Source organism: Durio zibethinus, chromosome 9 (genome assembly GCF_047325235.1).
Source record: "Durio zibethinus cultivar Kanyao isolate XHJ-2024 chromosome 9, ASM4732523v1, whole genome shotgun sequence".
NCBI lineage: Eukaryota > Viridiplantae > Streptophyta > Magnoliopsida > Malvales > Malvaceae > Durio > Durio zibethinus.
The window spans coordinates 3,784,530-3,847,855 of NC_143170.1; the positions used below are offsets into that span (position 1 = coordinate 3,784,530).

The 63,326-nt window shown below is 33.9% G+C and overlaps 5 protein-coding genes, 1 non-coding gene and 2 pseudogenes across 11 annotated transcripts; 6 read left to right on the forward strand and 2 right to left on the reverse strand.

The window, feature by feature from the left end:
- Positions 1–215: 215 nt before the first annotated feature.
- LOC111307232 (protein SPA1-RELATED 2-like) lies at positions 216–7,125 on the reverse strand. Of its 4 annotated transcripts, XR_016345041.1 has the most exons (9): positions 6,880–7,125; positions 4,692–6,224; positions 4,415–4,572; positions 3,038–3,857; positions 1,955–2,101; positions 1,715–1,859; positions 1,265–1,582; positions 1,098–1,157; positions 216–960 (listed from the first exon to the last, which is right to left on the reverse strand). XR_016345041.1 is itself a non-coding variant. In XM_089765536.1 (8 exons), the coding sequence occupies exons 2-8, from the start codon at positions 6,165–6,167 to the stop codon at positions 769–771; spliced, it is 3,171 nt and encodes a 1,056-aa protein (XP_089621662.1). In that variant the 5' UTR covers position 6,168; positions 6,880–7,125; the 3' UTR covers positions 216–768. The 4 variants fall into 4 exon arrangements, 3 of the variants coding, with proteins under 3 accessions (XP_089621662.1, XP_022760986.2, XP_089621663.1); XM_089765536.1 differs by lacking the exon at positions 1,715–1,859 and having other exon boundaries at positions 4,692–6,168; XM_022905251.2 differs by lacking the exon at positions 1,715–1,859.
- Positions 7,126–12,175: 5,050 nt separating this feature from the next.
- Positions 12,176–16,585, forward strand: LOC111307265 (uncharacterized). Its single transcript, XM_022905287.2, has 7 exons — positions 12,176–13,449; positions 13,537–13,602; positions 14,369–14,513; positions 14,602–14,820; positions 15,269–15,488; positions 15,585–15,783; positions 16,269–16,585. The coding sequence occupies exons 1-7, from the start codon at positions 12,296–12,298 to the stop codon at positions 16,381–16,383; spliced, it is 2,118 nt and encodes a 705-aa protein (XP_022761022.2). The 5' UTR covers positions 12,176–12,295; the 3' UTR covers positions 16,384–16,585.
- A 454-nt stretch (positions 16,586–17,039) lies between these two features.
- On the forward strand, positions 17,040–17,122 carry TRNAL-UAA (transfer RNA leucine (anticodon UAA)). Its single transcript has one exon. It is a non-coding gene; the product is annotated as a tRNA-Leu (tRNA).
- A 3,423-nt stretch (positions 17,123–20,545) lies between these two features.
- LOC111302542 (uncharacterized) lies at positions 20,546–37,957 on the forward strand. Its single transcript, XM_089765201.1, has 10 exons — positions 20,546–20,588; positions 21,451–23,612; positions 24,536–24,594; positions 25,306–25,348; positions 25,877–25,933; positions 26,045–26,143; positions 27,088–27,159; positions 27,235–27,342; positions 27,444–27,537; positions 27,705–37,957. The coding sequence occupies exons 1-10, from the start codon at positions 20,561–20,563 to the stop codon at positions 37,844–37,846; spliced, it is 12,864 nt and encodes a 4,287-aa protein (XP_089621327.1). The 5' UTR covers positions 20,546–20,560; the 3' UTR covers positions 37,847–37,957.
- LOC111302553 (mitochondrial adenine nucleotide transporter ADNT1-like) lies at positions 37,916–40,566 on the reverse strand (annotated as a pseudogene). The gene is made up of 6 exons (XR_016345042.1): positions 39,994–40,566; positions 39,780–39,817; positions 39,195–39,307; positions 38,975–39,062; positions 38,359–38,653; positions 37,916–38,184 (listed from the first exon to the last, which is right to left on the reverse strand). The product of XR_016345042.1 is annotated as a mitochondrial adenine nucleotide transporter ADNT1-like (transcript).
- A 4,064-nt stretch (positions 40,567–44,630) lies between these two features.
- On the forward strand, positions 44,631–48,609 carry LOC111307291 (protein trichome birefringence-like 23). The gene is made up of 3 exons (XM_022905310.2): positions 44,631–45,097; positions 45,630–45,919; positions 47,503–48,609. The coding sequence occupies exons 1-3, from the start codon at positions 44,869–44,871 to the stop codon at positions 48,274–48,276; spliced, it is 1,293 nt and encodes a 430-aa protein (XP_022761045.1). The 5' UTR covers positions 44,631–44,868; the 3' UTR covers positions 48,277–48,609.
- Positions 48,610–53,155: 4,546 nt separating this feature from the next.
- Positions 53,156–54,190, forward strand: LOC111315719 (uncharacterized). Its single transcript, XM_022917671.2, has one exon. The coding sequence runs from the start codon at positions 53,373–53,375 to the stop codon at positions 53,958–53,960; it is 588 nt and encodes a 195-aa protein (XP_022773406.2). The 5' UTR covers positions 53,156–53,372; the 3' UTR covers positions 53,961–54,190.
- A 2,926-nt stretch (positions 54,191–57,116) lies between these two features.
- LOC111315726 (hydroquinone glucosyltransferase pseudogene) lies at positions 57,117–59,081 on the forward strand (annotated as a pseudogene). Its single transcript, XR_016345043.1, has one exon. The product of XR_016345043.1 is annotated as a hydroquinone glucosyltransferase pseudogene (transcript).
- Positions 59,082–63,326: the final 4,245 nt, after the last annotated feature.

Sequence of the window (63,326 nt, forward strand, 5' to 3'; positions counted from 1 at the left end):
CTTATACACCAAAATTTGTAGATTTACAAAGATAACCTTAATTTAATTTAAATTATTTATTATTCAATTACTCAAAAAATTTAATCAATCCTATCAAATTTAATTTAATTTATTAATTTTTAAAATTTATAAATTTGATTCAATTAACGAATATAAAATAATATAATTCGATTAATTTAATTTTAAATAATTCATTTCGAAATTAACCGAATCAATCGAATAAACACCTTTAATCTTATACACCAAAATTTGTAGATTTACAAAGATAACCTTGGTTACATTTATATAGATTGCTTAGCTACAACCCAATAAAGAATTCCCTAGAATCGATTAAAGTATCAATTATGCCTCAAAGCAGCAAATTATGAACAAACAACCCTTGCTCCAAGAAACCGAGATGGATAGCCTCTTATACAAAAGTTCTACATTTCAAATTTGCTTTACCATATTTACAGTTTCATTCTCTATCTCAGGACCCTGGAGGCATCGTGATATTCCCAACTCTTGAGCCTGTAAAAATTTCATTGGGATCTAATTCTGGCTAACTTGGATCCACTTTGTCTGACTTTTACTCTGCATAGTATGTTCTACACATCAAAGCCTTATAACGAATCACCGACCATACTCGGGTGCTCTCATGTATGACATATTTGCCTGAACCTAAGATGACTTCGTCGCTTAAGGATAAGCCTCCAGAAGAAACCTTGGCAACTCTGAGGTTTAAAAATAATGCCAGCAATTGATTGTTCTCAGCAATTAACCTTCTCTTCAAACCATCTGCAACACTTTAATGCATCCACTAGAATTTGCGGCAACTACCATGTCTGATTTCCCTCTCCAGCAAACACTTGATACAAACAGCCCATTGTCATCATCAGTCTCTTTCCCAGAAACAGGATCAATGGACCCAAATTTATGGGAAGTTATTGGCATAGGCAGAGATCTATAGAAAGCATAAACCTAGAACACAACATTTCCTTAAGTTAATGCTTTGCAGCCAAAAGAAATAGATGATGCATTTGCTCACTGAGTGACTTTAGATCCCCCATTTTCCCATGCCTCAAGAAAAAGGAAAAAAACCAAGCTTAAGTTAATACCTCATTCGTTTCTGAACCACAAGCTATATAACCATCAGCAGCCGACAATCCCACAAAATTCTGGAGAAGCAGGTGAAATTTCAAAACAAACACAAATGAAGACAAAATGGCTTGTCAGAGTCAAGATATAATAACAAAAAACTATTTTCCAGTAGACAAAATCCAACCTTCTCATTAGTATGTCCACGAAAGGTTAAGCTGCAAGCATTGGAGGACAGGCCACCACTACTGGTTTTATTGAGGTCCCAAAGTTTTAATGTGTTGTCAGTGGAAGCAGTAACTACAGTTTCAGAGTCCAGGAATTTCACATAGCTCACAGCTTTATCATGGCCACCTAAAACACACCATGGGGCTCTGGCATTCCGAAGATCATAGCAATATGTTTTGTAATCCGCAGATCCAAATGCCAGTAAATGAGTGGAGTGTGCGGAAAACTGAACGCAGCAGACATTTGCAAAGTTCCGGATGGTGCCTAAGCAGCTTTTCTACACTCAGAAAGAAGGGGAACAAAGGTTAATCCATAAGTTAGGCAAATTAGACTAGTTCCTTCAAGAGACCTTGAATGATAAAAGATCTTCATTACATTTATGCAGAAACAGTTACAATTCATTTCCCACCTTCACAACATGCATAAACACACACAAGGACAGTTTCTTGCAATCTTTATAGCTCCTCCCAGGCCTAAAGTTACACTCATCAAATTCTATGGCATTTAGCCTGGATTTGGGATCTACTGCTCCATTTGTACCGTGTTTGTTTCCTCTACCAAATTTGATTCATTTACAGAGACAAAAATGTTCATAAGGTGGTTACTATCTTGTGCCATGAGATCCATAAGAGACTGCAGAAAAACATACCTCATTAATGCCCCATAGTTTCACAGAACAATCATCACTGCCACTAGCTAATTTTGTTGGATACACCTGAGAAAAGTCAACAGACCAAGCTCTCTTTTCATGCTCAATGTAATGAGAGATAGCTTGACCAGTGCTTGCATCCCATAACTGTATCCCATCCAAGCAAATAGTCTCAATGTGCAATGCAGGAAATTTCATAACTATTAAAAGTAATTTTAACAGCATAAAGCTTAAGACATATAAGGAAATAACTGAACTGTTTTCAAAGCACATTAAAAAGAATCACAGTTATTCCAGGAACCAAGAGCTTCGCATTTGCAATTATATTATGCCATAAAGGAACCAATATACCATAAGCTATCTCCACAACATTATTTCAACAGATAAGACTTCTAGATCAAAACATTAATTCACTAGCAGTAACCCAGTATAGCATGGGGTTGAACACGGGAACTTCCAAGACCATCATGGACACAATAGCTTTTTAACATGGTTATAGACGGTATATCCATTCTCTGTAAAGTCTATAATTCAAAATTGTCTAATGAGTACTTTGGATTTGACTTAGTATTGAAAGTTAAACAAATTAAGATGATGGCAGCAGGCAAGCTATTATGATTTTCTATAAATTACTGTAGTAGAAACAGTTATAAGCCACTTCCTTGGATTCTAAATCCAGAATACCTTCATTCATCAAGTGCTAGAATTCTGGTTTTTATCCAACTATATTCTAATCAGGAAGATACCAATAACCACCTATCGGCTATGATCAACATAAAAGAAAGCAACTAGCTTCCAATTTGCTAAGAAGAAACAGAAAAAAAGGATCCAAATTTACTAGAAGTTCAACCAACTTAAAGCTTAAAGAGATTCAATGGAAGTGTCATAAGAACTAATAACAGGGATGAAATTTTGTGGTAAGAACAGGTAAGAAACAAGAAGCTCCTGTCGACTTGGACTCTAGTACATGCCCTGCAATTATACCAGAGATATGACAAAGTTGCCACACGCATTCAGCTCAACAAAATTCATAGAAAAGTGTTCTCAAACAAAAAAACTCCCTACAGTGCGAGATATACGAACCTTCACCAGACCATCATAGTCAGTTGAAGCCAGATAGTTCTTGATATAGTTGTTCCAGCAAACACAGCTAAGCTTTGATTTGTTCGACATCTCAATGACTGGAAAATGGATATCAACAGAGTCATTAAAGAATGCATGAAACTCGAATATCTTTATTTTCTTGGAGACCCCAGCAGCAGCAAAATAATCCTCATCACGGTCAAAACTCAAAGAACAGATTACATTTGTAGAGTCGTTGAACTCCCCACTTCTCAGTATCCCACGGATTTCAAACTTGTCATATCGAGCATACTTACACAAACCATCAAAGAAGGCTCCAACATTATCGGTAGGATTTGGTATTTCTTCATCATTTTGTGCCAAATGCCAGTGCTCACGATTTTTTAGTAAATCCTTATCTGGCCGTGTCATAGAATCAGTCTTGCGAAACTGGACTCTTGATCTCATGGAGAAATAAGCAGATTCAAGCTGATTGATATTTCTCATTAACCTCATTTTGTTGACACTGGAAAATGGGAAACTAGAATGCATCTTTGAAATTGGAGGTTCTTTACCAAGGTGCCTATCTTCCCTCCCATTAATGGGAAAATAAGTTAAAGGTTTTCTAGAACGGTGCCTTCTCTCAACCTCTTCAATGTCTGCTTCTAGGCATTGAATATCTTCCACTAAATTTGAGGCATGCTTCTTCTTTTGCTCTTCCAATAAACTAAGGAAATGCAATAATAGCTGTGATTCAGTATCATCTTGGTTAATGGATGATGATATTTCTTCTGCAAATACTTCCTGGAATCCATTAAATACTTCAGATTGTAAGATATCCCTGTTATACATCAAGATCATAAACTTAGAATCCTACATTGAATTATAAATGAACACCAGGGTCTGACCATTTACATATACATGCACAAAGGTAGCAAGTTTGCACTAACATAAGCATTAATACTCAAAACTTAGCCATCAGTCAAAAGAGCATGGAAAAGAACAAAGACAACTCACACTTAAAATTCAAAATTTCATCAACATAAAGCAGAAAATGGGCCTTACATGGTGCATTTTAACTGCTTCCACATTTTTGTTTCTATAGTTTGTTAATTTTCTATTTTTTTCTTTCCACCGACAATAGATGGAGTGTAATTCTCCAATTAGTTCATCATCTGACCTACTGATGCTCTTTGCTTTATATCCCATGATATCTTATAGATATTTCTTAACAAGTTATATAATTATCATAGTCTAATCACTAATGCAATTCAAATTGTAGCACACGCATTCACATTAGTTACTGTTTTTTTTTTCACATTCTCCATAACCAAATTCCAACATCAATTTTAAGATTCTAGAGCTTGACATTTAGCATTGATGAACAATTTGTACTACCTGGTTGTTGGGCGTAATGAAGGTTCTGGATGAAGTAGCTGAAGACAAAATCCAGCTTCCTTGAGATTTTCTGACAGAAAAGTTGGAGGAAAAATCCTATGACGTAGATCTAACATTGCTGCAGCACGTGCTCTCTCAGATTCAAAGTGACAAAGCAACTGAAAGAAACAATCAAACTGCTTCTCAGAATAAACACCATTTATCCAGTCTCTTCTATGCAGACCAAAAAATAGATAAGAGAACAAACATAAGATATTCAGCATATTGGTTTTTGTACCTCAAAAAGCAGCACACCCAAGCTGTAAATATTTGATAAAATTGTGCAAACACCTTCATTAAGTTCTTCTGGACTAGCATACCACTTCACTTCCAACTGCTCATTCACAGAGATTGACTGCTGCTGAGCTGAATTACACATATGAGGGCTGCCAGAATTGCTAGTTTCTGTATTTAGACAACGTTTACTAGATTCATTGTGAGAAAATTGGCAATTATTTATGTTTTCAATTTTGAGGGCAGCTCTAGAATGAACCAGAGGCCACCAAGTCAAGTTTGTGTTCTCATTGAGCTTCTGCTTTTTAGCACAAAGACGAACTGAGGAAATCATCCCCTGCTCCATTGGCCTTCTCCTAATCATAAAGTTCTCTGAAGGGGGGAAATCTTTATCCAAGACAGTATCTAGAAGTCCTTTTTGGACAACTGAACCAATATATTTAACCTGATTGGCTTGCATTAACTTGAAGAAAGATGGCCGCAAATCATGCAAGATAACTCCCTGAGAGTGGGAATAATCAACCTGATCCACAATTTGTCGGAATATATACAAGCACTCAACATTGTTTACTTTATGAAACTGAGATTTCAGCCATTTTCTCAAGTTCATCCCATCATGATCACACTCAACAGCTCTAGGCCCTAAAATCCCATAGGAAGAAGTCACACCAGTTCTGCTACCCAAGATCAGTGAATTATTAAAAGCCACCACAGGGCTTCCAGCAGCCTTCAATGGAGGATTAGGAGCCACCATAGTTCCCTCAGTAGAGTTTCCGTTATTCTGACGTCTAGGCTCAACTCTAGTGGCATCATTAGATGGACCTCTACATATAATTCCCTTACCTTTCAATGTAGTTTTAACAAAAAATTCAGAAAATCCTGATTTTGATAGAATCTTTGTCCTGATACATCCATGAGATGGGCGACTGCCTGAAACCTCATTATTGTCACCACTCATCAATTGTTCTGTTGCTTCATACTGCCCATCACTCAAAGGTTTGTGACCCGAAAACTCGGAAAAAGATGCATGCCCTACATCCTGCGACATACTTGGCATTACCTGACTGTTCTCCCTGTTGCCACATGAACCCCCACTTCCTGATCCACCTACCAACTGATAAAAATGTTGCCAATGGTTCTGCCTCACCTGAATTCTTTCTCTATTATTTGATGTACCAACCATGGGTAAGTTAGAACCATTGTAATTTCTCACTATTAACTCTTCAACCATGTCATTTGCATCATCAATAATGTGAGGGCCCGTACACCCATTTTCCAATGCATTCTTACCTTCCAACACATCTCCAAGAACATGGAATGAGTTCTCAAGAGCATTAACCCCACCCAGTATCACCATTTCTTGGGACTCCAATATGTTGCAGCAGTCAGGTTTCACCAAATACTCAACCTCTTTGCCCTGGAGGTGAGCCCCCTCAGTGGCATCTATTGGAGCTACTTCGTCAGCTAGTCCTTCATCCATACTATAGGCACAAACTTCATTCAGTGATATGATATTCTTTCACCGCATATTGAATTCCTAGTCAGAAACCATTATAATATAACCACTCTTGTAACTGTTATCATCAATCCAACAAATAGGAGGGCAGTGCCAATTGCATATCCATATGGTTTAAAAATGCCCAAGTGGGCTTATAATATGATTTAAAATGCCCAAATGGGCTTATAAAAGATAAGCAATTCCTCAGTTTTCTTGAAACGCAGGTCACCAAACAATACGAAATACACATATTTTGCAATTAACTTGTCATTTCTTAAAAACGTGAACCAAAATGTCTGAGCATTCCTAAAAACAAAGGCCAGATATAATTGAATCATCCAATTCGTGAAATTCTGAAACCTAAGGCAACAGAAACAGCCCATAACTTCCAATAAAGCAAAGCTACGACCTCCATATTTTTTCTAATTAACTTTTCAGACCAATATCCCAATTTCTAATAAACCTATAACGCTTCGTTTAGTAGCTACATAAAATGCAGAAAATGAAATTAAAATTTCAAAGTTTTTATTATTTCCTTATTCTCAAACAGCTCCAAAACCACCGACTAAATTACCTATGGATCATATCATCACTTCTTTTATTCTTTCTCCTCCATTTTCACGCCAACCAAACAAAAAACAAAACCGAAATGCAATAAAAGAAAAATCAATAATAAAAAAAGAAAAGAACATACCGCGTCAGAACTGAAAACTCGGACCAAGTGCAAGCTCACAATCCACGAAGTAGAAACGAGAAAGGGTAAAACTGGAAATAAAAAAAACAATAATCGTGAAAACCCTGGACTATAATCCTCGAAGAAATGAAGGTGAAATTAACAAAAAAATAGTGGATAAATGAAGTGCATCCCTGATATGGAAAAGAAATATCTTCAGCTGGAGAAGCAAAATTTTATTAAGTTTTTTTTTTTTTAATTTTCTCTGCGGAAAAATGGCAGTAATAGTTGTAATATTAATAAAATAATAATTCAAGATTTTTTTTTTGTCAGTTATTTCGTCTGTCAATTTAAACACCTTTCGGTATTGAGAGCCAAAAAACAGAACAGATCTAATGACGCTTTGGAAACGTGGAAAAAATGGCAGCCATAAAAATTTCCGTACATTAAATTATTTTATTAATTGATATTCGTAATAATTCTACTAAAAGAGTGCCGTGTTTTGGGGTATTTACAGCAACGCCATTGTCAGCGGTTGCTCTCAAATCGGCGTTTGATTCTGATGATTTAAGGCAGATTTTTTTTTTTTTTGAGAAATTTAAAGCAGAATTAAAGTAGAAAACAAAGTGGGGTCTTATCACACTAATTAATTAATTATTTAATTAATTAAGATTAATGTGATTATTTCTAAATAAGTACATAACTGTAAACTTAATTAATAATTTAATATTATTTTTATTATTATATAATTATTACTATTTCTTTAAAGATAATAATAATTGTATTAACGTCGATGGCATTTGTCGTTTTTTCAAGTGACATTACATTATTTTTAATATAGGTGAAAATAAAAAAAAAAGAAGCACTTTCATTGCAGCATTAATGATTTCCGAAAAAAAAAAGGGAAGCACGTTTGCTGGCGGTGCTGCCAGCAGAAGCAAAAGGCAAAGGGTGGCGATGGACAGCCCACGTCGGTCCAACATGGAGTGATGTATGGAAAAAAAAGAGCAGGTGATCATGTGGCAACACGTGGCCCGACATGGCACCGGAGCGGCGTCCATAGTACCGTTCTATCAATTTGATCAAGCCGCGTAGTGGGTTCAGTACATTGCAAGTTCTATGGTCATTTTCAATCTCTATAGTACCGTAAAAATAATAGATATGATTATTTATAAATTTGTATTATATAAAATATTAAAAATTTTATATTTATATTATTTTTATATAAAAATTATATATTATAATTTATATTGATATAAAAATATAAAATATTTTATTTTATTTAAATATAATTAATATATTATAATTTATATTAATATAAAATTTTAATTTTTAATTTTTAATTTTATTATATTTAAATATAATTATTATTAAAATTTTAAATTATGTTATTTTTATTTAATATTATATTTTAATTTATAAAATCTAAGAAATTAAATGCTTTTGAGCTTTAATGCATCAAAGGAATTGAAAAAAAAAAAAGCTGCATTTAAACCATAAATAAAATAAATTGATTAAATTTTCCTCCTGTTGCAACAGCCACTACTACTTGGCTGATTTATGCCCCTTCTCAGCAATAGGCTGGTTCAAATAGCTTTCATATTCTTCTCTGGTGGAGGTTTCAACTTCCAATGGATGAGTTACACATCAAAGGTATCTTCCATCCTCAACCCCTCATGGAAAGGGCATCTGATCTTATGTCTCATCAAATATTATTCCATCCCATGATGTCAGCAATCACTAAAAAGCTTTAACAAACTACACAAAGCATTTGTACATCACATATATACAAGCTAAAGCAAGATCCATGAAGGAATAATTTTTAATGTCTACATGTTAAGCATCTGAAAGATTTTGCAAGATTCAAAGCATCATGTCAATACTGTCATACTCCCTCCATCTTTTTCTTGTGTCTTACGATTGATGGGACTAACTACCCACCTCCTCTTGTCCTAGTTGAGAGGACAGAATCTAGGAGGGGAAATGTGAAGGGTAACTCTTATGCACAAAACTACAAAGACCTGCTTAATTTCACACTGAAGATATGTAAAAGGTAAGGCATGTAGATATACCAGCAGAATAGCAGCTACAACACAATGCTGCTTGTCTTCTAATGCATATGATTATCTACAGTAAGACCTGATGAAAAGGTTTAAGACTTGTTTATTTACAGAAGGAGCTGCCTCTGCCATCACCGTATCAGTAACAACTTCTGGTAAGAATAATATCGGTTCGTTCAGTAACAACTTAACGCGGAAGCCATTTTCTTTTCAATGCAGAAAAGCATTATACTTGATTCATGTTAGATATAAAGCAGAGTACAAAGGTTACAAATCAACATTTGGTTCTTCAAACATAATGTTAGAAAAACTCAGACAACTGTCTCTCCATTTCCCGTTTCTCTTTCTCTCTCTTCTCTAAACAACCCCACTCCACTTCTCTCTTTTCCGTTGCAATCTCGTGCCTGTGACTAGTTTTATGAGAACCCATCTTTCTTTCAAGATATCAATTGAAACCATCTCATCTTCCCTTTTACTATCAATGAACAAAAAGACGAAAAGGCAGGGATATTAAAAAAAGCTTCATGAAAGATAAATCGTCCATTTTTTTTAAATATGATAGTTGGGGAACTGTTTAATTTTTTGGGCTTATTATCTTAAATAGCCTTTTAATTATTGATTTTTTTTAACGATGATACTTAAATTAAAAACTCTTTTAAATTGACACCTAAAATTACTTAAATCCGTAAGCTTTAATACCGTTTAATACTATTAAAATTAAAGAGCATATCACCCATAAATAATTATATTACAATTATTTTTTTTATTGATTTAATGATTAAGAGATGAGTTAAAAGTTACGTAGACGTGAGTTCAATTCCATCATTTCTCTTTTTTTTTTATAAAAACATTAGCTCTCATTTACAACAAAAAAAAAATTATATTTTAAAATTATATAAGATCTATCAAAATATTGACCGTCAAAATAAAACTTAAAATACAATAATCATTTTATGAACTCAGCCTGAAACAAAAGTTCAAAAAAATTTTAGAGAAGAGTAGAATTCCGCTTAGTCTTTGAAATTCAAACATTCTCATAAAAAAATTAATTATATAATACACACACATACACTTATATGTTAGACTTCTTTTATCTTAAATTTTTTGATATTATTGATTTTTACAGAATTAAAAATTTTTATTTTAATATATTTAATACTAAATTTAATTTTTTTATAAAAATTAAAATTTCATGATTTTTAATATAAAAAAAGTAAACAAAATCTTAAAATATATAAAAAGTTTTAGATATTTAAAAAGGGAAAATATAATTTTAGGATATTTCAAAAAAGATAGATAAAGAAAATAAATAAGAAGGATTATATACTTTAAGTCAAGTAGAATAAAACATTTTTATTTGACTAAAGTATTATTATGTTATATATGATTGGTAGAGTTTATAAAATTAACAAGACAATATTATTTAGGAATGGGAAATATTTTGAGAGAATTAAAAATTGATTTAAAATTGTAGTGTTCGATTCAGTTTAAATTAATTTTTTATTTGATTCGGATTAAATTTAAATATTTAATAGATATATTAAATTCAAATCATATTTCATATCGAGAAGTAAAAAAAATTAAAATTTAAAAATCGATTAACTAAGCGAAATCGGTATATTTGGTTATAATTAAATTGAATTATATAAAAATTCGATTCAAATTCATGTAAGATTTTAAAAGTTCATAATTTTAGGTATTATTCAAAAATCAAACCGGATTCAATCTTATCCGAATTGTTATCACCTCTAATATTATTATAATTATATTTTTATCATATTAAATTTATTATTATTTTAAAATATTATAATTATTTAATTTCACATGTGAAATTAAAAAAAAATCATGATAAAGTATCAAACAGATAAAATAATTATTTATTATAATGAGTTTTAAAATGCCACGTTTAGGCACGGCCGAATATTCAACATGTGTAAACTTTTATTATTCAAAGTATTTTGAAAACAACAATATCAATATTAAAAAATATAAATCTATACAAATAATTAAATCTGTCAACTACTTATAATTTATATAGACACATCAATTTTGTCTTGAAAATTATTCAAGAGGTACTTTGGGGGCTAATACTTATTAAAAGTTGGCAACTCAAACTTTTTTCTTTGATTTTAGTTTTATTTTTTGTTATTTATTGACTTTCTTATTTATTTGTTTATTTTTATTTACATAAATATTTAAATTCTTATATTAAGATCGTATTTTAATTTTTTGAAAATATAAAAAAAACAAAAATATGATTAGCAAATAAATTTATAGTTTTTTATAATTATTTTCATTTATTTATACCGTGTAAATTTTATAAAATTAAAAAAATATAAAAATTATTCCAATGATAAAATTAAAACAAAATTATTACCAAAAGAGTTGGAAAGATTTTGGAAATACTTTGAAAAAAAAATAATAAAAATTTATAGTTATTTTTAATAAATTATCTAGTAAAAATAAAATTTGGTAAAATCTAAATAAAAATTTTCATAAAATATTAAATTAACCTGACAATGAAACATTTTAAAGGAATAAATAGATTTTTTAATACTTTTGAGATGAGATCATTTTTTAAAAAATTTATTATAATATTGGGGAAAACTTAAAATTGTTTTAGTATTTTAACTAATGAAATATAATTAAAAATAAAATACCCTTTAGCTATGATCTTTAATTATAATGAAATAAAGAATTAAAAAAATATAAAAATAAAAATAAAATTAAGCTATTTTTTATGTTTTAAATATTTCTATAAAAATTTATATTTTACAATAAATTAAAAAAATCATATATATGATCCAATGACTGATAAAAAATAATGTTCATAACGTAGCATAAAAAATTAACAAAAAAATATAATTACTATATATGAATTTTAATTTTTTTATCAAAATATAAAAAATATTATGTAATATAACAGGAAAAATTAATAAAAATTTGTTTTTCTTCTCTTTGATGTTTAATATCTAAACTTTTATATACGTTTAATATATTTTTATTATACTTCTGCTAAGAACCACTGCTTCTATCTAGTAAATAAAATAAAATAAAAAACCTTAACTGAATTAATAATTCGGGTTAAGGTTAGCTGTTAGTATCCAATTCTTAATGTCCAAACCCAAATATGAAAACTCCATAAGATACTTACAACGGCGTCGCTTTTGACATCGGTTGGAAAATAGGAAAACCTATCGGCTATTGGGGCTTTGGGCAAGAATTTATAAAAGCAACGGAAATCCCTAATCCAGCCTAGTTTTCTGGAGATTTTTGTTTGTCTTCTTTTTCTTCAACCAGAAAACCCCGTTCCCCCAAATTGTTTACGTCTCGTTAGTTTCACTCGTTCGCTTTGAATCGAAAATCATCAATTAGTCATGGCATCCAGAGATGCGGATCCTTCACTCGGATACTTGACCCGTAAAGATACAGAGGTCAAGCTACCCCGCGCTACCCGAGTCAAAAACAAGACTCCGGCTCCTATCCAGATTACAGCCGAACAAATACTCCGAGAGGCTCGAGAACGACAAGAGGCGGAAATCCGACCGCCTAAGCAGAAGATAACCGACACTACAGAACTCGCCGACTATCGCCTCCGCAAACGCAAGGAATTCGAAGACCTAATCCGCCGTGTACGGTGGAATGTTAGCGTCTGGATCAAGTATGCCCAATGGGAAGAGTCCCAAAAGGACTTCAATCGAGCGCGGAGCGTATGGGAGCGCGCTCTGGAAGTCGATTACCGGAACCACACTTTATGGCTCAAATACGCGGAAGTGGAGATGAAGAACAAGTTCATCAACCACGCAAGGAATGTTTGGGACCGTGCCGTCACGCTCCTCCCTCGCGTGGACCAGCTTTGGTACAAGTACATCCACATGGAAGAGATGTTAGGAAACGTCGCTGGAGCCCGCCAGATTTTCGAACGCTGGATGTCGTGGATGCCGGACCAACAGGGCTGGCTTTCCTACATTAAGTTCGAGCTTCGTTACAACGAAGTCGATCGTGCGCGTGCAATTTACGAACGGTTCGTTCAGTGCCATCCCAAAGTCGGTGCTTGGATTAAATTTGCCAAATTTGAGATGAAGAACGGGGAGATTGTACGAGCAAGGAATGTGTACGAACGTGCGGTAGAGAAGCTGGCGGATGAAGAAGATGCGGAGCAGTTATTCGTTGCCTTTGCTGAGTTTGAGGAACGATGTAAGGAAACAGAACGAGCTCGTTGTATTTACAAGTTTGCTCTCGATCATATTCCAAAAGGGAGGGCCGAGGATTTGTACAGAAAGTTTGTGGCTTTTGAGAAGCAATATGGAGATAAGGAAGGGATTGAGGATGCCATTGTAGGGAAGAGGAGGTTTCAATATGAGGATGAAGTGAGGAAGAATCCCTTGAATTATAATGCTTGGTTCGATTATATAAGGTTGGAAGAGAGTGTGGGCAGTAAGGAGAGGATTAGGGAGGTTTATGAGAGGGCTATTGCTAATGTTCCCCCGGCCGAGGAGAAGCGGTATTGGCAGAGATATATTTACTTGTGGTGAGTTTTTGTGTGCCAAATGGTGGTATGTTTATAATTTTTTTGTTATGAACCGTGTAACTGACTTATGAATTCCTTGTACATTAGGATTAATTATGCTTTGTATGAGGAGCTTGATGCTGGAGATATAGATCGGACTAGAGATGTGTATAGGTATGCTTATGTTTTCCTGGAATTGGTTTATGGTTCTGTTGATTGCTATTGTTGCTAAATTGCAAGTGAAATCATCGCTTTACTCATAAATCATGCCAACTAAACTCTGCAAGCAATTTGCCAACTATTAGAATGTTTGAATATATTGGTTTCTCGTCATACATGTTCGCTTAAATCATTGCCTTTCTGGTGAAATCTTAGCTATGCCTAGGAGGCATGCTGATGAAAAAGAAAGTAAAATCTCAGATTTAACCTTCTACTAACTACGGAGGAACTTACTTAAGATTGATTGCATTGTTTTGATTACTCCTTTTTTCTCATTCACTGTTCTGTTTCTTTGTTGCATCAGCATCTTCAGTCTTTCTATGGTTCTTTATTTTATTTCCTTTCCTTGCATAGATTCCTCTCTTCTGGTTTATTTATAATAGCTCTTTATATCCAAGGCATTATGAGAAAATGCATTTTTTAAAAGGGAAATAGAACATTTCAGAATGCTCATTGTTTATCTTTCTCGTGAGTTTAATCTATTTTTTTGTGATTGATGAATTTGCCGGCCTTATAATAGCCAGTGCCTAGTATGTAATGGATATTATTAATAATTTATAACACATATACAATTTTATTTTGATTGTTTTCTCCCTTCTCATCCTCATGCATAGATAGGATGCACTCTAAAGAATTACTCCTCATGCTTTGTTTTTTTCCACCATTCAGATGTGTGGTTATAATAGATTTTGAACAGTTCCCATTCATTTAAAATTTCCAGGGAGTGCCTTAAACTTATTCCCCATGAGAAGTTTTCTTTTGCAAAGATATGGCTTCTTGCTGCGCAGTTTGAGATAAGACAACTCAATCTCAAAGGTGCTCGACAAATTTTGGGAAATGCTATTGGAAAGGCACCTAAGGATAAGGTAGGTTCCAACCTGATGCTGAAAGTTTTATATAATTTGACTACATTAACATGAACTTTTCTCATTATGTTGTTTTCTTAACATTCAGATCTTTAAGAAGTACATTGAGATTGAGCTACAACTTGGTAATATTGACCGTTGCCAAAAATTGTATGAGAAATATCTAGAGTGGGCACCAGAGAACTGCTATGCATGGAGTAAATATGCTGAGTTAGAAAGATCATTGTCTGAAACAGAGAGGGCGAGAGCTATTTTTGAGCTCGCCATTACACAACCGGCTTTGGACATGCCAGAGTTGCTCTGGAAGGTATTGCCCTATGAACAACTGTTTTATGCTGTTCGACTTTATGTTTACAGTTGTGCCTTTTTTATAATCAAGGCAGAAACAATTAAAACAAGTGCTGGAAGAGAGGAGCAATTACTTAATTATCATTTCTGTATGTCATGCTTGATAATTATGTCTTATGCTTCATCCATGATGTTTAATAAGTTTTCTCATCTCATGATTAAGGTTTTCTAATGGCATGACTATTGATTTTTTTTCGTGGAACTTCACTTTAAAAACAGTTGCATGTTTGCTAGGAGATATATACATGGTACAAAATTTTGGACCAGTATGGGGTCTTTAAGAGTGATTTCTCCATATTTTTTTTCCTTTTTTTCCTTCTTGACTGATAGCTGTTGGTTTTTGAAGAACATCATATGTAATGACATTAGAGCAAATGGTGGTAATACTTCTCCTTCGTTGGTGACAGGCTTATATAGATTTTGAAATATCTGAAGGTGAATATCAACGAACCAGAGGATTGTATGAGAGACTTTTGGATCGAACAAAGCACTTGAAGGTGTGGATTAGTTATGCGAAGTTTGAAGCATCTGCGGTTGAGGAGAATGATGGGGGTTCAAACTTGCCACAAGATGGAATCCAGGAAAATCATCATGAAGAAAAGAAGAAATGCATTCAGCATGCTAGAAGTGAGTTTAGACTTGTCCAAAATTTACTGCCTTTTTTACATCTACTTTCATCATTTATTAGTAGAATAAATTCTTACCTTTTACTTTTTTTACCAGGAGTCTTTGAGCGAGCTATTAACTATTACAGAACATCAGCACCAGAGTTGAAAGAAGAACGTGCTATGCTTCTGGAAGAGTGGCTTAACATGGAAAGCAGTTTTGGTGAGTTTGGCAACATTAGTCTAGTCCAGTCTAAGTTGCCAAAGAAACTCAAAAAGAGGAAGCAAATTACAAGTGAAGATGGTGGTGTTGTCGGGTATGTAACTCAGCCTTTTAATTTACTTCTGTCAGTTGCTTGGATCCATCATGTTACTGTCTTGCACTCTTGCGGCATCTTTGGTTGTTCTTTTGAATCAAGCAATTAGGAGCTGTGGGGCTAAAGCCACTGGCCACGCAAGTCAACATAGTTTCTCTATATTCCATAGCCCCCGAAATTGCGGGGCTCTTTTTCTTAGTTGTTCCTTAGTCCCCATAAAGGTGTTTTGTCTGCTACCATAAAGGGTCTGTTTGTTTGTGTGCAGTATTGTCCAGTTTAGTTTCCACATCTTTATTGGTTATTTTCTTTTTTGATTTCACAATTTTGAAGACCATGTGTCAAACTCTTGCCAAAAAAGAAAAGAGACTGTTTGTCAAACCCCATTTAAACAAAAGTAGTCTTCAATGAACAGATGCATTTATAGCATTGGCATATTAACCTGTGTTTCCCTTGGATACTAAATGTTGAATTATTCGGTTTGGCAGGTACGAGGAATTCATTGATTATGTATTCCCAGAAGAAAACCAGGCAACGAATCTCAAGATTTTAGAAGCTGCATATAAATGGAAAAAACAGAAGATTTCTTCTGATGAGGAGTAGGAGGATATCAGCATTGTAACTTTTTTTGTACTTTCAAATGTAAATACAAGCATGCCTGCTTAGCTGCGTAATTCTATATATATGGATTTTGTTGTGCAGTGTCTGTGTTTTGGAAAACAAGCTTTTTAAGGGAAGAAATCTCTGGAGCCTGTTATAGGACAAGCATTATATTATGTGAAAAGAGTTAGCATTGTTTAAGAAATTCCTTGTATGGTTAGCAGATTCTTGTTACTTTGAAACGAGTGTTTATTTACCCGGTGGATAGTTTCCTTTGACAATCCCTAGATTGTTATTGTTTTGTAGGCAAATGAAGTCGGATCTCTTCAGTCTGGTCCAGGAGTCTCGAAATGTAACTCAAGAACTAACTTGCATGTAATAATGCTGAAAATTCAAGAAAAAACTAATTTGCATGTAATAATTCTAAAAATTTAGGAAAAAACCAAGTTTCTTTATGATGATCCTCAACTATCAATTCATTTTATCTCTCCAAGTCCAAATAATCTATTTATATTTGATGATAGTTAATTTAAACATAAAAGCTGGTTTAAGATTTCATGATGGTTAACTAAAAGTAAAAGCTGGTTCGTTTATTAGGTTATGGTAAATTTAAACATAAAGCTGGTTTAATATTTCATGATTGTTAACCCAATGTAGTAGCTGGTTTGCCCGAGAGGTTAAGGGGGAAGACTTAAGATCTTCTGTACATAAGTACGCATGGGTTCGAACCCCATAGCCAGCAAAGCCCTCTGTTTAATTTTGTCTACTTTTCTTCAAATCCAAACCCGAGCCCAATTTTAGTAAGGCTTCTGGGTTAATGTGTGGATCCAATGGGTAACTCCTTGGCCTGTTACTCTATTGTAAGTGGATTGGATTCATCTAACTTTGATCGCCAGAACTATAGAGTGAAAATTTTTTTGGCCAAGTATGTAGTGAAATTGGATTCACCATTTTTTTTAAAAAATTTTTGTGCAGTGAAATTGGGCTTGGTCAATGAAAAACTTTGGAACTGACCTGGGGCGGCTGGGAAAGCCTTTACCAAATGGCCAGTCAAATTCTAACATGGAAAACACTGCACTAAACTCTCATTTACAGCTCAATTTAGTGATTTACAACTGGAAAAGGAGATTAGTCAAATTATTTTGAGCAAACAAGGCCAAATTTGGTTCCTATTAGTATTTGCCCTTTTAAGTTTTTTCTTTTAGTTTGACTTTAGTTTTGATATAGCCTTACTTATAGGTAAATGTCATGTCAAACACTTAAGATAAGTAAGTAAAGTATTCTAATATCACATTGAATATGAAATGAGGTTATTCAAGTATAAAAATATTCATATTATACATTTTGAAAAGTCAATTTTTAAGAGAGAAAAAAATAATTATATGATAAATAATATCAAAACAGACTCTAGATTATTCAATCAATATCAAGTGTCTCAAAGAGATAAATAAAGTGATCAACTTCCGTGATAAAAATATCACAAGATTAGATAAAAAAAAAATTACATCAATGCTCCAAAGATGAATAAACAAAATATCTTAATCTTATATCAAATATGAAAAAAGAATCATTAGAATATAAAAATTACATATTTTGATAAATCAATTTTGAAAAGACAAAATAATAGTCACGTAACACATGCACATGTCTATCAGATTCATGGATGGCGTATGGAAATTGAAAAATCAAATCATGAAAAAACGTCATTGAAGAAAGTTAGGCTCCACCTTTCCATTGTGGTCTCCAGACTATTGGTTATTGATAGAATTTTACTTCAATTTTCTTCTTTGCATTATTTGAATAGGTGATCAAATTGATTTTAATGAAATTAAAAAAAAATTATTTTAATTATAAATAAAAAAAGAATTACTATAATTATAATAAAAAATTTATATTAAATAAATTTTATTAAAATCAATATTAAATTTAAATGATAATACCATAATTTCAATCACACCGTACTGTCCCTGTAGTGAAAATCAATCTAAGGCTACGTCTTGTTTTGCAGCCCTACTCGGCTAATTGCTTTGAAAGGATGCCAAAAAGGGTAACGCAGGATTTAGGGAACTTCCGAACCATAGGCATTACTCACGTGAAATTTTTGCCAAAAAAAAATTATGTTAATAGATGCATAATAATTACAGATTAAAATGATATTTAAAACTACATAATTAAATAAATTATAGTGAAGTTTTAGGTTTAACAGAAAGAAACATATTCTTTAAAATATAATAACAATATAAAAATAATACATGTGATAATCATATAATTTTATTTATCAAAATAAAAAATTTTATAATTAATGTATAAAAACTAACTTATATAATTAATATTTTTTAATTTCATAAAAAAATACAGTAAATATTAAAAATATTTTTTAAAATAGTATTTTAGTTACTCTTAAACTGCCTATTTTTTTGGCCAAACTTAAACCGTCTATAGGCATATGCTAATCGAATTAATTTTTTTAAATGAAATTATCGCATTTTTTCGCAAACCGAGAAAATGAGATTTGCCACAGTAGCTCATTCAATGATTTTTGAATGTAATAGAAACCGAAATCGAAGGGCAATTGTATCAAAAGAAGCGCCAAAATTTCCTTCGCATGGACCCGGGCAAGACGCAAAAAAAAAGGAACAGCGAATTTTGTAACCACCCTTTTTGACTATTTTTCTTATTTTTTTTTTTCCTGAAAAATTTCTCCTAATTTGCAGTTATTTTATCCCTTTGTCATTGCATTTTGATCGGCGGAGACAAGATGCGCCTTCAATTTCCAGGTAAGATTTGTTTTCAATCTAATTTTCTGTTAAAAATGGTCTTTATATTTGTTTGATTGTCAACGAAAATGAAATAGAAAATACAGAAAATCATTCAATATAAAAATATCATATTTCTATTTAAAAAAATCCTCTATTTACGTTTCTGATCTCTTGATTCATCTTTTTTAAAAAATTATCGTTCGATTAAATTCCAAATTGGATTCTATAAATTAAATTTTATGTAGTTTTCAGTGGATGTCATTCTTTATGTAATATAATCAACGTGTAAATGGATCGATGCAGTATTACCATAATTTAATTTTAAAAAATGTGATTAAAAAACGCTTTAATCACCTGATTAAGATTGCTAGGCCATGGATGCAATGGACTAGACTTCTAGACGTTTGCTCTTATTGTTATTATGATTATTTTCTTCAAAAGGGCAAGAAGGAAAAGGTGTTTGAATTTTGAGATTCAAAGGTGTCAAGAAATGGGTGGGGGACTGTTGTTGCCTTTGACGATGACATCTCCAACCTTATGCACAATTATTCATCACCCACTCTTTGGAAATCCGGATGTATTAATGGACCACCCCTTTTTTTGATAGGCCTTATCGTCAAAATCATATAAATCTAATAGAATAATTGTTATAATACAGGTTAGATTAGATCCCTTAGCTGAAAGAAGATTCCTACATGTATAAACCAATTAGAAGTACTTTATGCAGGTTATATACCTATTATTGTACTATATAATTTAGGGGCTGAAATGGGTGTCTTGCATTATTGGACTCGACAAAGTCGGATTAAGATAACCTTATAATCGGGTTCAGATAGGCTTTGGATAGTTAAATTGGATAGGCTATTAACATTTTGACTAGGTAGTACTGTCACTAATGAATTCTTAATGTAGATAGGTCAAGAATATACATTTAAGAATTTGACAAGCATGCCCCATTGCATGTTTTCAAAACCAAAGTTTGGATAAATGGGATGTACCAATTCTTGTGTACACTGTATGATGTGTGGGTTTTATAACGGTCTATGTTTTTTCTTCACTCAGCAGATGAAGTAATTTACTACTATTGCTACTTTATCTTTGATGTAAGCATTTTTTATGTTAGTCAAGAGGGACAAACAAAGGGTAAACCATCTAAAGTGCAGTGACCGCCCAAACTGTTGTCAAGGACATGCATAAGTTCAGGATTTTACTATATTTGAATGTGGCAATGTCAAAATAATTTATTAATGTTATGTCACTTTGTTTTCAGAGATTTAGTTTGATGTGTATGAGATGGAGAATGCATTTTTTTGCTTGGGGATTCAGTCATTATATTTGCTGCAAATTTCATATTGGAGAAGAAGCAATAAAGCCAGACAATGACCTCTTAGGGTTATCCTGATACCCAAAAGTTCAAAAAGATGGAGCAAGTGGAAGTGACTAAAACAGGTCTGTAAAAATTACTGGAATCCAAATGTTCGCACATTATTTTGTGTAAAATAAAATTTGCACCTTGCTGATATCTTCCCTGGAAACCTTCCTTTTATCATCCTCTGATATTAATGGAGAATCAAAGATAACATGACTGTCATTACAAAAACTTTCTCCCTAATTTACTAAGCATATCTAACGTTCTGCTATCAATTGGATGGCAACTTTTAATGTATGATCTAAGTCAGTTTTACAGTGGCCCATAGGCTTTTCATTTGAAAAGTACAGCTTCCCAAAATTTTTTATATGGTTTTGCTTCTTAATGTAAATCTTAATGGATGCATGTCTACGTAGTTATGTGCATTTTATTATGTGTCCTTTTGGCTAAGAGAAGACAATAGTCTGTGATAATATTTTTGCAAGAAAAAATTTTCCCCCTGTTATCATCCTCAAGTATGCGTATACTGTATAGATTAATGGACCGTGATATACACCAATTCTGAAATTCTTTCGATAGTGACTAGAGAGTTGCAAAGGTTGTCACCATGTTTATGTTTCTGCAAAAGCAAGGTTCCAGGGTCTGTTTATAACCTTACTTTGCCCTATAGAGAAAAACTTAAAAGTGCATTGTAATAATTTCCTATTTTATAGTTTACTACCGTCAGCTTTAAGAGTAATTCTTTGATTACCTTAGATAGCTGTCATTGTTTAGTGTTGAGTGCTTTGTCAACTCTCCTTATTTGTGTTTGTTGTATTTAATTCTGTGCTTTAAGGTCTCAAGTGCTTTCTAATAAGATAATATGAGAGTTATAACATTTATTCTATAGCCACTTCATTTAATGTTGATGTATCAAATTCAGAAGTTCCCTGTTTTTTGCAGATGTTGAAAACAAAGTGGAAAGAATCTTGAAACTCATCAAGAGGAGAAACGAAGTGAAAAAGGAGCCAGAAATTGTTGGACTTGTTGAGGACTTTCACAAACAGTACCAATCTCTCCATGCCCAGTATGATCATCTTAAACCAGAGTCAGGTAAGAAAGCTCTTGATGGAAAAGGAAATGAAAGTTGTTCTTATGACACCTCCAGCTCAGATTCGGAATATTATTCCTCCGAGGACGTAGAAATTAACACCAACATAGCATTTAATAACGATGGAAGTTCCGAAAGAAGGATGGCAGAAAACATCCAGGAAGAACTTGAAAGGGCATACATAAAAGTTGCTGACCAGAACCATCAAATGACCCTCAAGACTGAAGAGAAGGAAGTTTTAGCTTCAAACCTTCTGGCCGCTTTAAGTAAAATACAAGAAATAGAAACCATCAACAGAGATTTGAGGAAAGAAGTGGATGAGAAAGAAAAGAGACTTTCTGCTTCTGGAAAGGTGCACAAGGGACGGGTAACGGAGCTAGAGGAGCAGTTAATTGGCTTGAAAACTGAACTGGAATCTCAGCACCACCAGAAAAGAGATTTGGAAGCTCAGCTTGATGGTAAGACAGCTAAAAGTAAACAGCAAGGAGAGACAAATAAGGTACTGTATTGGCAGATTTCAGAGGAAGGAGATGAAGTAACTAAACTCATGAAGCAAATCAAGGACATTGAAAACAACTTAACATCTAAAATTGAGAATTCAATGGCACAGATCAGCAATCTGAAGAAGGAGGTGGACTATTTATGTGCCCAAAAATGTGAAGCCGGAGGAAGTATAGCTTGCAAGAGTAATGAATCATTTGATCCGGCAAATATAATGAAGCAGGAATTGGATTGCCTATGCAGCCAGAAAACTGAGTCAGAAATTCTGCTAGAGAGGAAATCTAAAGAAATCTCCCAGTATCTGATTCAAGTGGAAACCCTGAAAAAGGAATTAGCAAGAAAGAGTGCTGTTGAGCAGATAATGGTAGAAGAAAAAGAAGACTTACAGGTGCAGGTGATGGACTTGGAATCAGAGGTGGATGCTCTACGCAAGCAGAAAAATAAATCAGAAGATGAAGAAAGGAGTAATATTCGTGAAATCAATCAACTGAGAGAAGAAAGGGATCACCTAAATGCTAGAATTCTAGAATTGGAAGCACCATTTCGGAAGAGAGGCCATGAGCTTTCTGCTATTCAGGACATCGAAAGTAGAAGGATTAAAGAAACTGCTCAGATTATGACCTCAAATACGGTGGTTGAACTTCTGCAACAGAAGGTGGATCCCATGAAGATGGAGAAAAGCCAGTTGAAGTTGCAGATTGCTGATCAGCAGAGAATCATGAAAGAAAGAGAGGAAAGTACCAACAAATCTATGGAGTCTAAGTCTAAGCTGTCCAGACGCTTATCAACAGGAACCAATTTAAATTTCCATGTCCTAGAAAAAAAGATGAAGGATTTAGCACAAGAGTTCCACAAGAAAGTTGAAGATAACATCCGTCTTTTGTACCAGAGGATCACGGTTGCTGAAAAAATGCATTTTGAGTGCAAAGATACTTACAAGAAAATAAAAGAAAGGCTAGAGCAAGAAAATGGTGCACTTGGAGAAAAGCTTGCCACTTGTGAAGCTGAGTGCAGGAAGTTGAGGGATTCAATGGAGCCAGGCAAAAATGCATCGACTCCATTGAATTCAGTAGTGAATAATTTAGAAGACGATGGAAATTCCCTGACCCGCATTTCAAATGTAGAAGACGGGCTTGTTTCTACAAATGACTGCAACACAGGAAGGGAAAATGAAATAGAACAGCTGAAGAGTAATGTGGATTTAGTGGTATCAGAAATTGACAAGGAAAACGAGGAGTCGTTTTTGAGGGAGAAGGCTTTGACTTTGGAAGCGAAGTTGAGGGAGGAAGGAGAAGAAAAGCTGAAGCTGTTGAAAGCCGTGACCGACCTGGAGAATAGAGTGGAAGAATTGGAGAAGATAACGAAAGAAAAGGATGAAACATTGTTGGTTAGGGAAGAAGAGAAGAGGGAAGCCATAAGGCAGCTCTGCCTGTTGATTGACTACCATCGCAGCCGCTGTGACTATCTAAAGAAATTTATATCAAAGTTAGCTGTTAGAACCAAGAAAAAGACATGAAATTTTTCTCATCTTAGATGAAGATGACACTGTCTGAACTGATACTAGTACATTTTTTTTTTCACATAAATCTCAATTTATTCATTAAATTTTGTAAAGAAAAAAGAATTCTTATGTTCATAAACATTAGTAGAAGTGATGTAACTCTATTCAATAATTTACCTCTCTTTATGTTTAAAATGTGATTTTATATTTGAGGATTATTTTTTTATTGAATGATTAATTACTAATTTGTGTTTTATGTGAGATTTTTCAGTCACATTTTTTTTATAATAAAAGTATAATCAAGTCAATAAATTATGGAGTTAGAATCAAATTCAAAAATTAAAAATTTAATGAATTTCATTATTTAGATTCAACAATGAATAAATCAAATTAAAAAATTTTTAAATTAGATTTTAATTTTATATATTAAATTAGGGATGTCTTATTTTTTATTTGAACAGAAATAGTGATAAATATTATATTATAGATATAAAAACAAAGATGTATATAATTTTAAGTCTTTTCTAAATATGAAGATAAAGAGCGAATAATATAATATCTGTTTTGTACCTTATATAGATATAAATAATCTAGTATTCTTACCTTATATATATTTAGTAACCAAATTTTTTATTAAATAATATAAATTATTATTTTAGATTAATTAAAATTTATATTTTATTGAAAAATATATATTAATAAAAAATTATCTAAATATATAAAATAAAAATAAAAAATATTAAAAAAATATTTTTTAGTTTTTATTTTTTATAACAGTTACAAATATGAAAAATATTCATATATATTAAATTTTCACGAGAATAAAAATAAAGTTAAATTTAAAATATTTATTAAATATAAATAAAAAATAAATATAATATAAAAATTAAAAAAAAAAATACATTACGTTACTCATTGACATCACTATGTTGAAGCACAATAATTATGATTCCCGACAACAGCTGGAGTGCCCTATGTCAAATCTTAGAAGCAAGTAAGTTCGAAATAAACGTGAAAACGGCAAGAGCGCGGGAAAACAAATATGAGTGGTCATCTCGCGTTTTTTTCCAACGAGAAATTGAAAGGCCCGGCTGCCAAAGGGCATAACTTAAATAAAATAACAAAGGTAACGGTAATTAGTATAATAATGCTCCATGGATTCCATCCCCTGAAAATTGAAGGGAGGTGCTAAATGCATTCATTATTTTCTCTTCACACTTTAATTTTTTTAAAAATTTTTTTATAAATAAAATTATTTTTTTATTTTTTATAATTTTTTAAAAATAAATTTCTAAAAAATTATAAATATTTTTCAAAAATAAATTTTTAAAAATAATAAAAATTTATTTAAAATATTTTAAAATTTTTTATTATCTGATTTTTTAAAAATTTATTTTTTAAAAAAATTATAATATTTTAAAATTTTATTTTTAAAAAGTTATATAGTTTTTTAAAATTTATTTTTTAAAAAATTTATGATTTTTTGTAAATTTATTTTTAAAAATTTATATGAAAAAAAATCTCACTTAAAAAAATTAAAAAAAAAATTAAAGTGCGAAAAGAAAATCATATAGTCATTTAGCACATCTCAAACTGAAAAGCGAGGTGCTATTTATAGTCACTGGTCATTTCATTTCTCAAAAGGAATTCGAATAACACACGCTCTCTCTCTCTGACTTTTTGTTTTTTGTGCTCTGTTATTCAGATTCTTCTTCTTCTTAATCAAACTTTGGAGCTCTGACTCGGAGGTAATCTTTGATTATCAGCTGATTAATCGTCACTTAGTTCCTTCGTTTGATGACTTAAACTTCAGTTTCAATCAAAACCTTTGATCTTTAACCGAATCCACTTCAGTAACTTCAGTTTTGATAGTTGAGTTCTTTTTATTTTTTCTTGTTCTTTTTCATGATTTTGTAAAATAGTTTGAACTTTGATTTACTCGTTTTCATTAACATAAAATTCTTAGATCTTTTTTTTTCCTTGAACGTTTGATTTTATGTGGATTTGCAAAAGTCCATGTGGTTTTGAATTTTTACAAATAGAAATCCTTGCTAACTCCAGAATTGAAAATGATTTAAGATCAAATTTTTATTAAGATCATGATTTTCAGTTCAAGTTAATGATATTCTTCTTCTTCTTCTTCTTCTTTTTAATTTTCCAGATTTTCTTCGTTTTGAACTTATTACTTGTATAGGTTTTGATTCGATTATTTATCTTAAAATTCAATATTTTACTCTTTTAATTTGAACAAAAAAGAAATCTATTTGTTTTTGCAGAAACTTAGCAAAGCTTCCGATGCAAGATTGATAGAGGCAAGAGAAGGAAAGTCTCAGGTGAATAATGCCAAATTATTATTGCTACTCCTTTACTATTTATTTAATCATTTATTTATTTTAATTTTATAAGTTGCCTGAACGGAAAAAAGGAAAGAACAAAAAGAACAGCTCACCGTTTTCCAAATAATGGCCGTCTTTTATCGTTCCAAATCAGCTTTCTTTATTTCTGTGTGGGTGATTCCGTTCCCCAGTGAATGTGATGATAAGGTGGCGCCAGATTAGAATCATATCTGCCACTTTACTGGCGTTGTGCTCCTTAAAAACCAATTCTTAAGCCCATTTACCTTTTTTTTTTTTTATAATCTAATTTAATCATTCATCTTATCTTGCTTATTATGCTTGACAATAATATGGTAGTAGTAAATACTAATGCTGATGCATGCATTGATTATGTGGGCCCATGTTCTTAGAATCATGCTCATTTGTATTCTATTATTTGATAAATCCTGTAAATGCTTAGATTAGATACCAAGTTCCTAACTTAACCACTTAAATTAAATAAATATTGTTGCTTTTAGATTTTGTCATTTTGAGATGGATTGTAAAAAAGAAAGGTTTGGATTTGATTTGTTTCTTTTGTGATTAGAAAGTACATATTTATCAAAAAGTAAGATTTTCTGTTGGTGTCGTGGTAAGGGCCAATAGTTTTTGAATATAGGGTACTGGGTTTGGGGCCATTAATCTATAGGTTTAACGGTTATGGCTTTGTTGGAGAGGTTCATGAATCAGAACATTTATTGAAACTTGATTTCGAGTGGGTGAAAAAAGAGAGATGTTAGGTATTGAACAATTGAGATCATGGGAACAAAAAATTGGTGGATTCTTGATGCTGATCTTTCTCGATTGTTTGGAATTCAATTGGAACGTATATGATGGATAGTTGAGTTGACTTGATGCAATACTTGGGATTTAGTAATTTAAATCCTGTTTCAAATGGTTACAAGATATGCAACTGTTTTTTAAAGGGGACGTCCTGTTTAGAACAACATGATGAATTGACTGGCCACCACTTTCATTTTCATTTTAAAACAAATTGATATAATAGAAATTGGTGATATTTAAAACTGGTCCACCAAACTGCCGGTTAAGCAAGCCTGCAACGGATTTCCTATAGTCATTAAGAGTTTGTAGCATTTGAGTGTTTTCTCTAGCAACAAAGAGGGGCCTCCATCCGTACAACACCATTGTTACTGGTAGAAAATTTGCTTCTGAATAGGCCATCAGTTTGCCAGTTGTTATAATACCAGAATACTTTGGTTAAATTATATTAATTGAGTATCTAATTGGATGCTCAGTAGTTTAGGGTTCTTATGACATTTTATGTTTACAACTTTTGCAATCAATCCGCTTGTGTTAAGAGTTTGCTGTATAGTTTCTGTTTGACATGGTTTGAAACTAATTACAAGGTTTCCTTAATTCTGCATTTCAGCTTTTATGCTCGAGATGGGGATTGCCTTGTCTTCACGCACACTTGCTGAGCAAAATTAGTTGGTAAACTTACCAAGAGATGACCAAGCATCGCTTTAGGAAGTCTATAAAGTTCTTCTTTAGGCATCATGTTGATCCAGAAAAGGATGAACAGCTTAAAGGAAGTAAAATAGGTAATTTTCCAAATTTACTGATTTCGTTTCGGTGCAATTTTCAATCTTAACTGATAACGTTGATTCATGGGTGTACTGAAATTCCACAATCAGCTTAACATGATTTTCGTCATATGATTTACTTCTTTTTTTTTTTTAATCTCAAGCATAAATTCCCTTCACTGCAGAAATTGATGACAAAGTGACAAAAATATTGAAGCTCATCAACAATGAAGAAGTTGAAGAAAATGATGGGATCTCAATAGCTAACCCCAAGAAGGAACTGCTTGTCCAGTTAATTGAGGATTTCTACAAACACTACCAAAATCTCTATGCACAATATGATCATCTCACGGGGAAGCTGAGGAAAAAAGTTCATGGCAAACGAGAAAATGTTGCCTCCTCATCGTCGAGTTCAGATTCAGACTCCGATTATTCTTCAAAAGATGGAGGCAGTAAAGATGGACCATCGGAAAACAAATTTCAGAAAATAGCAGAAGGTATTAAGCAAGAACTTGAAACAGAAAATCTGGAAATTGCTGACCTTAAGAGTAAACTGACAGATACAAGTGAAGAAAAAGATGCTTTAAATTCTGATTATCTAGCTTCTTTAAGCAAGTTGCAAGATGCGGAGGAAATCATCACGAATCTGAAGCTTGAATCTGAGAGATCAGAGAGTGAAAAATCAAAACTTGTAGTTGAGAATGAAGAGCTGAGGTGTAAACTGGACACTGCTGCTAAGATAGAAGCTGAGGTGAAGCAAAGATTGGAAGATCTGAATAGAGAGAACAATAACTTAATTCTAGAGAAAGAGGCTGCTGCTAAAAGAATTGAAGATGGTGAGAAGTTTACAGAGGAGCTTAGAAGAGAAGTTGATCGGCTGAAAGAGGAAAATATAACTCTAAAGCAAGAGCTAAAAAGTGCAGGGGGGGAATTTTCCAATATGCAACAACAGCTGGAATCTACTGAACAGCAAGTTTCAGAATTGAGCCACAGTCTTAATGCTACAGTGGAAGAGAATAAATCCCTGAACTCGAAACTTTCTGAGGTTTCAAATGAGAGTCAGCTGGCACAGGGCACAATACAACAACTCATGGCTGAAATAAGTCAGTCAAAGAAGGAACTGGGTGAGAAAGAAACGGAACTTTTGATGCTCAAAGAGTTGCATGAGGTGTACGGGAATCAATCATCTGCTCAGATAAAAGAATTAGAGGCACAAATGACAAGCATGGAACTCAAGTTTGAATCATTGCGAGTAACAAACAGAGATATGGAGCTTCAGGTAGAGAACAAAGCAAGTGAAGCAAAACAGCTGGGAGAGCAAAATATAGGACTGCAATCCCAAATTTCTGAACTTGAGGTGATGTCAAAAAAGAGAGCAGAAGAACTCTTATCTCTCACAAAGAAATTTGAGGATAGTGAGAAAGAATCATTGTCTAAAACGGAGAATTTGACAGTGCAGATCAACAATCTGTTAGTGGACATGGAGTCACTACGCACCCAGAAAGCTCAGTTGGAAGAACATATTGTATTTAAAGGTGATGAGGCATCCACTGAAATCAAGAGCTTAATGGGTCAGATAAATACATTGCAGCAGGAGCTGGAGTCCCTGCACAGGCAGCAAGCAGAAATGGAAGTGCAGCTTGAGAGAAAAACTCAAGCTATTTCAGATTATGTGATTGACATAGAAAAGGCAAAAGAAGAGATAGTAAGCAAGATCAAGGATCAACAACGAGATCTGCAGGAGAAAGACGGTTTGCTGGCACAAGTAAAGGATCTGGAATTTGAGGTCAGTTCTCTAAAGAATCTGAAAGGTGAACTGGAAGAGAACTTAAGAGCTAAAATGGAAGACAATGGTCAGTGGAGGGAGGAAAAGGTGGGTTTACAGGTTCAGATAAAAGAATTAGAGGCACAAGTGACAAGCTTGGAACTCAAGTTGGAATCATTGCAGGCAACAAACAGAGATATGGAGCTGCAGATAGAGAACAAAGCAAGTGAAACAAAAAAGCTGGGAGAGCAAAACATAGGACTGCAATCCCAAATTTCTGAACTTGAGGTGATGTCAAAAAAGAGAGAAGAAGAATTCTTATCTCTCACAAAGAAATTTGAGGATAGTGAGAAAGAATTGTCGTCTAGAGCAGAGAATTTGACAGTGCAGATCAACAATCTGTTAGTGGACGTGGAGTCACTGCACACCCAGAAAGCTCAGTTGGAAGAACATATTGTATTTAAAGGTGATGAAGCATCGACTGAAATCAAGAGCTTAATGGGTCAGATATATACATTGCAGCAGGAGCTGGAGTCCCTGCACAGGCAGAAAGCAGAACTGGAAGTGCAGCTTGAGAGAAAAACTCAAGCTATTTCAGATTATGAGATTGACATAGAAAAGGCAAAAGAAGAGATAGTCAGCAAGATCAAGGATCAACAGAGAGATCTGCAGGAGAAAGAAGGTTTGCTGGCACAAGTGAAGGATCTGGAATTTGAGGTCAGTTCTCTAAAGAATCTGAAAGGTGAACTGGAAGAGGACTTAAGAACAACAATGGAAGACAATGGTCAGTTGAGGGAGGAAAAGGTGGGTTTACAGGTTCAGAAAAAAGAATTAGAGGCACAAGTGACAAGCTTGGAACTCGAGTTGGAGTCATTGCAGGCAACAAACAGAGATATGGAACTGCAGATAGAGAACAAAGCAAGTGAAGCAAAACAGCTGGGAGAGCAAAACATAGGACTGCAATCCCAAATTTCTGAACTTGAGTTGATGTCAAAAAAGAGAGAAGAAGAACTCTTATCTCTCACAAAGAAATTTGAGGATAGTGAGAAGGAATCGTTGTCAAGAGGGGAGAATTTGACAGTGCAGATCACCAATCTGTTAGTGGAAATGGAGTCACTACGCACCCAGAAAGCTCAGTTGGAAGAACATATTGTATTTAAAGGTGATGAAGCATCGACTGAAATCAAGAGCTTAATGGGTCAGATAAATACATTGCAGCAGGAGCTGGAGTCCCTGCACGGGCAGAGAGCAGAACTGGAAGTGCAGCTTGAGAGAAAAACTCAAGCTATTTCAGATTATGAGATTGACATAGAAAAGGCAAAAGAAGAGATAGTCAGCAAGATCAAGGATCAACAGAGAGATCTGCAGGAGAAAAAAGGTTTGCTGGCACAAGTGAAGGATCTGGAATTTGAGGTCAGTTCTCTAAAGAATCTGAAAGGTGAACTGGAAGAGGACTTAAGAACTAAAATGGAAGACAATGGTCAGTTGAGGGAGGAAAAGGTGGGTTTACAGGTTCAGATAAAAGAATTAGAGGCACAAGTGACAAGCTTGGAACTCGAGTTGGAGTCATTGCAGGCAACAAACAGAGATATGGAACTGCAGATAGAGAACAAAGCAAGTGAAGCAAAACAGCTGGGAGAGCAAAACATAGGACTGCAATCCCAAATTTCTGAACTTGAGTTGATGTCAAAAAAGAGAGAAGAAGAACTCTTATCTCTCACAAAGAAATTTGAGGATAGTGAGAAGGAATCGTTGTCAAGAGTGGAGAATTTGACAGTGCAGATCACCAATCTGTTAGTGGACATGGAGTCACTACACACCCAGAAAGCTCAGTTGGAAGAACATATTGTATTTAAAGGTGATGAAGCATCGACTGAAATCAAGAGCTTAATGGGTCAGATAAATACATTGCAGCAGGAGCTGGAGTCCCTGCACGGGCAGAAAGCAGAACTGGAAGCGCAGCTTGAGAGAAAAACTCAAGCTATTTCAGATTATGAGATTGACATAGAAAAGGCAAAAGAAGAGATAGTCAGCAAGATCAAGGATCAACAGAGAGATCTGCAGGAGAAAGAAGGTTTGCTGGCACAAGTGAAGGATCTGGAATTTGAGGTCAGTTCTCTAAAGAATCTGAAAGGTGAACTGGAAGAGGACTTAAGAACTAAAATGGAAGACAATGGTCAGTTGAGGGAGGAAAAGGTGGGTTTACAGGTTCAGATAAAAGAATTAGAGGCACAAGTGACAAGCTTGGAACTCGAGTTGGAGTCATTGCAGGCAACAAACAGAGATATGGAACTGCAGATAGAGAACAAAGCAAGTGAAGCAAAACAGCTGGGAGAGCAAAACATGGGACTGCAATCCCAAATTTCTGAACTTGTGTTGATGTCAAAAAAGAGAGAAGAAGAACTCTTATCTCTCACAAAGAAATTTGAGGATAGTGAGAAGGAATTGTTGTCAAGAGTGGAGAATTTGACAGTGCAGATCACCAATCTGTTAGTGGACATGGAGTCACTACGCACCCAGAAAGCTCAGTTGGAAGAACATATTGTATTTGGAGGTGATGAAGCATCGACTGAAATCAAGAGCTTAATGGGTCAGATAAATACATTGCAGCAGGAGCTGGAGTCCCTGCACGGGCAGAAAGCAGAACTGGAAGTGCAGCTTGAGAGAAAAACTCAAGCTATTTCAGATTATGAGATTGACATAGAAAAGGCAAAAGAAGAGATAGTCAGCAAGATCAAGGATCAACAGAGAGATCTGCAGGAGAAAGAAGGTTTGCTGGCACAAGTGAAGGATCTGGAATTTGAGGTCAGTTCTCTAAAGAATCTGAAAGGTGAACTGGAAGAGGACTTAAGAACTAAAATGGAAGACAATGGTCAGTTGAGGGAGGAAAAGGTGGGTTTACTGGTTCAGATAAAAGAATTAGAGGCACAAGTGACAAGCTTGGAACTTGAGTTGGAATCGTTGAAGGCAACAAACAGAGATATGGAGCTGCGGATAGAGAACAAAGCAAGTGAAGCAAAACAGCTGGGAGAGCAAAACGTAGGACTGCAATCCCAAATTTCTGAACTTGAGTTGATGTCAAAAAAGAGAGAAGAAGAACTCTTATCTCTCACAAAGAAATTTGAGGATAGTGAGAAGGAATCGTTGTCAAGAGTGGAGAATTTGACAGTGAAGATCACCAATCTGTTGGTGGAAATGGAGTCACTACGCACCCAGAAAGCTCAGTTGGAAGAACATATTGTATTTAAAGGTGATGAAGCATCGACTGAAATCAAGAGCTTAATGGGTCAGATAAATACATTGCAGCAGGAGCTGGAGTCCCTGCACGGGCAGAAAGCAGAACTGGAAGTGCAGCTTGAGAGAAAAACTCAAGCTATTTCAGATTATGAGATTGACATAGAAAAGGCAAAAGAAGAGATGGTAAGCAAGATCAAGGATCAACAGAGAGATCTGCAGGAGAAAGAAGGTTTGCTGGCACAAGTGAAGGATCTGGAATTTGAGGTCAGTTCTCTAAAGAATCTGAAAGGTGAACTGGAAGAGGACTTAAGAACTAAAATGGAAGACAATGGTCAGTTGAGGGAGGAAAAGGTGGGTTTACAGGTTCAGAAAAAAGAATTAGAGGCACAAGTGACAAGCTTGGAACTCGAGTTGGAGTCATTGCAGGAAACAAACAGAGATATGGAACTGCAGATAGAGAACAAAGCAAGTGAAGCAAAACAGCTGGGAGAGCAAAACATAGGACTGCAATCCCAAATTTCTGAACTTGAGTTGATGTCAAAAAAGAGAGAAGAAGAACTCTTATCTGTCACAAAGAAATTTGAGGATAGTGAGAAGGAATCGTTGTCAAGAGTGGAGAATTTGACAGTGCAGATCACCAATCTGTTAGTGGACATGGAGTCACTACGCACCCAGAAAGCTCAGTTGGAAGAACATATTGTATTTAAAGGTGATGAAGCATCGACTGAAATCAAGAGCTTAATGGGTCAGATAAATACATTGCAGCAGGAGCTGGAGTCCCTGCACAGGCAGAAAGCAGAACTGGAAGTGCAGCTTGAGAGAAAAACTCAAGCTATTTCAGATTATGAGATTGACATAGAAAAGGCAAAAGAAGAGATGGTAAGCAAGATCAAGGATCAACAGAGAGATCTGCAGGAGAAAGAAGGTTTGCTGGCACAAGTGAAGGATCTGGAATTCGAGGTTAGTTCTCTAAAGAATCTGAAAGGTGAACTGGAAGAGGACTTAAGAACTAAAATGGAAGAGAATGGCCAGTGGAGGGAGGAAAAGATGGGTTTACAGGCTCAGATAAAAGAATTAGAGGCACAAGTGACAAGCTTGGAACTCGAGTCAGAATCATTGCAGACAACAAACAGAGATATGGAGCTGCAGATAGAGAACAAAGCAAGTGAAGCAAAACAGCTGGGAGAGCAAAACATGGAACTGCAATTCCAAATTTCCAAACTTGAGGTGATGTCAAAAAAGAGAGAAGAAGAACTCTTATCTCTCACAAAGAAATTCGAGGATAATGAGAAGGAATCATTGTCTAGAGCGGAGAATTTGACAGTGCAGATCAACAATCTGTTAGTGGACATGGAGTCACTACGTACCCAGAAAGCTCAGTTGGAAGAACATATTGTATTTAAAGGTGATGAAGCATCGACTGAAATCAAGAGCTTAATGGGTCAGATAAATACATTGCAGCAGGAGCTGGAGTCCCTGCACGGGCAGAAAGCAGAACTGGAAGTGCAGCTTGAGAGAAAAACTCAAGCTATTTCAGATTATGAGATTGACATAGAAAAGGCAAAAGAAGAGATAGTAAGCAAGACCAAGGATCAACAGAGAGATCTGCAGGAGAAAGAAGGCTTGCTGGCACAAGTGAAGGATCTGGAATTTGAGGTCAGTTCTCTAAAGAATCTGAAAGGTGAACTGGAAGAGGACTTAAGAACTAAAATGGAAGACAATGGTCAGTTGAGGGAGGAAAAGGTGGGTTTACAGGTTCAGATAAAAGAATTAGAGGCACAAGTGACAAGCTTGGAACTCGAGTTGGAATCATTGCAGGCAACAAACAGAGATATGGAGCTGCAGATAGAGAACAAAGCAAGTGAAGCAAAACAGCTTGGAAAGCAAAACATGGGACTGCAATCCCAAATTTCTGAACTTGAGGTGATGTCAAAAAAGAGAGAAGAAGAACTCTTATCTGTCACAAAGAAATTTGAGGATAGTGAGAAGGAATCGTTGTCAAGAGTGGAGAATTTGACAGTGCAGATCACCAATCTGTTAGTGGACATGGAGTCACTACGCACCCAGAAAGCTCAGTTGGAAGAACATATTGTATTTAAAGGTGATGAAGCATCGACTGAAATCAAGAGCTTAATGGGTCAGATAAATACATTGCAGCAGGAGCTGGAGTCCCTGCACAGGCAGAAAGCAGAACTGGAAGTGCAGCTTGAGAGAAAAACTCAAGCTATTTCAGATTATGAGATTGACATAGAAAAGGCAAAAGAAGAGATGGTAAGCAAGATCAAGGATCAACAGAGAGATCTGCGGGAGAGAGAAGGTTTGCTGGCACAAGTGAAGGATCTGGAATTCGAGGTTAGTTCTCTAAAGAATCTGAAAGGTGAATTGGAAGAGGACTTAAGAACTAAAATGGAAGAGAATGGCCAGTGGAGGGAGGAAAAGATGGGTTTAGAGGTTCAGATAAAAGAATTAGAGGCACAAGTGACAAGCTTGGAACTCGAGTCGGAATCATTGCAGGCAACAAACAGAGATATGGAGCTGCAGATAGAGAACAAAGCAAGTGAAGCAAAACAGCTGGGAGAGCAAAACATGGGACTGCAATTCCAAATTTCCAAACTTGAGGTGATGTCAAAAAACAGAGAAGAAGAACTCTTATCTCTCACAAAGAAATTGGAGGATAATGAGAAAGAATCATTGTCTAGAGCGGAGAATTTGACAGTGCAGATCAACAATCTGTTAGTGGACATGGAGTCACTACGTACCCAGAAAGCTCAGTTGGAAGAACATATTGTATTTAAAGGTGATGAAGCATCGACTGAAATCAAGAGCTTAATGGGTCAGATAAATACATTGCAGCAGGAGCTGGAGTCCTTGCACGGGCAGAAAGCAGAACTGGAAGTGCAGCTTGAGAGAAAAACTCAAGCTATTTCAGATTATGAGATTGACATAGAAAAGGCAAAAGAAGAGATAGTAAGCAAGACCAAGGATCAGCAGAGAGATCTGCAGGAGAAAGAAGGCTTGCTGGCACAAGTGAAGGGTCTGGAATTTGAGGTCAGTTCTCTAAAGAATCTGAAAGGTGAACTGGAAGAGGACTTGAGAACTAAAATGGAAGAGAATGGTCAGCGGAGGGAGGAAAATGTGGGTTTACAGGTTCAGATAAAAGAAGTAGAGGCACAAGTGACAAGCTTGGAACTCGAGTTGGAATCATTGCAGGCAACAAACAGAGATATGGAGCTGCAGATAGAGAACAAAGCAAGTGAAGCAAAACAGCTTGGAGAGCAAAACATGGGACTGCAATCCCAAATTTCTGAACTTGAGGTGATGTCAAAAAAGAGAGAAGAAGAACTCTTATCTCTCACAAAGAAATTTGAGGATAATGAGAAAGAATCATTGTCTAGAGTGGAGAATTTGACAGTGCAGATCAACAATCTGTTAGTGAACATGGAGTCACTACGCACCCAGAAAGCTCAGTTGGAAGAACTTATTGTATTGAAAGGTGATGAAGCATCGACCGAAATCAAGAGCTTAATGGGTCAGATAAATACATTGCAGCAGGAGCTGGAGTCCCTGCATGGGCAGAAAGCAGAACTGGTAGTGCAGCTTGAGAGAAAAACTCAATCTATTTCAGATCATGTGATTGAGATAGAAAAGGCAAAAGAAGAGATAGTAAGGAAGATCAAGGATCAACAGAAAGATCTGCAGGAGAAAGAAGGTTTGCTGGCACAAGTGAAGGATCTAGAATTTGAGATCAATTCTCTAAAGAATCTGAAAGGTGAACTGGAAGAGGACTTAAGAACTAAAATTGAAGAGAATAGTCAGTTGAGGGAGGAAAAGGTAGGTTTGCAGGGTCAAATCTTTGAATTAGAGAAAACATTGGCAGAAAGAGGGCTTGAGTTCACTGCTCTCCAGGAAAAACATACAAGCGCAGAGAATGAAACATCTTCTCAGTTAACAGCCCTAGTGGTACAGGTCAACAATTTGCAGCAAGAGTTGGATTCCTTACAGATCCAGAGAAATGAACTGGAGTTGCAGCTTGAGAGAGAGAAACAAGAAGCATCGGAAAGATTGACTGACATGGAGAACCAGAAATCCGAGCTAGTAAGCCAAATTAGCAATCAGCAGAGAATGCTAGAAGAACAGGGGGAGGCATATAAGAAGTTGGCTGAGGAATACAAAGACGCTGAATGCTTGTACCAAGAGTGCAAGGCAAACCTTGAAGTTGCAGAAAGGAAGAAGGAAGAAATGTCGGAAGAATTCCACAGAAACTTTGAATCAAAAAGTCAGATGGCAGCTGATCTGGAGCAAATGGTTGAGGACCTTCAAAGGGATTTGGAAGCAAAGGGAGATGAGAAAAATGACTTCATAAACCAGATTACAGATCATCAGAGAATGCTAAAAGAACAAGAAGATGCATTTAACAAGCTAAGCAAGGAATACAAACAACTTGAAACTTCATTTCAGGACTGCAAGGCAATTATTGAAGTCACAGAAAGGAAGATGCAAGAAATGGCAGGAGAGCACAATAAGAATGTTCAGTCTAAGAATCAAATAGCTGCTGATTTGGAGCAAATTATTGAAGACTTGAAAAGAGATTTAGAAATGAAAGGAGATGAGCTCAGTATTTTGGTTGAGAATGTCCGCACAATTGAAGTTAAGCTCCGCTTGTCAAACCAAAAACTTCGAATCACGGAACAGTTACTAACTGAGAACGAAGAGAGCTTCAAAAAAGCAGAAGCAAAGTTCCTGGAAGAACAAAGTGTGCTCGAACAAAGGATCACAACATTGTCTGGAATAATTGCTGCGAATGATGAAGCCTATTGCAGGATGATCACTGATATCTCAGAGAATGTTAATAGTAACTTGACTGGATTTGAAGCTGTCATCCAGAAACTTGAAGAGGGCTATAGAAACTATGAGCTCTGCATTAAAGAAACATTGAAAGAGCTAAGAATTGCAAAACATTGGGCTGAAGAGACAAAAAGTGAAAAGAAGCGGCTAACAAATGAAGTTACCAATTTGATTGAGCAACTGAAAGATCAGAAAGAACAAGAATCTATGATGCGAGAAAGAGTGGAGAAGCTACAGATTAAGGCAAACAAGGAAGAAGGTGAGAAGGAGAATCTGCTGAAAGCCGTGAATCATCTGGAGAAGAAGGTGGAATCCTTGCAGACGGTAATGAAAGAGAAGGATCAAGGTATACTGGGTCTAGGAGAGGAGAAGAGAGAGGCCATTAGGCAGCTGTGCTTGTGGATTGATTATCACCGCAGCCGCTGCGATGATCTTAAGGAAATACTCTTGAAAACTGTCAGATTCCAGAGGGCAACCTAGAGGAATTCCAAGACATTTTTCATTCCATTTTTTTATCTCAACCAATTGGACTGTCGATAAATAAACCTTGTAAAAAACCGTTCGATTAGGATTTTCTCTGGTTTTCACATACTTATTGGCACAGTATATAGGAATATGAAAGCTAAAAACCTAAAGACTGAAGAAGATGGCTTTGAGGAAGAAATATCAACAAAGCTGAAAGCAAAGTAATTCCTCATACTATACTCCTTCCCTTCTGCTCACCAAAATGAACACACAAGATTGACCAAAGATTTTGGAGTTCCTTCAATCAGATACACTTCGTATGTGACAAATGCGATTGCTATTGCTGGAACCACCTGAAGAAAATGGCAAAGAGCATTTATTATTTAAATTTAAAGAAAAAAGGTAAGAAGTATTAGTAGAATGCAAGGAGCTAATGCTCCTGTAAAAGTGCGATTAATGAATAAAGAAAAAGCAATTGGTGCATCAGAGAAGTTGATTGCATGTGGAGATAAAGACGTTACACTAACCTTCACTGAATTGGGAACCAAACCCTTGTATAATGCTCCAAAACCCTCATACCGAACTGTTTACCTGAATGCATCAACCATACCGGCATATTCAAGGGGGGCCTTGTTCTTCCCTTCACCAGTGACAACTTAAGCAGCATATTTCCAGCCCGCAACTGTCTGGCCAACAGTTCCAGCAGCAGCCCCACAAGCAAGCCTTGTCGTGGCACCTCCTCAACTAGCCCAAATGGTTGCTTTTGAGCAACCAGTCTTTCAAAGATTCATAAACCACAAAGTTAAGACCCACGTGGGGTACCTATAAACATCATAAAAATAATTTAGGGCTTTGCATTCAAACAGAAGGAGAAAGATTCTTTCATTACTAAAAGTCAAAACAAATAGAAAGCAAAAAGGATCAGACATTGGACTTCAATTGTTTGGCAATGAACAGATATATGCCATATAAAAACCAACAAACAAACACTAGCTCAAGCAAACCAGAAATGCAACTCATCTTCCTAGCATAAGTCTACATCCATCTGAATGCAGATTCCTATAGTGCAATTGACAGTAAACCATGCAGGCATTCAGGCCACAAAAGTTTTACTTACAGCACCTATTACAGATGGTAACCAACCTTTGTACAAAGCATGGAGACCTTCTTCCCATAATACTGTTGAAAGAGCATGGAAGATTCCTTTATACTGGTGAGGCGACTTCTCAGTCTGCAAATATAGCATGTGGACATTAGTCATCAAAGTGATCACAAGAGGCAAGCCTGTCCCTAAAGGCAAAACAGAGTTGATCCAATATAAGTCAAATAAATTAAGGTCCCAGAAAGAAACTCAAAACATTACCTGGACAGTTAGATGACCTCATACGATATCCATTGGATAAGTGGCAGACATGACGATAATTCCAGCACATGAACCAGCTCCAAGGCGTAGAAGTGGAGTGAGTTGAGCATCCTCTGCAAGACAAAATTAGATGAAGAAAGTAATAAGTAAATATGCTAACCACAATATCAATAATTAGTACAGAATGCAAACTCATCTTCTACTAATCAGGGCCATATAACAGATTCCATTTTTCCCCTCTCAGCACTATTCTATACAGAATGAAACATGAATTAGTTGAAGGAATAGAATGCCACTACAGGAACCAACAAAAGATTCATTCACATATTTCACAGGCTAAATGCAGACAGAAAGCAATGCACATGCACAGCCTTTGTCAACACAATCCAGTGCACTTTTTTCTTTGGACACAAAATTGGATATTCAAAACACTAAGTTCACAAGCAGTACACATTTGCCTCAATAATTGTATAGTCAATGAAATTAAATCATACCAATCAGCTTCAAATCTCAAGAACGTTTACAAGTGTAGTTGAGAGATAAATAAAAAACAGCAATCACAAAGGCAAAAGGAAACAGGCGTACCATTTCCTGATTGCTGCCGGTAGAAGTATAAAATCCCCCTATGTTAAAAAAGAAGTACAAAGGAAGAGATTAGTTTATACTTTGTATACAATTATTCATGGTTATATATTCACATTTTGAACATTAACAAATGCATCCTTTAACTAATGTGAAACAAAATTGTGATAACAACAAGTGAAGGTTAATAGTGAAGACAGGAACCAGAAAGGCTTACTTAGATGCTTCCTCATAGCTAAAAAACTCTACTACTGAGTTAGGAATCATGCGAGTACAGTTAGTACCATTGCCTTTAGACATTCCCCTGAAACCCTCAGTTTTCCATATATATTTCAAACCCTGGATTGTTCCATTGTATTTTATATTATGTGGATTCTGAACCTTCAGGTTCGAAAAGGAAATCCCAGCAGTCTACACTCTGTAAAAGAAAGAAACTAATACTATAATACAGATACTCTAGGAGACAAAAGGTGAAACGAGCATTGGACTATAACCTAATAGCATACACCAAAAAATGGGAACTTAATGAATAATGATCAAATGACGATTATAAAATAACTACCTGTAGTAAAATTTTTAATGGTGGGAAAAGAAAGCAGAGTGAAAAATTGGAAGGAATACAGAACCTAGCCTTTTCTTTTCTTTTGCTGCAAGTTGGAGCTGTGATTTTCCAGCCGTTTATACAGAGAAAAGGAAAGGGAATTATTCGTAACTGAAAAAAAAACGTGTAGTGGAATGCGATGGGTATTGCTGCTGATGTACGGGCAACGCCGGGCGCGATCGAGTCGAATCTGATATGATATTTTAATATTTTGAATAAGAGTAAGTTTGATTCGATTTAATTTTTTAGGTTTCATTTTTTATTTAAATTTAATTTTATATATAATAATAAAATTTAAATTAGAAAAGAGTATTTTTTTTGTAAATCATTAATTTAATTAATTTTAATTAAATTTATGAGTCATTTGAATTTGAATTTAATTTAATTTTATTAAATATAATTTAAAATTAAATTATTAATTTAAATAAAAAATATATGTTTTATCACATTATAAATGATAAAATAAGTATGTTTTATTTATTATAAAAAATAAAATAAATGAATTTTATGTTATAATGATAAAAAAATATATTTTAATTTTTGAATCAAATAGGATCGAACTCACATTTTAAATAATAAAATTTAAATCAATTTTATTTTTATCAAATTTTAGTTATATGTTTAAATTCATTTAATGAATTTAATACTCATATCTAAATTTTTTAAAATTTTAAATGAATTTTTAAATTCGAACGAACTGTCTAAGGGCAGAACTAATCTATATATGGATGGGTACATTTCAGATTTTTTAGATTTTTGTGCTGAATGATTCTCAACCTTCCCACTTTATCCATGGCTCGCTTGATAAAGATACTTTCCTTCTCTCTTGTTCTTGGCCTTTTGCAAGAAGATTCACAAACCCAATTCTTATCAGAAACTGCACTTGCAGAACTGCAAATTTATTAATTCGGTGCTGTACCAGGCCCATGCGTGACCATTTTTGGTCTATCTGCATACTTTCCTATGGTGTGTGACTTGATTGAATAATTAAACTGAACAAGTTCAACGCTCAACAAGGGCATTTAAGTTTTTCGTTTAGCCTTTTTCTCATTTGCCCATCCGATCAATCAAAAAATGTTAGGTTGCCACCGTCCTTTGATTTAATATGATTCATAAGATGAGTAAATGAGCATGTACTAATGGCATACTTAATGCAACAACTCCAACTACTAACAAGCTGAAAGCCCCAATAACGGTGCTCCAAGCGTTGGAATTTGACTGGTTATATTGTCTTTAACAAGACAAGCCGAGGTGACATCATGTCATGATCTAAACCAAAACGTTTGAGAAGTTTAAGAACAATTAATAAGAGCTAGCCGTGGGTGTCCAGAATCCCAATTTAGAGTTTTTTCATGGAGAAGAAAAGATCATTAACATCATCAGAGCAAAAGGAAAGTGATTGCATATGGGACTCTGGGAGTCCTCTCTATGATTCATATGAATTGGCTTCATTTGGTCATGTTCTGGAGAGGCACACCATGGCCTTTCCATATCCTTGCAGGCCGTCGATGCAGTTCAGAATCATATCAAACAAGCCCAAAGAAGAAGGAAGATTTGAGGGGGAAATGGCCAATCTTCATGGAGTAGGATTGTTCAGGAATTTTGTGAGGTGGATACTCTGGAAGATGAGGATTAAACGAGAAGCGAAATGAGATTCGCTAAACTGTGTAATAGGGTTAGTACTTTATGCAAGCTAGAAGCTGTAGAATTGAAGAAATATAACAATGGAGGCGAGTTTTCAGCTCTATTGCTTTTGTTCGTAGCAATGCTGGCTTATCTAAGCAATGAGATATACATACTCAAGGGTAAGGGTCTTTTTTCTTTCTTCAATCTCTTCATACTATATATACTTTGAAGTGAAGATCAATTTTGCTTCGGCAAATCTTTCTTCAGGCGAAATCCTAAACATACATCTTCTGCAAAACATGAATCTCAAAGAATTCTCGTATAGGAAACATGAATGAAGCAAAGTGGGCTATTTCTTGAAGCAGGCATAAGAATCCATTGAGCCTCATTCTTCTGGCCTCTGGGTTATATATTCAATCTTCATGGCGTAGGATTCTTCTGGGCTATGTCTTGAAGCGGGCTTGAAATCTAAACCCTGAAACTTTAACCTTAAATAACCCATTTCATAATCCATTAGACTCCAACTCAAACTGAACCAGTTAATTGGGCTTGAGACCACCACATATATATATATATATATATTTTCTATAAAATAGACCAGGTCATTGGCAGCCATCTTACATAATTTGATTTGAGAAAACAGCTGGAAACAAAGTTTTCTCTAGGTTAGACTTTTTTAAGATTTGATTTGAAAATGATTTTAAAGTGAACAAGATGCATAAAACTAACACAGAGAAAGAAAGGAAAAGAAAGAAAAACAGGCCGATTAGTGTCAATTAATAATTTTATAAGGTGAGCTAGTCGTAGAATTAAAAGGAATAGTCTACCCCACCCCAGTTCCCACGTTAAGCTGTAGGAATTAGCCAGAGTTTGGAGTTGGACTGTTGAGAGCACGGATGTCCTGGCCTGGGAGGCGAGCCCTGGGTTCTTGTTGTTGATTCATCAATCATCACTATCATCTCATTCAAAGCTTCTCACAACTAGACCACCATGGCTGAAATCGATCCATACTCCATGCTCAAGGCTTAAAATGAACCTCCAAGTTAGAATTTGATTTTTTTTTTTTGGTAAAATTGCCTCTCAACCATCATAAATGATCTGGTGAGGCCCCAGTGATATTTCATGTAGTAAATGAATCATAGTTACTCATTCAGGACATTTTGAGCTCTTGGCAGCTTGTTTACAATCAGAACCGTAGTGTTACTAATATGGTAGAATGTTTGGATTTTGCCTTTGGGCATACAAGTTTTGGCTAAGATAGTAAAAGGATGAATTGTCCATTTCCTTTTAAATGTTAGGTAAAACTTGTAGGAAAGGTTTTTCACATCAAACTTGCCCTTCAATGGTAATGGCTTAGAGCAGAACAAGATTCTCAGTTGTTTTCTTGCATGCATCCCACAGATTAAATGAATTTATTGATTCATTCAAAAGATAGGAAGGGAAGAGGTCAATGTCAAAAATAAATGAAAAAAAGATAGTATGACAGATGGGGTGGAACCTTGAAGCGACCTCTTCTTTATTGTATTCTATTCTCTGACACCTATTCGCAACTGCTACAAGCTTTTTTATGGATATAACTCATCTAACTTTCAGGGTAGGTATTGAAATTCTCGCTATCAGCCACGAGAACTAGCCTGGCCATTACCGCAAAATTGGTAAACCAGGGAATATTACTGCAAATGTGTACAACAATCTGCTGTTAAGGTCTCTTGTTGGATCTCAATGCTACAAATAAATAAATAAAAAGGAAGAGAGAATTACCACTTTTGTAAACAATGTTTGCCGACAGATCAAAACACTTCCTTTTTTTTTTTAATGAATAGAAAATAGAAAACACTGTTCTTTTTGCTAAAATATTGGTTTGTTCTATCCAGGAACTACTAAGATTTTACCAAAAGATTGAAATTTGCCAGCAAATATAACCAGAAGAAAGTGAAAAAGGCAAATTCAATAACTTAAAGTTCTTAACCAAAAACAAAGATTTTTGTTCCCCGTGTTCTTGCATTTGACAAAAAGGATCCAGTTCTTAGGATGTTTGAATAAAGTCTAGGTTTAAATCATGTCAAAGAACATGAATGTTTTTAGGATGTTTTCGTTGTGCCATTATAAAATGTATGCAAAAAACAAAGACAAACATCCTTGTTCATTAATCACAGAAGAATTTCTTTCTAAAGAATGACATCATATATTCATATTAAAATAGCTAGTTTATTGAAACATCCTCGTATAAGCATTAACTATCAACCTGTTATTTTTCTATGTTGCTCTATTAGCCTTTGCTTTTTTAACCTATCTTTTATGAAGGGTAGGTTAACTTTCTTTGAACATTAACTTAATCCATACTTCATTTTATTTTTTAATTAATACATAGGTAGTAATAATCACTTCCTTTTTTGTTTGGATATTTGAGATTGAATCATAATTACAGTAATAATTAATAGTAATAATCAATTTTTTTAATATTCAAGATTATCAAATTAAATCATAATATGAAATTAAAAATATAATATTTTATCAACCCATCATGTTCTTATTTGCCCTTAAAAATATATCATTGACCAGTAATCCAACTGTCCTAGCGGCCACCTGCCAAATATAAATAAGATAAAACAAAGTTAACAAAGATTAATAATTACTTAATAATTGAAAACAAAGCAAAAAGAAAACCAATCTACCAAATAAAAAAACTTTAATATCCGTAATATAACCATGTAATAAAGGAGAAAATCCAATGTCGGTAACCTGTATTCCCTGCTCGATAATTGGATTTTGATTCACTACCCAAATTTAGAGAAGCACCCAAAGAAGTGCCGGCCATTTCAGTTTCCCGAAACAAAACAAAGCGGGAAAAGGGGGAAAAAAAAAATGAGAATGAAATGGAAGTCATGGTCTCTGAACAAGCATCATCACTTGCTTGTAAAGTTTGCAGTTGCCATATTCTTAGTGGGTCTTGCTTTTAGGCTCTTCGTTGCTCGTTCTAAAGGATTTGCATCTGATTCAGAATCCCCTGTGTTAGAGGAAGAGCATGTTCAAAAGCCAGACTTGAAACCTCCCCCTGTTGAAATACCTGACAATGAAGATCAGGTACCTCTAGGTAACTCAATATGGATCTTCCCTGTGTTGGTTTTTTTTTTTTTTTTTTGTATTCTTTCTTTTCATTGACATAGAATCAGCTGTATGTAGAGTTGGTATTCTGAGATTTGCTGATCTACTATTTAAAATATTGTTTTTGATTACAAAGATTGAAAATTTTTTATGGGTATCTTCTAAGTTGATTTATGTTCGTGTAGAATGCTGGGATTTTGGTGGACTTGTTCTGATTATTGACTAACTGTAATTTTACATTAATTGATTGATGCTTTTACCTACTTTGTTTCCACAATTTTAGTGTCTATAATTTGTGAATAACTGGTGCTGATTGTTGATGAAACTGTCCTTTTTGTGGGATTGATTGATGGAGCTTCTTGTTAGTATTGTGATACTGCATTTCTTTAGTTGATTGATATTGCCATACATAATTAAATTGCCACTATTGCTTTTGTTATTGATATCTCACATACAAGATTTTGTTGATTCTTTTGGTTTTAATGTTTTGGCTTAACCGTTTAAACTTATGGTTGCACCAGATATTGTTACAGAAAAGTGTGATCTCTTTACAGGGGATTGGATTCCCAATCCCTCAGGGCCGACTTACACCAACAAGAGCTGCCCCTTGATAGAAGGTCATCAAAATTGTATGAGGAATGGCCGCCCTGATTCTGGATATCTATACTGGAAGTGGAAGCCGCATGACTGTCAGTTATCTCAATTTAATGCAAAGAGATTTCTTAAGTTGATGAGAAATAAAGCATGGGCTTTGATTGGTGATTCCATATCTCGCAACCATGTGCAGTCATTGCTTTGCATGCTTTCAACAGTATGTGTTTCGATAGTAATAGCAATTTTTAACACTGTCTTTGGGTGATATGGTTATCTGCATGCTTGTTATGCTAGTAGATTTCTTCCACAAGTAGATGGATAAGATCAAGATTAGTCCTCTTTTTCCCTCTCAGAAGGAAATAGATGAAACCAGTTATGTTAGGTTTCATGAAGGGAAAAGAGAATATTGGCTAGCAAAGCTACTTTGTTATCAAAGCCAGGTTTTGATCATGGGACCTGTCCTTATTGGCTGACCATGCTTATGCTGGCCACTCTGATCTGTTGGTTTTATAGTGACAAACATTTCTAACTAGTTCAGCTAAATAATGAGGAGTTTATCTTAGTGTAGAAACTATTTAGCGTTTGCTAGTGTTTGTAACACTTTTCCCTCTACAACCTATTTTAATTTGACAGGATTATCATTTGATTTTGTGGCTAAGCTAATTCAGTTCGTCGTTGCTCTTGTGTTAACTGCATCTGTAATCCTATGTAGTTTTTTGGTTATCATTTCCTCAATAGTTGATATGCTGGCTTGGTAACTAATGTAACGAACTTAAATGCTAGGCTTGTATGAATGATGACTCTTGCACTTTGATGTTAAATTAGAAAGATCGGGAAATTTGGGGATTTTGTTGAATCCTGTGAAGTGTTTGCTCTGCATTTTCTAAGGGTTGCATGTTAAAGATTTCGCAAATACTGTGCATCAACATGCTTATGTGCTTTTTTTGTTGTTGATTGTATCTGATATTACTGAATCACTCGTGCTGATAAACATCAGCATTCTATTATGCTCAGATAGCTGATACACAAGACACTAGCACAAAACATTCTGCGAAAAACATTGTCACTAAGCAAGACCTTGATATTTTCTCACTTATGTATCCTTTTTTTTAAAGGATTGAGCTTCACTAGTGCTGTTCTTGGTACTTGGTAGCTGATAACCCTGTCATATTTCTTGCTCTTTTAGTTGCTTTGCTATGTTCTGTAAGTTTGTTGAGTCAAATGGGATGGTCATCTAGAAAAATGCTGGATCAAGTAAGCATATAAAGGCAAAGACCTGATTGCGGGAATACGGAAATCACTTTGGGGGTTGATAAAATGGCTGATTTATTGGGCCTTAGTTTGCAATCTTTTACCTGAGGTTTTGATTACATCAGCATATGTTTTAAGATCTATTATCGACTCCCAATAGTTGTGGAGTTGCTAAAGCAAGAAGCTTTTCATCGATACTTATATATAAAAGAAAAAAAGATTCATTTTGTCATTATAATGAGTTTTATAGGAAAAGTGCAGTCCACATGGCCGTTGTTTCGACTTAACTTCTATATCTATTATCTTTCCTGAATAAGCACCTGAAATCTTATGCTGTATTACTTTCTGATTTGTTTTGTGATGTTTATGACTTTAGTGGCCTAGCAATTTATTCTATATTTAACAGTGAACAGAGAATTATTCTGCTATTCTTACCTGTCATCGAACAATTGTATATTGTCTATGGTGGTCAGTAAAACTATCTCTCTTGTTCATAACGTGTTGTTTTATTGTTGGGTTATTAATGATGTTTATCCGTAAAACATTCAGGTTGAACGACCTGTTGAAGTTTACCATGATGAGGAGTACAAATCAAAGAGATGGCACTTCCCGTCATACAATTTCACAATATCAAATATTTGGTCTCCTTTTCTTGTAAAGGCTGCTATTTTTGAAGATAACAACGGTGTTTCTACAGCTGAAGTTCAGCTGCATCTGGACAAACTTGATAAGACATGGACAGATGTCTACCAGAGCTTAGATTACATGATAATCTCGACTGGAAAATGGTTTCTCAAGGCTGCAATCTACCATGAGAATGACACCTTAGTTGGCTGCCATATATGTCCAGGAAAAAACCTGACAGAATTAGGATTTGTCTATGCTTACAACAAAACCCTCCACTATGTTATGGACTTCATTGCTGCATCAAAGCATAAGGGTTTGATCTTTTTTAGGACGTCCACGCCAGATCACTTTGAGAATGGGGAATGGCATAATGGAGGGACTTGTCCGAAGATAACACCAGCTAAAGAAGGAGAGATTGAATTAAAGGACTTGAACAAAATTCTACGTAACATTGAATTGGAAGAGTTTGAGAAAGCATCAGCAAAAGCTGCTGATAATGAGGTGAATCTTAAGCTTCTTGACTTCACAAATCTCTTATTATCGAGGCCTGATGGACACCCAGGTCCATACCGTCAGTTTCAGCCGTTTGCAGAGAACAAAACAGCAGTCGTTCAGAATGACTGTCTACATTGGTGTTTACCTGGACCGATGGACTTTTGGAATGATGTGATCATGGAGATGGTGGTTAATGGTTGATTAAAAAAAAAAATCTCCTGAGATTTGTTGGAGGTTGGTTTGTCTTAGCGATTTTGACAAATTGCGAACCTGAGGTGATGCTTTTTCATAGCTATTAGATGAACCATGGCATTTTACCTTATTGAATGTTAGTGGTTCCTCTGTTTTCGTCCGCTGATTCTTTCACCTTTCTCTGGATCATACAAGGATTAATAGATAGGAACAGAATTCATGAATAGAAATAGTAATACTTGTTTGTAATCCATGCATTAGCAATAGTAACTTTCGATTCTTAAAATTCAATGATTGACTGTTGCTGTATACATAATTTGAGAACTTGTACTCGTTGCATTAGCCTGGACAATCTCCACGTTCATTGAAAACGAATCAAATTGTCCAAAAACTTTGGCTAATTTTTTGTCCCAGAATTCTACATTTTCAACCTCAAATCTGCATTTCACAAACCAGGGATTAGGTGGTCTCTTATTACTTCCTTAATGGAGGCTCTTTCTGGGGATTGTTCATAATAAGCCAAACAATCCCTTTCAATGGTCAAAATATTTTAAACCTGGACACACCGCCTCTCTTATGAATTCGAAAAATCAGACCGTTGCGCCGCCCCCTCACCCCCCGCTCTTCCTCTCAACTAGCCCATTCATATCTCAAGAAACCCTTTGTCTCTCAATTTTTCTTCACATAAAGCTTAGATGAGGCATAGTTATTTGCCTTAATTGATTTGAGTGTGTATGAACAACCCAGATTATTGTAACTTTTGTTGGGTTAAAGTCAATAGAGGAAACGCAAATAGTACATAAAACCTTGTTACAAGTCAGCCTTAAGTTCCCTATTCCGAACCAGATCAAGGTTGGAGATGCCACACTGCAGTAAAACAAGTTGAATAGTTATTCAAAATTGCAAGAATGAACTAACTGGCAGAGTTACCAATAGAACCAACAACGTCCCAATTCAGTCCTGCTGGTTTTTTATTTGCATCAAAGGAAGCAACGTTTCATGACAGAAGGGCATATTCTCTTTAGAAAGTTAAGCCTCTGAAACCTGAAACTTGCAGAATGCACCTTCAGAAGATATGTTGTGCTGGTGGTATGATATTGTAAATAGCTTTAAAACTCTGTTCCATGTGAGAAGATTAGAATTTTTAATCTATTATTAGCAGCAATCCGAATTCTAAAACTTGTTTCTGTCTCTATTTTAGATGGAACTCCGGAAGTGAAAGAAGCATGTCCTGATTTATAATATATATATATATATATATATTTCTGCTCCCTTTCTTCAGGTCAGCAAGACTGCAAGAGTTATGATGAACTTAAGTTATTTATATCCTGTCTACAGATATTATCTCTCCAGGTGCAACCACGTTTTAAGGACATGTTTTGCAGTCATAATGGGGGAAACCTTGGTACAAAATTATTCTTACGGAGAATATTTAATCAACGAAAAAGTTTCTTCATTATCAATAGAAACTTCTAATCCATGCTAGCATTAATATGGTAAGAAAAAAAATTAGTGAAAGAGGTTAAAATAAATTTTTGTCACTCATTTTTTCTTGATTTTTCTCCTACAATATTATTGTTATGATTCTTAATTAATTTGAAAGATTGGTTTTTAAACAACAATTAAAATAGAAAATGGTAATTTTAATTACCATCTTTAATTTCTTCAACTAATTTTCTCTTTCTCAAAGTAAAAATTTACCATCCACTTTCTCTCTCTCTCTTTCCTCCTTACCAACCAGACCTGTATTAGGTTAGTGGTCAAATTCCAAAGTTTAAAAATCATGGATCATGTTCTTTGTAACTCCCATAATCATGGGGTTTTTGCCAAAGAAGTTTAGTAGTAGTATTTATCAAAAAAATTGTTAACATTTTGTTTACATCATTTTTTTTTTGTTGGTACTTTTGACGTCGATAGTTATTTTGATTTTCGATTATAGTTTATAAAAAAATAAAATTTTTAAACATTTATTTTTTTATTTATAATATTTTAAATCGAAATTTTGCTTAAAAAAATTATTTTTTTTTTCACTTGAATCGACAAAAATTAATTATTCTATTCACATCATTATTCATTAGTACTGATTTAGTACTATTTCGAAAATCAATAAGCTAATTTCTGTGATATCTATTTGTCAGGTTGTCCCCCTAAACTCTATTGCGAAAATCAATAAGCTAATTTCTATGATATCTATTTGTCACGTTGTCCCCCAAACTCGAGGCAGTTATAAATGTCATAACAAAACTTTGTAAAAAAAATATCTCATGAATTTATGAAATCAAATTAGATCTCAGCAGGTGATCAGTGTTTTATTACCAATCATAAATTTTGCCTTGCACCTACTACTCACACTGAAAATTACAATTAAAGATTACTCTATCAACCACTATCTACTTAAGAGATTCCTCCTAAAATAATTTTAACTACAAAAATTTAATATTTTCTTATGAAGTAGTGAATTAGATAAGATTCTTTTTTACAAAAACAGCATAATAAACAACAAATTAATCTTTATAAATTTAATTTCATAGTAAATATGAAATATTTATTTTATACAAATTATAAATAAAAAAAATGCAAGGTTATCCATCATGATTTTTAATAAAAATTTTATTTTTATATTATATATCTTTATTTTTGGTGATGGATCTAAAATTTTTCTAAAGTGTTTGTTTATAATAGATATATTAAAATTGTTAATAAATTTATTAATTTTATGATAACAAAAACAAAAAAATTATCATTGAGATTATCCTTAAAAAACATTTTAAAATATCCAATTAATTTTTAAAATTTTATAATTTTCGATTTTAAAAAATCCATAAACATCCTCCCACTAAGAGTCACTCCGTCGGTTATTGTCGCTTAGTTTTACCTATATACTACTACTATATAAAAGAAAAGAAAAAAATATAAAAAAAAATGTCACTGATAGTTGTTGACAACAAAAACATTGTTGGAAAAGACATGTTTAGATACAATGTTTCTGTCAGGTTCACGATCAAGTTCATCAACCTTTTTGTTTTTCTTTTTTTTTTTTTTGTAAAATTGAAAACTTCTTTATTAAAATTACACATCAACAAAGATAAAATTTTGCGTGAATACTTGTTCTTTTTTATTCTTTGGCAATTTGGATAAATATTTGATACATTTTTTAAAGAATAGTCGCATTAAATTAGACATTTAGTAAAATTTAATTTTAAAATATAAATGTTTAATTTTTTATGACATATATTTACAAAATAAATATATTTTTTCTTAAAAAATATATTTAAAATTAATTTTATGATATACTATTATATAATTTAACAATTATGTATAATATTTTTACATTGAAATTACATCAATTCTCAAGCTATATAGCATATACTTTCTTTTTTTTTTGTCATTGTAAAATCCAACTTCTGAATAAAAACAATGTAAGAAGATAGACAATTCTAACCAATTCTGAAGCTAATTCCCTGTTTACACAATAACTGGTAAAAAGAAAAAAAAAGGTAGAAAAAGTCCAAAACCAATGTAAGGATTCTAGAAACCTTACATTATATAAATATTTATAATTTTAATATAAATATGCTATATAAATATTTACATTAAAATATTATATAAATTTTAATATTTATAATTTTTTAATCAAACTGTTATCTCTTGAACTGAAAAATATGTCAGCAGTTTTATATTATTCACACCAATCACTAGCATGATCAATATCTCAATGATGTCATTGACGAATTAAAAAGAAAACATTGAACAAAGTAAACAACTGTTCAATCCGTGTACGTAGGGTCAAAGGAGACTAAAAGAGACCAGAAGGGAGTGTTATTCAACAATCTAAATATCAGATATGACTCATCAAGTTTCACATTTTTTTACTAAGGATTGAAAATATTGAATAAAAAAAAAAACATTTCAATTTCTAGTTCAATTATCTTTAAAAATTTTCAGGCTCGTCTATAGTTTTGTTTAAAAACATGTGATGGTGTAGAGGTGAGCTGGAAGGTGGGTTGGGTTGATGTGAATCTACTATAAAAAAAATACGATTAAGAAATTTTAGAGTTTGTTATTTAGAATGTGTTTTCATGCTCAAATCGATAAAATCTTTTAAGATTTTTAAGAGGAAAAAGATAAATTGTAGAGAATATGAAAAAAAAACTTAAAGATAAAAGATTTAGAATATATATTTAGATCATCTTTTTATCTTATATAAGAGATGATGAGTGTTGAAACGAGTAAAGTTAATAATAATTGATAAAAAATTTATGTAAAATTTTAAAACAGTCTACGCGAGTGAGTATGAATTATATTTAATAATTTTAATCAAATTAAAAGGTATTTAATTTATTATGAAGTAACTTATTAATAAAATGTTAGTGAAAATAATTGAATAAGCTGTTTTTGGAGTGAGTAAATTTTCAAAGAGAACTCGTATTTGGGTGAGGAGTCTGAACATTGATATTTTTTAACAACGATGAAATAATTAAATGTGTGTTGATTTAACAAAAGTATAAAGATTGATTTTATTGACTGAACATTAAATGTAACAAAACCCATTAAAATGGCCTAAGTTTTCCAATCATAAAAACAATCAAATAGAAAACATTGGCAGCCAAGTGTGAAATTCATTGATGCATCAGATATAAACTAGTTGTTAATTTTGTCATACATATAATTGTATTTGGTCATGCATATAATTTATCTGAAAGAAAAGCGATTAATTAGGGATAATTGTTCAGAAAAAAGAATGAACGATTAGGAAGTTCTCAAACTTTCAAAGATTTTAAATTAATCTGAAAATTTAGTATGCAATGAGATTAGATACAATTGAAAAATATCTAATCTAATCTCTCTCCTTCGATAAATGCAATCTTCACCTCATGGAAAGTTCTTAATGGTCCATATGAAGAGACCGTGAAGGCAGCAACTCACTTTTTTTTCATTTTTTGCCAGCACTAACGCGTTTGATTAGACCGTCAATTAGAAAATCAATTTTTTAAATTTTTTTCTCACTTTTTCTCTCAGATCTTCCCACTTACATAGAAACGTTTCTTTTCTCTGGTACCTTTGTTTTTGTGTTGTTCCCTCTCATTCATATCTTACCAAAACAGATGGAGAAATCCCAAGCACAGAAGCAGAACCAAACCCAAGACCCCAAACAGAAGAAGGAAAAACCTCAACAACAGAAGCAAAGCCAAACCCAAGAGGCCAAACGAAAAATACAGAAGACCCAAGAGGGCAAGCATCTTGTATGGGATTGTGGTAGCACTCTTTATGACTCGTTTGAACTCAACTCTTTCAAGCGTCAACTCGACACCGCAATCCATTCAAGAACCATGTCCATGCCTCATTTAATCGATGATGCTCGATCTCCGTTTCCTCCTACCCCACATTACTCTACTCTTCCGCCTCCAGTTTCCAAGAAGCAGCCTTCGAAGTTCTCTCGCTCGATTCAGAAACTCTTCAAATCCATGTTCAAGTTCAAACAAACTTCGAGTTCTTCCGTTTTGTGGTTGAAACAAAGATCGCACGAGGAGTACTACGTGGTTTACGACAAGACAGGTTCACTGACAACGATCCCTGAGGTGCCCGAGATTGATTTTGGAGGGCTTTCACCAGAGATTAACTCATTGGTTGTTAAGAGAACTGAATCAGAAAGGTTCACTGCAGCCTCGACTGTCGGTATTTCATGTGCTTAATATACAAAATTTAAAGAAGCTAATTATACAGAATATATATCTGAATAACGAAGATGTGATCAAATAGTTTGTGTATATTTTGATCGTATCTCTAAGTTTTTTTAGGAAGTTTTCTCCTTAAGGCTACGTTACTTGAAGTTTTGAACTTTGACCCTTTCTTGTGATCTAAACTATGATCATCAGCTGTATCTGTTTAATCAATAGATCAATAGGGTCATTTAATTTCTTTATTTGTTTTCTTCCCTTTGTTTGGTTAAACTTCATGATTAGCCTCTTGGATTATTAGTTAATTAATCCCACATGGGTTTAAGGGATGAAAAATTTTCTACCTACTCCAGTGACTGCAATTCCTCAAGCCATTTTCTCTGGTTATGAAGTGACCTTTAGTTAATGGGGTAGTGCTCAAGCATGGATCCCAAGTTTTGCCCAATTGAAACATGTTTTTGTTGCTGAAAAGCCAGAAAGAAATCATTTATACAAGCCTTTTATATGGAAGGGTTATTCATTTGCCTTATGTATGGGGTCACTATGCATGGAATTTCAAGATTTTTTTTCTTAATTTATGAACCTATGACCTAAGAAGAGCTAGAAAATTTTCTCTTTGGCCTTTTCTGGAGTATAATAATTTGCTTTTCTATTTAGGATCAGTACTTGGTAATTTCTCAAATAAATGAACAATTGTCACTTGTTACATCGTTTTTTTTTTTTTATAGAAACGTCACTTGTTACTTTAGTAATCAAATGATTTTATATTTACCTGTTCTTCCCCTTATCCTTAGATTGCAATTTTCTTTATAAAAAAAATGCATGTAGGTGTATCTATTCCGCCCATGGCCCTTATTACACCCGCTAGCATGATTAACACAAAGCTGTTTCTTTAATTATACAAGACAGCTGAAGGAATTGCTTTGCTTAATGGCAAACAAAGTTAGAAGCTAACCAGCAGCGATGTGTCAATCAAATTCTTTATCTCTTTAAGTGGCCAATATTACATCTTTACTTGTTGATTAGTTATCATAAAAGCAGCCAGCTTTTTGGTTCAAAAAGCAAAATAAATAATCTTTATTTATTTTTTATACAGTTGTTGATAACCCATACTTAATTTTTACATTAACAATTTGAGCTGTTGTTTTAATGGTAGTTCATTGTCAATCAGCTGCTTGATTTTGCTTTTCCGTGGGTTTTATCTTTTAAATTGTATACCTTGTGGGAAAGGGAACTATTTGAAGAAGCAAAGTTAAGGGTTCCTTCTGTTGTCTTGGTAGGTAAGAATTAGGAGTGGATGTGTACAACCCACTACCGAAAATTTTTGGCCTTAGCCATTTTCCATCTGCATCTGAAAATTGACAGTTAACGCTTAAAACAAAAAGAATTACCCAAGATATTTGTTTGCATTATAGCTGATCACGTTATAAAAATTTAATTTTTTGTTGAAGCCAGCTTAGCCTAGTATATAGATTTAGATATTAAACAAAAAAAAAAAAGTCAAATATTCATTTATATGGATGAACGTGTAATGGACGAAATGTCCAAATTTGTATTTGTGGCCCAAAGCTAAAATATGGTTAAATTGGGTAAAAGTCGTATGATTTGTATAGTCTTAGATTCAACCTTTTTCAATGGTGTCTATTAAATACCAGAGCCAATGGTTATTTAAGGAGGCAGAGAAGTAGGGAGGGACTAATGGGGGACGAAGTAGGAGGGAGAGAAAAAATGAAAAAATTGAAGATCATTTAAAATTGTAGTTTATGATTTTGTTTGAATCGATTTTTTTTATTCGATTTGAATTAAATTTAAATATTAAATGAATATATTAAATTTAAATTAAATTTTAAATTTGGATATGAAAAATTAAAAAAAATGAATAGAACCTAATTATATATATTTATTAGTTTTTATATATATTTTAAATTTTTATAAAATAAAATAATTATTTTATATATAAATTTATTTAAATATATTAAAAATTATAATAAAATAATATATAAAAAATTAAAAACTGATAAATTAAACTTAAAATTTGATTCAAATCAGATCAATTTTTTTAAAAAAATTAAATTAAATTAAAATTTAAAATTTTATAATATTATATATTATTTAAAAAATTAAATCAAATTCCCCCTAATTTAAACCGATATCACTCAAGAGCAAAAGGGAAAATGTAAAAGGCTGGCAAGATTACTTTCCATGGGCCAGAAAAATAATACCATGCTCCACGTTTAATATATTATTAGTCATTTGCCCAAAAACACAAAGGTAGTATTAATATATTATATATTGCCACTGGCAATTGTACCGTGCTGGTCATCACGAAAGATTAAGAAACCTTTTGTGTTGTTTTATTTATTTATTTATTTAGTTGTTTGTAAGGCCCAGGTTTGAGTCTCCGTCATGTCATGTACGATCACAGCAATACAATGTTGTTAATTGTTATGCTTGTTGTTTCGAAGTTTATAGTGATTGGACTTTCCGCTTAAGTTCACGGGTCCAGTACGATTCAATCAAATTCCTTGGTTGGGCCAATAATGGGCTTCAGTAGGTATGGATCACTCTGTCGGCTTGAGTTTTAGCCCAGCCTCCACAAGGGGTCTTGTGCCCGAATTATCTTCAAAAAAAAAAAAAACTAGTACGTCGTCGTCGTTGTCTTCCTGCTATTGTCTTGTTTGGTTTCTGCCTTTTTATTTCTCTCTGTTTTGATTGTTCATTTTTTTTGTCGTATCAACATTAGGCTTTGCCTTGTATTCCTTGATTGGTACAACCTCCAACATGATGCACTAGAGTTGTTGTCTTTGATTTTTTCCCGTTGCATTTCTCTCGGCCTGACAAAATAAACTTAAAATTTTTTTTTTTTTGGTCATTCAAGGGGGCTGAGCCCTACATAAAAAGCGAGGGGGAAGGCTGGGTTCGAACTTTAAATTGACCTTTCTTTTACCTTCAAATTATGCTAACTCCATTTAAACCTTTAGACATACTATTGTATCCTATATGATCCTAGAAATTCATCTTCATTAAGAAAATCTAACAACGTAGATACAATTTGCATTCTTATTATTGGTAATGAACTTTTTAAATGAAATTCAATTCATCAACAGAAGAAATTGATTGTTGTCAAAATTGTTTCTTCTTACATAAATTATAAATTGGTAAGAGATAAAGATAATGGTGATTGATGAAAAAGGCTCGAACTTGATTATATATTGTGAAATTTCTCTTGCATTTACATGGCATTATGTAAGAAAAGTTCAATGATCAAGTCAATTTTTAAGTCGAGTCCTGCAAAGTAAACCATTCCTGACTTCTTGTGCTGTTTGATCATGCAAAAGCAAGACTGACATCATAATCATACGAAACTCATTAGTCAGCATTCGTAATCAAACCACCAAGAGTCCTTCATCTCTCTTCCTATAAATTATATCACCTTCGGCATTCCCTTGATATCCCACATCACAAACAAATTAAAGCCAGTTAGCCACAATGGAAAACACAGAGGAAACATCACTACATGTAGCCATAGTGCCCACCCCTGGCGTGGGTCATCTAATCCCACTCCTTGAATTCGCCAAGGTACTGGTTCACCGGTACCCAAACTTTGAAGTAACCTTCATTGTCCCCAACGTTGGCTCACCTATGAAACACCAAAGACAACTCCTTCAAGCTTTACCCAAATCAATTTCATCCATTTCGCTCCCTCCTGTGAGTTTTGAAGATTTGCCTGAGGATGTCAAGATGGAGACCAGGATCGCACTCTGCTTGGTTCGGTCACTTCCTGCTCTAAAAACCTCGCTCAAAGTCTTAGTTGAGTCAACTCGACTTGTGGCCTTGGTTGTTGACCTGTTTGGCATCGACGCAATTGATGTGTTTAAAGAATTTGACCTTAAGCCCTACATTTTCTTTCCTACAACTGCTATGAATTTACAAATGGCGTTTAATTTACCCAAGTTTGATCACATGTTTTCTTGTGAGTACAGAGATTTGCCTGAACCGATCAAGTTACCAGGGTGCGTGCCGTTTCACGGGAGAGATATGGTAGACGCTGTTCAAGACAAGAACAACGTGGCCTACCAAGTGATGATTCAGCTATGCAGACTTTACCCATTGGCAGCTGGGATTATGGTTAATAGCTTTATGGACTTGGAAGAGGAAGCCTTTAAGGCTTTGATGGAGGGCGAACTTGGTCTACCAGCGGTTTACCCGGTTGGACCACTAATACAAGCAAGTTCAATTAGTTCAAACAATGGAGTTGATGGGTCTAATTGTTTAAGGTGGTTAGATGAGCAGCCTAATGGATCAGTGATTTATGTCTGTTTTGGAAGCGGTGGGACTTTCTCTCTTGAGCAGCTAAATGAATTGGCACTTGGGCTGGAAATGAGTGGACAAAGATTTCTGTGGGTTGTCAAGAGTCCGGCTGAAAAGGCAAGAAACGCCACTTACTTTGGTGTAGAAAGTGTCGAAGACCCCCTCGATTTTTTGCCGGATGGGTTCTTGGAAAGGACCAAAGGGGTTGGCCTGCTGGTGCCGTCTTGGGCTCCTCAGATTGAGGTCTTGAGACATGGCTCAACCGGAGGGTTCTTAACCCATTGTGGGTGGAATTCAACCTTGGAGGCCATTGCGCACGGCGTGCCATTAATTGCATGGCCGCTCTATGCAGAACAAAAGATGAATGCAGTGCTTTTAGCAGATGATTTGAAGGTTGCATGGAGGGTAAAAGAGAATGAAAATAGGGTGGTTGGGCGAGAAGACATTGCAAATTTTGTTAAAGGACTGATTGAGGGGGAAGAAGGGAAAGTGCTCAGAAACAAGATGAGACAACTAAAGGATGCCGCCGAAAGGGTTCTGAGCCCAGATGGCTCATCCACAAAATCACTGGCCAAGGTAGCAGAAATATGGAAGAATCAGGCATAATAGAACAGCCCTACGATTGTAGGGCGGTGTCAGCTTGTCAGTTCTGGAGAAATGATTTGTAGTACATTTGACGTGGCTTGTCAGTTCTGCAGCAAAAATTAGTAGTACATTTGATATGTGGTGATGGCTGATTAGCCTTTTGCAACCTTTTTTGTATTAATATTAAATTGATTGGTCCCTCCGTGGAAATGTGATGTATTGCCCCATTTTTCTTGCTTCTTTTTTAACCACACAAGTAAACCGATAAGTTTTTTGTTAGGCCCATAAGCATATAACGAGAAATCAACGACTTCATATAGCTTTTGTCTTTTCATTAAACTGATTGGTCCCTCCGTGGAAATGTGATGTATTGCCCCATTTTTCTTGCTTCTTTTTTAACCACACAAGTAAACCGATAAGTTTTTTTTAAGCCCATAAGCATATAACGAGAAATCAACTACTTCATATAGCTTTTGTCTTTTCATTAAACTGATTGGTCCCTCCGTGGAAATGTGATGTACTGGCCCATTTTTCTTGCTTCTTTTTTAACCACACAAGTAAACCGATAAGTTTTTTGTTAGGCCCGTAAGCATATAACGAGAAATCAACTACTTCATGTAGCTTTTGTCTTTTCATTATATAATTTCCGTGATAAAAATTAAAAAAAAATCCATTACCAACGTTTAAGATTCACATACTAGAACTCAGATTCTATTTTTTTTTTTAACTAAATACTAAGAAAAAGGATTTCATTATGTTTAGAGTATTTGATCGACAAAAAAATATAATAGTTTTTTTTTATTAAAATTTTTTAGATAATTTTAAAATTTATATCGACTTGAACTAGATATATTCAATGTCACATCAACTCAATCATATTTTTATTATTCTTTAATAGTCTTTTATCTTTCACCTATAAATATTAATGTCTAAGCATCATTAAGATAAATTCAATCTACTCATAATTCCTTTTATTACTTTCTTTCTAATCTCACTTATTTTAATTTGCGCGTTGAAGTATAAATACAGGGAACACTTTCTACTTTGACAAGTTATGAAGAGATGGAAATATCTTCAGCCTCTAAGAAGAGGAGCACAATACCTCAGTTTGGCACTACCTTAGTCATAATTTGACACATGTTATGAACCAAAATCCAAATAGATAAACTTCAAATCCCAACCAAATAAGGACTAGAAAGTTCGAATACAGGCCATAGAGAAAGAGCTAAAAACAAAGGCATGACGTTCAAGGATAAACTTAAATTTCTTGAGACTTTGCATTTTACTGAAGAGATCGATAGAGTCATGCCTCCCAAAAAATTCAAAATGTTGACTTTAGAAACCTATAACAATATTTCTGACCATTTCGATCATTTGAAACTTTATAGGACTAACATGATGATGCAGGGTGCAAATAAAGCTCTGATGTGAAAAGATTTTGCTATCATTCTAAAGGACATAGCTTGCTATTGGTACAGAAGCCTAAAATCATGATTAATTACAACGTTAAAAAAACTCAACCACTCTATTCTGTTTCGATTTGTAAGTAGCCTAAGAACAAAGAAGACAATTTTGAGTTTGATGTCGATCCACCAAGGTCACAATGAATTTTTGAAAAGCTGGGTCACGCGTTTTAACACGAAAGCTCGCAGGTAAAAGATCTAGATCAAATGGCCATTGTAGCCGCCTTAACAAGTGAATTCAATGACAGAAAGTATCATCTAAAGTTAACCTTGTCACTAAAACCATATAAAACTCTAGCTAATGTCCAACTAATAGTTGAAAAATATATAAATGCTGAAGCTACAATAAGAAACAACCAAGGAAAGAGAGGTTTTTCTCTCCTTCTTGGTCTTAAAAAATGTAAGAATTTTGACGATCTTTTCCCAAGAGGGAGACTACATAGGGTTAGAAGCCCTAGTGGAGAAAAAAATTACATTACGCTAAATACCTCTCGAGATAGGATTCTGATATAAATTGAAAGAAATCTCAACCTCAGATGGTTGAAACCACTAAAACAGATCCCAAGAAAGAATCTGACAAAAAAATATGGTTTTCATAAGTGTAGACGCCCCAATCTATCCAGGGGTCTACTTTTGATTTTTGCTAATAAAAAAATGAAAAACAATAGGTAGTTGAGTTTGTGTGAAATTATTGGAATTGGTTTGTAAAGTTAGAGTTAGGTTTAAGGTTGGAATTTAAAGGAAATTGGGATTTCTGTATGGATTTGAGTTCTTATATTCAAAATCCTATAAATACATGCCTATACAGATCACACATACACACATAAAAAAAATCAAGGAGAGCAGTGAAGAAAAATTTTTAAAGATTTTTTAGGGTTTTAAAAAAAAAATTTGAAAAAAATCTAAAAATTTTGTAGATTCAAATGACTTTTACCAGTCTTTGTCTCAAGTCGAGCCAAGCCAAGTCATTTTTTAAACCGTTTCAGCTTTTCTTCCACAACTGAGTCGAGCCTTCCTACAATTGTGTAGTTTTTTTTTATTAATTTATTTTATTTATTTTCATAGTATTTTTGCATTATTAAATTTATAAAAATAAAAAATGTAAAACTTAATAAAATAAAATTGTGAAAATAAATACCAATTATCAAATTATGAAAATTTTAAAAATTTCAAATGGTAAATTTTTATAAAATTTTTAAGTGAAAATTTTTCTCTAAATTTGTCCCAAATGGTGGAATAATTTAGATAAAATTTCAATAACAATAATTAGTATTTATTTTCAGTAAAAAATAAAAAAGAAAAAAAATTGGTTAAAAATATTTGATTATTACCTTATGATGAGATTTTTAAAAATTTTAAATGATAAATTTTTAAGAAATCTTTAGGTGAAAATTTTCTTTAAATTCATCATAAATTGTGAAAAAATTTAAATGAAATTTCAAGAAAAATAATTATCACACTATTTTCTTTAGAAAAATGAAATAAAAAAATTTCTAAATAGGCCTAAATTGTAAAGAATTTAGAAATTCAAAAGAAAAAATGTCTAATTTGACTCAAATGGAGGAATAATTAGATATATTTTTAATAAAAAAAATAAAAATAAAAAAATAATTAAATCTTTTTTTCGACGACAGAGCCTTTTCAAGAAAACAAATGAAATTCTTGAATACTCTTAAGGTGATAAAACATTTTTAAGAATTCTACCAGATTGATGGAGAAATATTAAAAATTATTTCCAATATTTGAACATAAAATTTAAAACCATTAGAATCAAGACCTTAAGATAAATTTGAAATAAAATAATACCATTCATTTGATAGGCATGTGGGGGGTGCTATAACCTTTCTCACATGTAACCAAACTTTCGAACTCCGTTCTGGTTAGTAGACTCGAACTTATTTTTTTAAAGACCTTTAGTCAAACTTAAAAGCTTTTTAAAAATATAGATTCCTTAGGTGACATATCATACTTAGATAAAAAAAATTAGTGGTGACTCCTTTTGCTAAGTCTAGCTATAAGTTTACAGATCTATATGTTATGATAGTTTGACGACTTCACTGGAAATGTTATAGAGAGTCAAGCCATAAACTTTTAAATTTATCATATTCTTTGTCTAATGATTTTAAAGTGTAATGATTTGTGTTACTTGTTCACTAACATTTTTGTCTTTTTCTTGTCTTTTATTTTTTGAGGCATAAAATCTATATGTTCCTTCACACACACACACACACACTATCACATGCAATTGTATTACATGAGCTCTATACTCAGGCTTTGTCTCTTTTAAGAGAGAGTAAAATACCTACACTCTCGTGAGATGATAATATTCGCAATGACTAATGAAATATTCTCACTCAAATTGAATTTTTTCGTTGGTAACTTGTAATTAATCAGGATTGAAATGCTTTACTAGTCTGCAATGGACTATGATGTAAGGAATAATTTAAGAACTTTTAGTGATCAAAGTCACCAAACCCTGTATATAATCAACCCTTAAGAGGACTAGCCTTAGGATAGAGCCCATTGTACCCGTTGATAGATGTAACCCAAAGTTAAGACACAAGAAAAAATAATTTCTGTGATATATTGCTTATCTAACCATTCTGTTTGACTTTGTGTATTTGCATTATCATGTCATGCATCATTTTCATTGTCATATATAACATTGTGCATCTGCATCATTTTCATATTATATTTCATTTATGAAAATACACATTCCATTTATGTATAAACATATCATGCATAAAGCATAGCATTTCTAATAACATAATTGTAGTGCTCAAAGTTTAAGGATAGCTCTATCAAATAAAAACTTCACTCACCAATATAATACAAGGGCTCGAGCTAGATAGATGGAACAAGAAAATTTTAACTATCTCGAGAGGATAGAGAAAGCCCAAAAAAAGCTTGAAGGGGAATTGAACAAGATTCTAGAAGTTTTGAATAAGTTAAACAAAGGGAAAAATGTAAAAAAAAAAATACTAGCCAATAGGATCATCCATCACAAAAGGTGGCTGACCCT

Bases quoted from the DNA above. Each gene is read 5' to 3' on its own strand.
- LOC111307232 (XM_089765536.1), bottom strand. From the start codon at position 6,167: ATGGATGAAGGACTAGCTGACGAAGTAGCTCCAATAGATGCCACTGAG. The intron at 4,573-4,691 runs GTACAAAAACCA...TGTTTCTTTCAG, and splicing joins TGGGTGTGCTGCTTTTTGAG to TTGCTTTGTCACTTTGAATC. The intron at 1,158-1,264 runs GTTGGATTTTGT...CTGCTTCTCCAG, and splicing joins GTGGACATACTAATGAGAAG to AATTTTGTGGGATTGTCGGC.
- LOC111307265 (XM_022905287.2), top strand. From the start codon at position 12,296: ATGGCATCCAGAGATGCGGATCCTTCACTCGGATACTTGACCCGTAAA. The intron at 14,821-15,268 runs GTATTGCCCTAT...CGTTGGTGACAG, and splicing joins TGCCAGAGTTGCTCTGGAAG to GCTTATATAGATTTTGAAAT. The intron at 15,489-15,584 runs GTGAGTTTAGAC...TTTTTTTACCAG, and splicing joins ATGCATTCAGCATGCTAGAA to GAGTCTTTGAGCGAGCTATT.
- LOC111302542 (XM_089765201.1), top strand. From the start codon at position 20,561: ATGGAGCAAGTGGAAGTGACTAAAACAG. The intron at 23,613-24,535 runs TGAAATTTTTCT...ACTATGTTGAAG, and splicing joins TTAGAACCAAGAAAAAGACA to CACAATAATTATGATTCCCG. The intron at 24,595-25,305 runs GTAAGTTCGAAA...TCTGTTATTCAG, and splicing joins ATGTCAAATCTTAGAAGCAA to ATTCTTCTTCTTCTTAATCA.
- LOC111307291 (XM_022905310.2), top strand. From the start codon at position 44,869: ATGAGAATGAAATGGAAGTCATGGTCTCTGAACAAGCATCATCACTTG. The intron at 45,098-45,629 runs GTAACTCAATAT...TGGTTGCACCAG, and splicing joins TGAAGATCAGGTACCTCTAG to ATATTGTTACAGAAAAGTGT. The intron at 45,920-47,502 runs GTATGTGTTTCG...TAAAACATTCAG, and splicing joins TGCTTTGCATGCTTTCAACA to GTTGAACGACCTGTTGAAGT.
- LOC111315719 (XM_022917671.2), top strand. From the start codon at position 53,373: ATGGAGAAATCCCAAGCACAGAAGCAGAACCAAACCCAAGACCCCAAA.